General features: G+C 35.8%; 2 protein-coding genes across 2 annotated transcripts; both read left to right on the top strand.

Annotated features, from left to right (window-relative positions):
* The first annotated feature begins 14,963 nt into the window (after positions 1-14,963).
* Positions 14,964-20,749, top strand: LOC114166224 (3-ketoacyl CoA thiolase 1, peroxisomal-like). The gene is made up of 14 exons (XM_028050924.2): positions 14,964-15,166; positions 15,593-15,666; positions 16,595-16,679; positions 16,872-16,998; positions 17,144-17,242; positions 17,328-17,395; positions 17,499-17,606; positions 17,922-17,999; positions 18,076-18,208; positions 18,306-18,402; positions 18,962-19,085; positions 19,458-19,566; positions 19,812-19,895; positions 20,518-20,749. Exons 1-14 carry the CDS (start codon positions 15,062-15,064, stop codon positions 20,562-20,564), a joined length of 1,338 nt encoding a protein of 445 aa, XP_027906725.2. The 5' UTR covers positions 14,964-15,061; the 3' UTR covers positions 20,565-20,749.
* A 19,953-nt stretch (positions 20,750-40,702) lies between these two features.
* LOC114174059 (BAT2 domain protein) lies at positions 40,703-54,039 on the top strand. The gene is made up of 9 exons (XM_028058801.2): positions 40,703-41,009; positions 41,728-41,925; positions 42,371-42,468; positions 51,344-51,431; positions 51,518-51,721; positions 52,153-52,409; positions 53,056-53,146; positions 53,233-53,446; positions 53,578-54,039. Exons 1-9 carry the CDS (start codon positions 40,842-40,844, stop codon positions 53,787-53,789), a joined length of 1,530 nt encoding a protein of 509 aa, XP_027914602.1. The 5' UTR covers positions 40,703-40,841; the 3' UTR covers positions 53,790-54,039.
* Positions 54,040-72,089: the final 18,050 nt, after the last annotated feature.

Genomic DNA, 72,089 nt, shown 5'->3' on the forward strand with positions numbered 1-72,089 from the left:
TCATAGGATAACTGTGTAACGCTCCATTTAATTTAATACATAAAATTAAAGGAAATGTCACACAGAGATAATCAACAATGCAGTCCTGGGGTTCATAACATCCCCCCTACAAAACCAGGCACACCACGATGCCAACAAAGACAGGATAACATTTTAACTAAGAGTTTATAATCCAAAGACAACGAGTACAGGGGCCATAGCCCTAAAGAAGACATGAAGAAGAGAAGTGTAAGATCCAGCCCAGACGGCTAAGCGGTGGAATCACCATTCCCTTGTTGACCACGAGAACTTCGCCCATCTGCTCCCATCAACCAAGTCGATGATCATCGCAAGAAAGAACAGCCACATACATCACAACCATGCAACAAAACGGGTAAGCTAGAGCCAACAACATATTCATCATGCAGTCAAATATATTTTCATCATCCCATATCCATATAATCAACCAAACATGTTATGACTCTCATTCAATACACTACGACTCGACTCGACTCATCCGGATACATATAACTTAGTCGGATTCAGCGGATGCTTGCACTTGTGGTGGATATCCCTGCTCGACTCTGAGCTGCTCATCTCCGAGCTATGTGTTACAAGTGTTACGATAAATCAAATCTCCCTCACCACAAGGTTAGCCCTAAATGAATTACAGGCCTCCTGCTACTCTCACCACAGGAGTCAGTCTGCTCTAAGTGAGACTAACTGGCCCCTTAGAGTGTCAGGATGCAGTCCTTACCTTGAATCCTTACCTAGTTATACAGATGGGGCACCACCATGGGCACCCACTAACAGGGGCCATGGAATTACGTCCCGACCACTGAAGCGCGACCCAGAGGTCCCACCTAGAGACCCCAAGGAAATTTATGCGCTGACACGGACCAACAATCATAGCTCAGACATAAATGAACGTAAAATCATATTTACATTTCCATCCCAACCCCTGAGATTTCTTTCTCATACGCATCATATTTCGAATCCATATCTCTGATCATCACCACCCCATGAATCTAGGGCCTCATCTCATATTAATCACGTGTTCCTTTAGTTCCAGACCACTCATTCATTTCACATGCCAATATCAAACCCCACCCGTCATACGCAAATTCATGAATCATGCCAAACATACCTCATGCTCCATCATATACATGTCATTCATCATACAATTATACTCAGCCAAAACAGATCATTCAGGAACAACAGACATTTAAATACAGTACGGTCTCGCCCAGCATCTCGCTCAGGCTGAGGGGTCTCGCTCAGGCGAGCCTCCCCCTCGCCTAGGCGAGAGCACAAAAGCAAGAGCATGAGCAACGCGGGATCTCGCTTAAGCGAGATCCCTCTCGCCTGGGCGAGTTGCCTGCTCGCTCAAAAGTTGAGCGAGTCGCCTGGGCGACCTTTCATGCAAAAAACCTAGGCGAGCTCCCTGTTTCATCTTGCCTAGGCGAGATGGACTCGCTTGGGCGAGATTAACAGGTCTCGCCACTGTTCTTCACTGCAACAGCCATGTAAATCGAACCAAACCAGCATACAAAGCGTTCTCATACACTAAATCGAAGGATTAAATCATACAAGCAGAAATCAACGCCATTACAGACCAAAACTACTGGAAAACAAGAGTTCTAACTTCCCGTACTTGGGATTCAAGCTAGCAAAACGCTCCGACCCGCACAACGAAGGTAGAACTGCCCCTAGGGCGGTTAGCAGCTGAACTGAACGGCAGAACAGAAGAAAGGAGCGGGTTATTACCAAACCCTAACGATACAGTGAACACAAACCATGAAAGGAAGGAGCATGAGCTGAGGAGTGACTTACGTGAATAGGAACTGAGTTTGAGCTCGAAGGAAGGGGACCTTAGGGTAAACCCTAGCAGAGCTTTTCGTGAGAGCAAGGGGAAAAGGGTTGACGGCTGCTGCGTTTCTGTGAGAGTGAAAATGAGGGTTAGGGCATCCAGAAAGGGGTTTTATCAATTGGGTCAACCCTAGGCCCAAACACAAGAGGGCAGCCCTTAACTTTAGGGCAGAAAAGTTAAAAGATTTTAAATGGGCCTTACAAACTGTGTATTTTATTTTTACAAAACAATTATCTCTTTATCATTACTATCTTTAAGTTTTCTCTAAGCAAATATTATTGTCTTTTTAAGTTTTCTCTAAAGGAAATAGGTTGAAACTTATTAATAATGTATATGTGGAAGAGGCCATTTAAGACAATACTTCATTTATTTAAATAATTTAAAATTATTTGAAATAAAATAACTTGTTTAGATGAAAAAATTAAAATTGAGAAATTTTAAGAAAGTATTTCAAATTGCTAAACTAATAGAATTTAAAATTCACTTAAAATGAAGAAAAGTGAAATTCTACAAGTTGTGAAATTTGTCAGATCTAGGAAATAAATTATTAAATAAATAAACAACTAGTTAAAGTGAAGTATAAATATTAAGTTATTTATGTTAAGACATGACAAGAAGCAATGGTAGCTCAAGTGGTTAAAAATGTTTGGTGTGTTTGAGGGATCTTGTTTCATATGCCATTAGTGTATATTTTATTTAATTAATTTTTAATTAAATGTTATATTTACGTGTGATGTGTGTTAGTATGTATAAAAATGTGAATACATGTTATGAAACATGTGATAGCTTGTTGGCTTGGTGAGTAAGCTTGGTAATGGAAGGTTGTGAGTTTGAACCTTTGGCTAGAGAAAAATAGTTTTTGTTTTTACTGCTTACATTAGTTGGCAGACAACAACCCTCATATAAGGAGTTAAATCACCTTACGCTTTATGGTCAGAATATCTCAATTAAATGACTAATTCAATTCAAATTTACTTTTTATTATTTTAATTAATTTTAAATGGGTTGAAAAAGTAGTTTCTAATTATTTTATTAGCTAAAAATTAAAGGAAATTCATATACTTTATCAGAGTAGATTTTTTTAGAGCCCAAAATTTGACCTAGGTGGGAGCTAGACGACTACGAAAGGTTCTCACTGTAGAGGCAAATGCTAGAGCAGCTTCTGACCAAGAAGGAACAATAGGAGGGCGTATAGAGCAGGAACAAGGTTGCTAGTGGGAAATTCTAGTAAGGGGAGTTGTTTTCATGTTTATCTTTGTTTGTATGTTGTCTCTTTTTTGGGTTTCATGGTGCATTTTCGTGCTCTGGATGGTGATGGTTTGGTGAAACTGTGAATGAGTAAGGGAATTTCAATGGGTATAATTTCATGATTGTTATGGTGTGTGTTTGGTTGATGTATTCTATTCTCGTTTCTAGAAAGTGTGATGGTATGGGATATGGCATAATTGCAGGTGTGGTGTGCTCAAACTCGGTTTTCTTACGAGTAGGGTGGTTTGTAAATGGTTGTAGTAGATGTGATGACTACGAGTAGGGAGGTTCGTAGGATGACTACGAGCGGGGAGTTTCGTTGAGTTTTATTGATACATTGTGATATTATGATGGTTGGGTGAGATGGTCTATGTTATATTTGTGATGTTTTTACTTGTGTAAACTCACCCTTTTTGTTTGTGTTTGTGCGATGATTATGTGACTTGTCATGTATGAGCATATGTTACTTTAGATGATGCTAGCAAGGCATGGGAGAGGAGATGCGGGCTAGCTATGGGGACTTTTGAAATAACATGTTTTATTTAAATTTATTTTATCAAAGTTGGATTATAATAATGCAATGACCATCTGAGTTGGATTTCAGTTATGTATTAAAGATTTTAAAATTTTCCAACATTTGGGGAATGGTATCGGAATTGTTTTAATTATGTTTTTAATTGTAACAAGTAATACCCATATGGGATGTTACAAAATTCTTCATTGGTCATGATGAAAAAACTCCACAATACCCAAAAGTTGACCTTGGACAAAGGTTATGCTGAGTGAGCCCGAGTCAAAGGTCAAGTTGACCTAGCTCAAGCTGAAGGTTGGGCCGAGTGGGTCTGAGACAAACATCGAGCTGACTTAGCCTAGACCGAAGGTCAAGCTGAGTTGGCACGAGTCAAAGGTTGAGCAGAGTCGCCTCAAGTCGATGGTCCAACTAATTCGGCCTGGGTCGAAGGTCCAGTCGAGTCGCCCTGGCCAATGATTCAACTCAGTAAGCCTGGGCCGATGGTCCAACCGAGTTGGGCTGGGTCGATGGTCCCGCTAATTCGGTCTAGGCCGATAGTTGAGCCAAGTTGCTCCAGGTTGAAAGTCCAATTGAGTTGGCTTAAGATGAAGGTCGAGTTGAGTCAGCTCAAGATGAAGGTTGAGTCGAGCCATTCCGGGTTGAAGGTCAAGCTAAATTGATCAGACTAAAGGTCCAGCTGAGTCGATCAGACTGAATATAAGACCTGCAAAATTTAATAATTAAATAAATAAGTAATTAATAAATGTGGGTAGTGGGAGCCTTTATGACATTAAATGTTAATTGTTGTGATGTGGAATAGTACTAGCTTAAGTGATTGAGAGTACTTGATTGTGTTGAGAGGACTTGGGTTCAAGTCTTATGTATGTCATTTATGTGTTATTTAATTTATTTTATTTTAATAATAAAGTGCTTGATCATGATGAGTTATAATATAATCCTAGAATTTTAAGAATGAATTGGTTGAATGGTTATGCATTGACTTGTCATTAGCATGGTTATGTGTTCGAACCTTGGTATACATGAATTAAGCTTTCTTTTTGCCAAAATTTCTTTTGGCATGAAGGTGAAAGGGCGGAGAAACCAAAGCTGGTAGAGAGGCAGTCAAGGGTCTGGAAAACCACCATGGAATAGCCATTGAATGATAATTAAAACCTATTTTTAATGGCATTTTCATTTGGGCCATTAAGCACTACTAAGGCTTAGTTAAGTCTCCAATTATGAGGGAGAAATGCTGGTTTTGAGTCAGCCATTAGTGTACACTATGAGGAGAGAAATTCTGCATTTGAAACTGAGTTATGAGTGAGAAGAAGAGCAGAAGTGTGGAAGGACAAAGGAGACTAGGGTGAATCAAGGGAGAACTCAAGGGTTTATCAAGTTAAGCAAGGAATCCAGGTTAGGGGAGCTGAACTCCGTGTGTTAATTTCATGTTGCAATGCTTGCATATTGTATGTAAAATTGGATGTTTAATTTTGGTCGAATCTGCATAATGTGATGTTTCTGGAAAGTTTCCAGAAATCGCCTGGCGGGCCTTCAAAGCCGCCACACGACTCGTGTATTACATTGCATTTCTGGGTTCCTGGGAAGAACCGCCTAGCGGCATGAACTGGCCGTCAGGCGACAACCCATCTCACCCAGTTTTCTGGGTTTCTGGATGATCCATCTGGTGGTGATGAACACTCACTAGGCGGCACGAGCCAAACTGGTTTGATTTTTTATGTTATGGTGAGTTCTGGGTCATTTTGATCGGGGGAAATGAATTCGTATTTGATAAGAGCGAGTGGCATATTAAGAAAGGTAATGATTTAATGCGAACTGAGGTACTTTAATGAATTGGACTTGGATGTGTATTGAGTTTTGGTAAATTGGGGAAAATTGTGAATTTAGCATTGTTTAATGTGTAGATTAAATGATGGATGGTGTGTAGCGATTGGAGTAATGTTCAATATTTTTATTAGTTCTATGATTGATGGTGAGACTAGATAGAGAAATGCAAAAAAGGGGGGTGTTGGGAGACTCTAGTAGGTGTTACAAAACCTGGGATTTTTCCTAGGAATGATGCACCACCTAGCGGAATATAGTGTACCGATAGGCGACAACGCAACATCTAGAGGAAATTCTGGAAATTTTAGGTATGATTGGCTCAGGTTGTATGATGTGGTAACTTTTGGGATGAAGTGGTTTTGAAAAATTAGACAAAAGACCGATTTTGAATACCTTGAGGGTTGGGGAGAAAACGTGATTAATGAAATTGGAGGAGAACTAAAGAATGGATTGGAAAACTGTGTTGTATTAGTGTTGTGGCTAAATTATAAAATGTTGCAGTGGTTGGTACAGGTTCATCATAAGTATAGCTATTCAGTGTTGAGAGTTAACTTAAAGTAATTTGATCATAATGGTGCATAGATGAGCATATGGCATGTTAAAAGATAAGGCAGGGAAATTTGGTAGTGATGGTGTCATTGATGGACTAATTAGGACCCTGACAGAAAATAGTAAATCTTGGGTATTGTATCGTGAGTTTATGAGTTGATAATTCCTCATGGAATCTAGGCAATTGGGCTAGTTAAGGTGAGTAGATGTTTGGAGTTGTGAATTTATGTAACCTACAGGTATGAGGAACTAAAATCTATAAATGATATTTAGTAATTCATCCCGAAGTGAGGGGTATGATATGTTAATTAGATGGATTAGAAAATGACGCTGATTTGGAAAACAACTAGTAAGCTCGCAATATTGGTGTGGCACTTGGGGGTGGTGTTTGAATCGTCAGGCGACAACAGCAAGTCCAGAAGGTCACTGAAAGCGCGTGGCGCCTAACAGTGAGGGTTGTCCTGCTAGGCGATTCCTACAAGTCAAAGGCATCAGAGGCGCTTGGCGCTTGGCGGCACTTGTACTCCACCAGGCAGTCTAGAAGCGAGATTCGCCTAGCGGCTCTAAAGCAACGCCAGGCGATAACGCAGAGGCAGACAGCTTGTTGTTTTGACGTGCGTGGTCTACAAGGCTTTGGTGATAGCTTAAAGGTCGACTTGCTAGATGTTCCTTGAGTTGTGGCTCAGAATGTATCCCTTGAGTTGTGGCTCGGGATAGGGGTTAAACATGTGACATTCCTCGAGTTGTGGCTCGGAATGACATCTCTTGAGATATGGCTCGGGATGGCGGATGGACACGAGGAACTCTTAAGTTGTGGCTCGGGTTGGCGAGTGTTGCCAGTGTGAGTGTGCGAGTTGTGGCTCGTACGGATGGGTCCAGATAGATTGCTCTCCTCAGTATTTGGTTGATGAGTTTGGTAGTCTTGGGACGTTACGAATTATGTTCGTATTGGGAACTCCACTTGGCGTTACAGAATGTGGTCCGTAGTAGGTTTCCCGCATGTATTCTACAAGTTGTGGCTTGTAGGTGTGTGAGCAAGACATCTTGAGGTATTCACCTAAAGACGTAGATCATGGATGACATGGTAGTGGCCATGTGGTATTGAATCAACAGATAGAAATCCTTTGATGTATGGATGTGCTTATATATTTGAATTATATATGTGTGTTTTATATTGTAGCTTACCCTATCTGTTTGTGTTTGGCGATGATCGTGTATTGTGTTACACGTGAGCAGATGATGTTGCAGGTGGATATGGTGAGGCATAGAGTCGGAGCAGAGCTTGTTTGGGAGAAAAGTTTACCAGAATTTTTATTATGATTTTGAATAAATTGTAAACTTTTATATTATCAAACTTGAATATTTTATTTGAAGTTTATAAGTATGAATTTAAGATTATTTTACAATGAAATAAAGTTTTTTTTTTTGGAAATGGTGTTATAATAAATGAAGTTTTATTCTTATTTCTTTATTTTATTATTTAAATTAATAATATCCGACTGGGATGTTACATTTGGTATCAAAGCTTTGTTTTTCAAAAGATTTTTGGGGTCTATGGGGAGTGAGCTTATCGTGTTTCGTGTGCGAGATAAATTTATGCTATTTTGATTGCTAAGAGTTGTTTGTGTGGCTATAACTTAGCTGTGTAATGAAAACAGCTGGAATATGTGGTGTGCTCACTAATGCAATCCACCGGATGGTTGATGCCATGCAGCCCGATGGCAGCACAACCTCAAGCCATGATCCCACCTACTCGGCCAGTGACAATGGAGGATTTCATGGGGCACTAGCCAGCCAAATTCTCTAGCAAGGCCACTTATAACGAGGCAGATGCTTGGATGCGAGAGTGCGAGAAAATTTGTCGAGTTATTGATTACACATATGCGTAAAAGCTGACGTTTATCACAGTCCTTCTGGTGGCAGATGTAGAGTACTAGTGGGTGGGGATGCAATAATTGATGCAGGCTCGAGAGGAGGAGGTGACATGGACTAACTTCAGGACAAGGTTCGTGGAGAAATATTTCCCTGACAATGACAAACATGAGAGGAAAGTTGAATTCCTCACATTCCAGCAGAGGACTATGAATGTGTAGGCCTACATTGATAGGTTTGAGTACTTGGCAAGGTTCTACTCACCAGCCGAGGAGTGAAGGTGTAGAAAGTTCGAGGGCAGACTGAAACATGAGCTGTGCAGGTTCTTGGTGTCACTCAGGATCAGAGAATTCCCAATTTTGGTTGAGTAGGCCAATGTAGTTGAGCAGTTGGAGATGGAGCCCAACAAAGGAGCACAACCACAGAAGGTCACCACAGACTCCAAATAGCAGAAGAAACCATATAGCAAACCACAGTCTTCGGATAGAAAACTATAATGCTATAACTATGGTGGAGAACATTTGAGGAGGGATTGCCCAAAACCCTCTGGCAGTTCTAATGGTGGTACTAGCACTGGCAAGTGCTATGTTTGTGAGCAGACTGGACATTTTGTTCGACAATGTCCCAACATGAAACCAACTGGTGGAGCTCCAACAAAGAAGCCAGTAGGAGTACGACCTAGAGCAGCAAGGTGAGTGTATGCTCTAACCAGCACCGAGGCGACTCAATCAGGTAACTTGGTGCAAGATTCATGTTTGTTATTTAATCACCATGTGGTTGTGTTGTTCGATTCAGGAGCCATTCACTCATTCATACCTAAGGAGTGTGTGGGACGACTCAGACTTGTAATGCGAAAGCTGGGGTGCGAGCTGATAGTTGCGAAACTAGCATCTGGCGAAGTATCCACCAACTCTGTTTGTGTCGAATGCCCTATGGAAGTGGCAAGCCGTAGGTTTAAGGTGAATCTCATCTGCTTGCCGATGGAGGGATTGGACGTGATTCTGGGGATGAATTGGCTATCCAGGAACCACATTGTTATTGATTATGGACGGCGCATAGTGGTGTTCCCAGATACAGAAGGACTTGAGTTGATCTCAACTCACAAGGCGATAAAGGAGATAGAAGTTGGAGCTACTTGTTTCATGATAGTGGCCCAAGGGGAAAAGAAAAGAACAACCGAGTAGATCAGAACCATACCGGTGGTGGATGAGTATGTAGATGCGTTTCCATATGAAATTTCAAAAATACCGCCAAGCAGGGATGTGGATTTCACTATTGATCTCATCCCTAGAGCTGGCTTAATATCGATGGCACCGTATCGGATGGCACCAACAGAGTTAGCTGAGCTGAAGAAGCAGATTGAAGATCTGCTAGAGAAGAAGTTTATCTGACCGAGTGCGTCGCCATGGGGAGCACCAGTGCTGTTAGTGAAGAAGAAAGACGACAGTTCCAAACTGTGTGTTGATTACCGTCAATTGAACAAACTGACCATAAAAAATAAGTACCCACTGTCAAGAATTAATGACTTACTAGATCAGTTGAGAGGAGTAACAATGTTCTCACCTTGGTCCTAACTGTAACCCATATGAGAGAGCTTTGGAAATTAGTTTTCTTTTTTTCCCTTCATTTGAACGACCCTCAAAGAGAACTAAGAGTGGGTTAGGATCGATTAATTTGCCAAATTGACACCTCTGGTTAATAGCAAGTCCGATTGACTATATTTTAGTAATCAATTGCCGCCAAAATTTAGCTTCTTGGTACCATGTAAACAATAAGAAGAGGGCAGAGAAATGATTGCATGTACATAAAGGAAACAAGAAAAGTCTAATCACTCAATTCAAGAGAAGGTACATATGAGAGAAAGGAAAGGGGGCTTCTCCCTGCACCTCCAATGATTTCTCCTATACCCCCAAAACTTATCTTAATTCCGTCTTTGCCCATGGTTAAAAAATGAGTTATTATTTTTTACTGCACTGCACCCCCAAAAGCAGATTCCCTGCTTTGCACCCCCTGCCCTTGCCCTTGGAATCTTTGACCTAGGGATTTTTTAATGTGCAGAGGCCTCCATCCTCCACACCTCTTCTCCCTGTTCTCTCTCTTCTCCCACACACACAACACAACACCCATACGTCCTCCCTCTTCTCCCCCTTCTCTCTCTTCTCCCACACACACAACACATTACCCACCCACGTCCTCCCTCTTGTCCCCGACGCCATCTTTTTGTCTTCTCCACACACCATTCTTGTCCCCATCCCCAGACAATCGCGTTTCATCTGTTCCCACCGCTTTTACATTTTTGATGGTAGTTTCTCCATTTTTCACGGTACGTTTCTCCATTTTTTCACGTATTTTGATTTTAATTGATTTTAGTTGTAGGTTTGAATGTGTACATCTTCCCCTTTTTTGTGTTAAACCTGCTTCGGAAATAGTTTGGAAGGTGTGTTGTGTTGATGTCTGAGTATTTGAGACATGAGTTTTTTTTTCTGTTTTGGGAAACGAATTATGGAATCCGTTTCCCCTATTTTTTTTTTTTACAAAACGGATTGTGGAATCCGTTTGGGATTTCTTTTTTTTTTAGGAAACGGATTGTGTAATCTGTTTCCTTTTATTTTTTTTAAAAACGGATTGTGAAATCCGTTTAGTGTTTTTTTTTGGAAATGGATTGTGTAATCCATTTCCTTTTTTTTTTATTTTTTTTTTAAAAACGGATTGTGAAATCCGTTTGGTGTTTTTTTCTTTTTTTTTTTGGAAACGGATTGTGTAATCCGTTTCCCAATTTTTTTTTTTTTTAAAAACGGATTGTGAAATCCGTTTGGTGTTTTTTATTTTTATTTTTTTGGAAACGGATTGTGTAATACGTTTCCTATTTTTTTTTTTTTTAAAACGGATTCTGAAATCCGTTTGGTTTTTAATTTTTTGTTTTTGTGAAATCCGTTTGGTTTTTTTTTTGGAAACGGATTATGTAATCCGTTTCCTTTTATTTTTTTTTTCAAAAACATTTTCCTTTCTTTTATTTTAGGTGAAACGGATTGTGGAAGTCGTTTCCCATACTACTGAAACGGAACCTGAAATCCGTTTTGGGTGTGTTTTTTGCTTTTCGAGTGAAATGTGAAATCCGTTTTATCATTTGATTTACTTCTTTAATTTTTATTTAAATTGTTCTTCAATTTGTGAAATTCAACTTGCACTTACAGATTTGTGAAATTGAACCTGCACTTACAGTTATTGTTTTGTTTTTGTTTTTACGAGTAAAAAAAATGAAAGATGAGGGCGAGTATTTCTTATTTAAATAATTTGTATTTTATTTTATTATAGCTATGGTTCGGACACGAGGAAATTTATCTAGACGTGGTTCAAATGATGTACCCGAGAGTTCCACACAAGGTGGTGCACGCAAGAGACCGACAGCCTCGGCTCGTAGAAATCGTACAAGGGGTCAGGATGAAGCTAATGTTGTTGAGCATGATATTGTTGAGAATGAGGTCTCCGACGTTCCTCAGGAGGATGAGGAGGGGATTGATAACGATGGTGGAGGATTTCCTGGTGGTCCATATGATACATCTTTATTGACTCGGTACGAGGATCATGTTGCACGCATGATATGGGATGGTCAGGTCAGTAAGTAAGAAGTTATTATTTATGTTTGATTTTGTTTTTGTTAACTACTTTTATTTATTTTTTGTTTCTTTTGTTAAGTACTTTTATTTATTTTTTGTTTCTTTTGTTAGGATCGAGTTGTAAAAGTAGTGTCTCATATTAAAAAAGTGAAGAAATTAGGACGTCCTCACCCTTCTGTTGCACCTTTTGTGTTAGCTTCTAGATTATCGCCTCTGTGCGATATTTTATATGAATATATCGATCTTGGGTTAGTATTGAGTTTCGTGGAGAGATGGCATCCCGAGACTAATACTTTTCATCTACCCATTGGGGAGATGACCATCACAGAAAACGAGTGAATGCAACACTATCAAAAATTGAAAACTAATTGCATGTTGATATTCATTGCATAATTTACGTTAGAAAATTCACCAATCACACAGTATACATTCACTCACATTAAAAATTCACCAATAACACAATATACACACCAACACACAAACACACAAAATCCAAGTATGAAACGGAATAGTATGAAACGGAATAGCTATTCCGTTTCACATCTTTAAGACACGGATTATGTAATCCGTTTGGAAAAACAAAATTTTGGTTTCTATTTGATGTTCAAGTGTTTGGACTTCAAGTGTTTGGTCTGTCGGACAAAACATCCATGCAAATAAGGAGGAGCGGAAATTTCAACGAAATAAGTGATTCAATTTTATTTCTAAGACCATGACAGCACGTACATGCATGCCACCAATCTTATTCACCAGTTCTTTTCTTTGCACAAAACTGGAAATGGAATCAAGAAGAAAGAAATGGGGTGGGGTGTATAGGTGTAATTTTTAACAGAGAATATTATGCAAGATTTATTTACCAATAACATTTAAAAGTAACATTTAAAAATAATGGGGTGATCGTGTTATTTTTTTATGAATGGGTGTCAGAAAAAAATCATAATTTATGCGAAACGGCATACACTTTTCGTTTCGTAAAATATTGTGAAACGGATTCCTTATTTATCATCTAACAAACATACACCAAAAACACCAAAAACAAATGTATTCTTAACTTACAGCATCCCCACAACCACCTACGAACATGAGTAATAAACATATATATATATATATATATATATATATATATATGTAATTTTGTAATGGATGCGAAAATCATAATTTATAGGAAACGGAATACAGAAACCGTTTCAAAACGTTATGAAACGGATTCTGTATTCCATTTCACAAAAAAAATTGCAATTTTTTTTGTGAAACGGAATACAGAATCCGTTTCATAACGTTTTGAAACGGATTCTGTATTTCGTTTCAAAAAAATTTGCAAATTTTTTTATGAAATGGATACAGAATCCGTTTCAAAACGTTATGAAACGGATTTTGTATTCCGTTTCACAAAAAAATTGCAAATTTTTTTGTGAAACGGAATACAAAATCCGTTTCATAACGTTTTGAAATGGTTTTTGTATTCCGTTTCAAAAAAATTTGCAAATTTTTTTATGAAACGGAATACAGAAACCGTTTCAAAACGTTATGAAACGGATTCGGTATTCCATTTCATAAAAAAATTTGCAAATTTTTTAGAAACGGATTACAGAAACCGTTTCATAACATTTTGAAACGGATTCTGTATTCTGTTTCCCATACATTTTGAAAACTTTTTGTATTGCGTTTTGAAACGCAGACAATCCCTTCAAACAAATTCCGTTTACAATGAACTTAAGGTGGTATGAAGGGTAACCTGGATTGACGGAAGTACCACTTGGAGAGGAGATAAGGCAGTTACTCACAAGACCTTCCTTCAAAGAATCAACCTTCAATCACAATAATGCATACTCAGTGACAGAATAAACAAAAGAGGATTCCTTAAAAAAAAAAAAATGAAAGTCATACAAACCAGAAGAGGGACCACCACAGACAGAATGAACGAATAAAGACAAGAGGGACCACTACAGAGAGAATGAACGATTGAAGAAGGACAACTCTCAGGACCACGAACCACAATGAAACTGAGCAAAAATTTTAATGAAAGCAGACACTGGATGATGGAGAAGAAACGGACACTGGATGATGGAGAAGAAACGGAGTACAAGAATACTAAATAGTAACGTATAGTAATGTTTTGGGGGGTGCAGGGACGTTGACGCAGTAAATGAAATTTACTGTGTCCCTACCCACTTTCACCCATTCTCACAGTATATTAAATAAGGGCATAAACGTAAATTTTGGGGGTACTAGAGATTTCTTGGAGGTGCAGGGAGAAGGTGCCAAAGGAAATTGTTATCGGCCTTGTAACTACTAACTATGTAACACTTCCAACTTCTTTATATTTCTGGGCATTCTCTTGATGAAAATTACTTCTTTTTCGACATCATTTTCTTCAAATTTAAAGTTTTTCATGAAGCTTGACCAACTACTTCCCTCGTGATTTTTTTGGCCTTTGATGATTCTGTCACTCATTATTCCGCATATTTCTCGTGAATACCATATGTTATTGGAAAATCTTACATATTTCCAATAAGTACCAACTTTTACAATTGTGGAGAGATCTTATTCGAAATCTTCTTTCTAAATTAAAACTTAATATTTCAATTAAATCGAAATATCTCTTTTCTCCGTTTGGTGCTTACGGAAATGCCTCAATTACTCTAGTTAGTTAGTTAAGATACAAGTATAATATAATTAAGAAATGGATAAACAATGAATCTTCTTCACCCACTTATAATACTTTGTTAAACTTTTATTTGTATGGATGTTAAGATGCGTCCACGACAATCTTAGAAACTCTATTAACATAGAATCTCCAAATAATTCACATGAGCATACGAGAATACTTATACTTCCGATAGAAATTATTTACAAAAATTACTCATAAATAAAATCATTATTTTAACTAGATATGGTCCTTCTCATATGTTTAAATTTATAGAGTTGCTTACAAATTAAATAAACTTTATTTAATATTTTAGATAATAGTTATAATTTTATATTTAACGATTTTGTTTTGACTAAAATGTTTATTATATGGATTCTAAAAAAAAAATCTGAACAAATTCACGTCGTTTGACCATATTTCCACCACTACAAACAGACACCTTTTTTCTTGGGTGTTTCTCTTCATCTTTTATTGGTGGGGTCAATAATCACTTTTGGACGGAGGTCCCGTTTTTCACGTTGTTTGTACCAACTTTGCTATATTGCATTTCCAATTTTGGCCGACACACATGTGTTGCACAAAAAACATTTTTAAATAAATAAAATTAACTTTAGAAGATAAATAATTTATAAACTTAGCTTTTATTAAAAATCCATTCTTTTTAAATTAAGGTACACGATAAATTGATTTATATTTACTAAAAGAATTTAATATATTTTACATTCTTAAAAAAAAAAAATCTTTCAAGATAGAATTTTCTAAGGAAAACTACGTCTCCTCGAGTCAATTTCTCCCTTCTTTATCCCGCATTATGGAAAACTTTAGTTTGCTTTTCTACAATTATATAATTGTTATATGCAATTGTTTCGCTGGCTTGCTATTCAGTTCCCAACAAACACAAGACAGAGTACAGTTGGACAAATATGGAGAAAGCAATTCAAAGACAGAGGGTACTGCTTGACCATCTTCAACCCAGTTCTTCAAGTTCCAATTTTTCGAACCAAAACCATCAATCTACGGATGTCTCGGTAAGTGGGTGTTTCTTTTTTTTCTTTCAAATTTCCTTTTTTTTCAAACTTTGGCTTCTATACTCTACAGCTTATGTTGTCTTTGTTAATGTATTGTTAGTGCATAAATTTCATCTCTTGCTCACTGAATGCTGTTCAGTGGTTAACCGTGACTTGTGAAGGTTTAACCGAAGATCTTAGGATAATTTATATATGTGGGACCAGAGATAAAAGTTTGTAATATTCGATAAAATTCCAACATAAAAGAGAGTGTTTGCTGATAAAAAAATAAATAAATAAAAGAGAGTGTACTAGAAACAAAAAGGGCAGAGAGTAGTAAATTTGTAAAGTTCTTTTTATGCTGGATTTGTTGAACCAACTTTGAATTTCTGAAGTATATGTGGAAATGATTTACTTTGTTTAAGTCTCTTTTCCATTTCTTGTTAGGCTTCATCATGTTTTGCTGGGAACTCTTCACATGGGCAGAGAGGTGGATCAGAAGATGATGTGGTGATTGTAGCGTAAGTTTGCCTATATAAATGATTGTATTTGTTTGATTTCTAATTCTCTATTTTTTGGTAGTAATCCAATTAGTCGTTGCTAGTTTTTGGTTAAAATTGATTTTGAAGTGACTTGTTTTATGTTTGGATGTTTTTATTGCAAAACCAATTTAGCAGTAAAACTCAGGATACATTTTTTTATTCAACGCAAAATTTACCTGAAATTGCTTGAACTCAGAATCAATTTTTGAGCAAATATCAATTTCTGAGCTAAGAACTTGAAGAACCCAACATGTATTAGAAATTCAAGTGTGAGTCTGTGTAGAGTAGAAATGAGAAAGTTGAGAAATATATAAGGAAAAAAACTCATAAACATGTTGCGATAAAGTTTTGGGTAGGAGGTGGGGTAAAAGTCGTTTATATGGATTGACTTAAAATGCATTGTGTATCCCCTTAGGAGGATTGAGTCCTAATTAAGTTCAATGCCATATATTCTTTAAAATATTTTTTACCTATAGATAATTTCAGTGAATAGCAAAATATTATATTTATATTAATATTATCTATCTTATATATAGTATAAAATATATTTTAACTATACTTATATACTTCTTTAAGTTTATTATTTAACTATATATAATTTTAACATTCATATATTTATCAACAATCGAGTTGACCTGACCATCTCTGTAATTGTGGGATCTTAATCGAGTGAGTTTGGATTTAAATAAACGATCTCATCAAAATTTTGGGTGAGATAAGACGTGTAAATCCATGCCATGAGCACCCTTATGTTGGAAATACACATTCATTCAAATACTTGGATTAGTTTGACTGCTCTGTGGTTTTCCTACTATCATTCAAAGACGGATAAATTTGAGTATTTACTCTATGATTTTAATGATGAGATTGTTGAACCTTTTAGCTTTAATTTCTCTGCAATAACCAGGGCATATCGAACTGCCATTTGCAAAGCAAAACGTGGAAGCTTTAAGGATACTCTTCCAGATGATCTTCTTGCCTCAGTTCTGAAGGTAATTCTTTGAATAATGCAAGAGTTTGGAAATAATATTAGTAAGGATAAAAAATGCTTTAGTGAACATTCATAATGGTTTATGATTGGAACATGTGAACCTTGAAATATTTTGAGCTACTTTTGTTGATCATTGGTTTATTTCTTTTACTTAACTTTTGTTCTGTGGTTCCTAAACTGAGTTTTCCTATAGGCTGTGATAGAGAAAACAAATGTGGACCCAGCAGAAGTTGGAGACATTGTTGTGGGTACAGTACTGGCCCCTGGATCAGATAGAGGAATTGAGTGCAGGATGGCTGCCTTTTATGCAGGTTTCCCAGGTACATTTTACAGTCTTCACTCATATGCTATATGAAATCATTGATTTTACTGAATGTAGAAGTACTCATGAGGTGGCTTCATTTGATAATTCTTGTGGGTCGTATGTATTTTAGCACGATTTCTAATATATGAATTTTCAACCAGATACTGTGCCTATTCGAACTGTCAATAGGCAATGTTCATCTGGACTACAGGCAGTTGCCGATGTAGCTGCATATATAAAAGCTGGGTTCTATGACATTGGTCAGAATGAATTGATCTAAACTTTATTTTAAAATTCCATGACCTGGTTATTTCTTTAGCCTAATCTTCCTAATATATCATGCAGGTATTGGGGCTGGATTGGAGTCTATGTCACATGACACTGTGAATAGGCTTAGCAACATTAACCCGAAGGTATGGAGAAGTTGTATATTTTGAATTTCACTTTTTCCTTTGAGATATGTTTGGCTTCACTTTTCATTATGTTGACTTCACTTTTCACTATATTAATTAATAGGTAGAAACCTTTGCACAAGCCCGGGATTGTCTTCTTCCTATGGGAATAACTTCTGAGAATGTAGCACAGCGCTATGGTGTGACAAGGCTTGAGCAAGATCAGGCTGCTGTATGACACAATTATTTAATATGCTAAGGGTTTGTTACGGAAAATTTCTCTGTAAGCATTTGAAAATGAAGAAAAGGGTAAAATGAGTGTCTTCATAAGCTAAAACTAGCTTATGCAAGCATGAGTTGAAAATTGGTTTTTTGTAGAAACTAAATGAGTTTCTTTCGACTAGATTTTGCATAAGTAGTTTTAGCTTATGGAGCAACTTATTTTATTTTTCTATCTTAAGTTTTTGTAGGGAAGTTTATCCAAACAGATCCTAAATACGTATGAAAAGATTATTAGGATGCTTTAACTTGTAGTTTGTATAATTAGGTTGAGTCTCACAAGCGTGCTGCAGCTGCAACAGCATCTGGTAAATTCAAAGAAGAAATCATTCCAGTTTCTACAAAGGTAAGCATCAACGGCCAAAATGATCTTTCCTATTGTATTAAATATATTATACTACTAATGATATTTGTTTTCAAAGTTTGTGGACCCTAAAACTGGAGTGGAGAAGAAAATTACTGTTTCTGTTGATGATGGTATCCGGCCGAACACAAATATAGTGGATTTGGCAAAGTTGAAGCCTGCATTCCAGAAAGATGGATCCACAACAGCAGGTATTAAAGAACTATCTTTTGTTAATTTTGTTACTCTCGGGGAAATCTTCAACCTTGTGAATATATGTTTTCAATATATTTTTTTTTACAATTTCAGGGAATGCTAGCCAAATTAGTGATGGTGCAGGAGCTGTGCTCCTCATGAAGAGAAGAGTGGCTGTACAAAAGGGACTTCCTATTCTTGGAATCTTCAGGTAAACAATAACAATGACCTGCATGTATCCTATAATGTGCACACCACCTGCATTTAGCCCTGAAATACATGTTTTCTTTTATCCAAACACGATATCTCTATTATAGAAGCTGCACTTTGAACTATAAATTTGATTAATTTAACACCAAACTACAACAGAGTCTTAGAAGTCATTCAGTTCCTGAAAAGTAAACATAAACTAACAAAACAGTTATGGAGATGTCGGGATACTGTGCAATAAATACTTTCAGTTGGCATTCTGCAATCGAAGCTATTGACAAATATTTTCATATATATAAGTGGGATACCTATTGGGTAAATTTGTCTGAAAAAGTGGCTGTAATGTAGGATACTCAAAGCTGAAGCCATGTGCTTCACATTTTTTCTATAATATTATATGCTGAAAGGATATGTGAAATCAGTAACTCAAAATTTACTTGAAACCTATTCAGACATGGACATATAACTAAATCAGGTTTCTAACAGAACCCTTATTCATTTTTTTTCTATTTAAAATTTGTCAAATTGAAATTCGTCTCACAAGTGAATTTAATTTTCAGGAGTTTTGCTGCTGTTGGAGTAGATCCTGCAGTCATGGGTGTTGGCCCAGCTGCTGCCATCCCAGCCGCTGTGAAATCTGCTGGTCTTGAACTTGGCAACATTGAGTTATATGAAATCAATGAGGTAAAGGTTTTAAGAGTTGTCATTACTGACATTGTTTTTGGACAAACTTTTCTATGAACATTTTAAGTTCTACGAGAAGAAAAGGAAATAAAATGCATTGAACTCCTCATAAACTGATATCAACTTATACATCTTTCCTCTGGGAGAAGTTAAATGACAGTTTCTATAAAAGTTCCACAACATGATTTTCACTTCTGGAAGAAGGTACATTTATTTTACTCTCTGATTTTCTTCTTCTTCTAAAAGTGTTCAGAAGAAAAGTTTATTCAAATAGGGTCTTCATTACTAACTACTCTTCTTTTACATGTTTTCATAGCCAAGACACTTCAATTAATCTTGTACTAAGTGTTTATCAATATAATGGCTTTGTAGGCCTTTGCATCACAGTATGTTTATTGCTGCAAGAAATTGGGACTTGATCCCAGAAAGGTCAATGTTAATGGTGGTGCCATTGCTCTTGGACATCCTTTGGGTGCTACAGGTGATGTTGAGATGTTTTCATCAGAAATTTATCTTTCTTTTGCCCCTTATTAAATGGAAGAAGATGCCAAAATCTCCATAGAGACACATCTTTACATTACTGTAACATATTTACTCATGTATATTTCATCTTACAGCCAAAACAAGCCATCTTACACATACACTTGAACAGATAAATTCTGTTCAGCTATCATGAACCTAATGCTAACTTTGTTGGTGAACTTTCATGCTGCCATTTTGTGACAGGTGCACGATGTGTTGCAACTTTGTTGAATGAGATGAAACGCCGTGGCAGGGATTGTCGCTATGGTGTAATCTCCATGTGCATAGGTAGGTGATTTGTTCCTTTTGGCCTCTCCATCTCATTAATACAAGTCAAAAGAATTGTATATTTTGAGAAATTAGTTGTGACTGATTCATATCACTCAAAAATTTGGAGATAAATTTTGTAAATCATTTCAAGGTTAGTTGGACACAATGGAAAACTTGTTTCAGATTTTCTTGTAAGTTGACGCTAGGAACCTGGCACACGTATGGCTAGTTGTGTAGAAGTTTATCTAAACAACACCTACCTGGTTTAATCTTAGTTTTTGGAGAACCTAAATGAAATAGGTTTCTTCTTAGCTTATGAGAGAAAATTATTTCATTTTCTTTCTTATTTGCTTCTATTATTTCATGTTTGTTGGAAAAGGGAGTAGTAATGTAGCCTGCAGAATAGGTTAGCATATTTTAGGTGCAGAAATTGTGTTGTCTCAGACTAGGGGAAAAAGGCACAAGAGAATTTCTATCGAATTAAAAGGGAAATGGAAATAAGAACATGAGGAGTCAATACAACAAGTTAAAATTAGTGGCAAAACTTAGGATAAATAAACATATTAATGGTACATGCATGTGAGAGTTTAAGAGTGTTATTCCTTTCCATATAACATTATTGAAATGTGCAAAATTTCAGGTTCTGGTATGGGAGCTGCTGCTGTATTTGAAAGGGGAGACTATTGAAGATTTGTGCAAGTTTTTATGGTTAGAATAAATGAAGATCTTTGTCACAGGATACTTGTATTACTGAACACTATAGTGAAAATACATGTGTTACACGTATGTTATTTTTTTTTAATAATAATAAAAAATAATAAAATTTTAATTATTAAAATAAATATAAATATTTTTTATAATTTTATTGTAAATATTTTTTTTTTTATTTTGTAGGTAATATTTTTTTATGTAATATTAGTTTAAAAATGGTTAAATTTAAAACACGTTAGATTTAAAAAATTCACCTAAAAGTTAAAGAGTAAACGAAGAAAAGAAAAATGTATATACCAGGAAGATAGATTCTTATATATTATTTAAAAATTTGTCTATTTTGAATTCAGTTTTGATGGGAATGTCATGGCAGAGTGGAGAAGATTTGTTATAACCATTATTAGTAAATAATAAATAGCACTTTCAATTACCTGTGAAAGATTTGCATTTCTGAGTGATCAGAGAGAAATGATTTGATTTGAGGACGTAGTACATCACTAATAATGGGTTTGAATGATTTTTTTTTTAAAGAAATTAAAAGGTTTTATGACAAAAATATAGAATTGTAATGCAATTTGTCATTTTAAATATTTATTAAAACAATTTAATAAAATTGTAGTATTTCAAACTTCACCTAAAAATAATGACTATGTTTTCATCAATGTTATCCAAGTTCTATTTTTATGTTTGTTGAGATTACTTTTTTAATTAGTGTTTATGTAACGTCTCATTTAATCAACAATCATATTTAAAGGAAACGTCACGTAGGATAATATAGTAGTGCTATCTTGGAGTATAAACACTACTCCTTACAATATCCAAGGCACACAATGATGTTAAAATTAAACAAGATACAAAGTTCAACAGTAATCAAATTGAAATTTAAATGACAAGCTAATACATGAGTCATAGCCCCATAATAAAGCCCAAAACAGTAGAATCCAGCCTAGGTGGGCTATGCAGCGGAACCATCACCTCCCTGTTGGCCACGAGTGTTTCTCGTATCTGCTCACATAAATAAATTGATGATCATCGCAAAAAGAGAAAACCACACATACGGAACATACAACAAACAACAAAAGGGTAAGCTAGAGCGGAAAAAGTATTTATCATACAATTATATACTCTTACACAGTCAGATATACAGACATCATCCAATCATGTTATCACTTGTAAACAATACATTAGGACTCAGACTCGACTCATCCGGATACATATAATTTAGTCGGATTCAACGGATGCTTGCACTTGTGGTGGATTTCCCTACTCTACCAAGCTGCTCACCCCCGAGCTAAGTGTTACATTGTCTCAACCCCACACACAAGGTTAGCCCTTAATGGATTTCAGGCCTCCAGCTACTCTCACCACAAGAGTCAGTCCGCTCTATGTGAGACTAACTGACTCCTTAGAGTGTCAGGATACAACCTTACCTTGAATGCTTACCAAATTATATAGATAGGGCACCACCATGAACTCCCACTAACAGGGGTCATGGAATTACGTCCCGACCACTGAAGCACCACCATGAGGTCTCACCTAGAGGCTCATGGAATTACGTCCTAACCACATACCAATCATATTCAACCAACCAAGTACTATTTATCATGCATATAAATCTCATGCCAACCTTTATAATCAATCCTCATTCATATTCCATGTTGAATCCATTCCAACTCATCCTTCCCAATCCATGAATATAGAAGTGTATTTCATACCGACGTCATGCCACTTTGATAACCAACCATCCCATTTAAATCACATGCCAAGATCATACCAAACCTATAATTTACAACCCATGAACCATATCATTCATGCATAATCATTCTCCTCATGCTTTTAATATAACAATTCAAATCAAGCAAGTGTCAACCATCCAAGAACAGAGAAACAACAAAATATCAAAGTACCCTCGCCCAGCTCCTCGCTCAGGCTGAAGGGTCTCGTTCAGGCGAGCTCCCTTTGCCTAGGCGAGAGCTTGAGCAGAGTGGAACAGTGGCTTACGCGTTCTCTCGCTTAGGCGATGTAACATCCCATCAGGATATTACAGATTTTAATAAAATAAAAAAAATATAATAAAGACATCGCATTTATGAATAAATCCTCATTTCCCAAAACACGGGAAATTTAAAACTTTATTATTTTAATAAAGCATCCATAATCCATATTTATAAAAACTGAAAGTCTAATCAAAATAGGCCATGAGCCTTTACAATTTATTTCAATTCAAAGATAGAAAACATAAATATAAAAATCCCATGATATCCCCGCTCCGCGGCTAAGCCTCACCAGCACCACCTGCATCAACAACATCTGCTCACGTGTACCGCGTACACGATCATCGTCACACATAAGCAGATAGGGTGAGCTTAACAATTAAAGCATATAAAATCTGTATACACATATACAACATATCAATATAAACAACACAATCATCCCAAAGGACTTCCATTCTTTTAATTCTTACCACCTGGCCACAACCAGGTTATTCATGTTCTACATCTTCTAGTGATTACCCCAAGGTGACTTGTTGCCATACCTATCGGCCACAACCGATAGAGCACGTGCGAGAAACCATTGCTATGGATCATACACCGTAATGCCAGGTGGAGTTCCCAAATACGAACATAGTTTGTAACGTCCCAAGACTACCAAACTCGTCAACTATCTGGTGAGGAGGGCAATCCATCTAGACCCAACCGTACTGGCCACAACCAGCACACTCACATCGACAACACTCGCCAACCCGAGCTCAACTCAAGGGTTCCTTGTGTTCATTTGCCATCCCGAGCTCAACTCGAGGGATGCCATTCTGAGCTCAACTCGAGGAATGCTACGTGCTTAACCCCTATCCCGAGCTCAACTCAAGGGATACGTTCCGAGCTCAACTCAAGGAACACCAGCAATCCCACCTTTGAAGCACCACCAAAAGCCTTGTAGATCACGCACATAGAATCCAACATCTCAAGGCTGCAGCATCAAAATCGCCCAGCGGGGGACACATACCGTCGGGCGCAACTGCTTCCAAACCGCCTAGCGGGAGACACGTACCGCCAGGCGCCTAGCGCCTCTACAACTCTGTCGCTGCACCTACCGCCTGGCGGAGATAACCTTACCTCCAGGCGCCAAGCTTTCCCAGCCTCCCTTTGTTTTGCATCTATCGCCTAGCGGAACGCTCTATGCCGCCAGGTTCCATACGTACAATTTGTGCTCTGAATTCAAGTTATCGCCTGGCGATTAATATTCCCACTGCCAAGCGTCATATCAGTAGATTATAGACCTATGAGACTGGTTTAAGTTCTGGCTCACCTCCCCAGACCCTCCCTCACGGTTTCATTCAATCCAATGTTATTGACTTGTCTTATTCGCATCAAGATTGTCTACACTGATCTAGCATCAGTAGCATTTCCGATCAAAGAGTTTCTAAATTCCATTAGATTTGAATGATCATCAAGATGACTATTTCTCCCCAAGTTCATCATATGTCTTTCCCTCAATTAAATCATTGCTACTTGTCATAGGACTGAACCACTGCCAATGTCTACTCCAATTCCTCATGGTCAGACTTGCCTCAACATTTTAATCCTTTCAAAGGTCTAACAAGCTTACTTGAATTCTAACAAGCTTTCAAATTATTTATCATGCAATTACTCTAATCACACGACTTATCGAGTAAAACTCCCCTAAACTGGAACCCTTGCTTCAACTTGACTAAAGCTTTGATCCTTTCTTCCTTAGCACAACAATAGCTTTGCCTTTGCCCTTCTGTTCCTCTTAGCTATTTGTCTCACTCACTAATGTAGTGTTTTCTCTCAGAATACTCTGCTATACGAAAACCTCAAATGACAACCCAACCAGAAACCTTTCTCTCCCCTTAATTGGTCACTTTAACTTGGTTCTTAATGAAGATTAATAGCCAAAACGAAAAAGTATCATTATTTCCACTTAATGCTCATTGAATTAGTGTTTTTGGATGGCTTTCCAGCCCCTTGTTGGCTGCCCAAGGATTTCCTTTAACCTTTCCAATTCTATCCAAAACTAACATTAGTAAAAAAATAAAGTTTGATTTGGTTTCTCCCAAGATTTGAACCTTTAAACATGCTAATGCCATGTCAATGCCAAACCATCATGCCAAATCATATTTCTTGTTAACTAATATAATTTAGATATTATCTCATATGAAACATGATCAAATATATTATTAAAACAATAATAATTAAATAACACATAAATGACATACACAGGACTTGAACCCAAGTCCTCTCACATAATTAAAGTACTCTCAACCATTTGAGCTAGTACTTTTTCATGTCACACCAATCAAAATTTAATACCATAAAGGCTCTTTCTACCCGCATTTATTAATTAAATTCCACGGGTCTTACGGGTGAGACATCCTCGCCTGAGCGAGATAGACTCCAGCTCAAAATAGAAGCTCGTCGCCTGAGCGACATCTTGCGCAACCAACATGGGCGAGTTGCTGCAGATCTCGCCTAGGCGAGATACACTCGCTTGGGCGAGAAAACCAGAACCCTCCATTGTTTCACGTAGGCCAACAATAATATTCCATCGAAGTAAAATACAAATTTCATTCAAGACATTACATACACCATGCATACATCAGAAACACTAAAGAAGCCTAAAAATAGTAAAGAATCGATTTAAACCTAGTAACCCTAGCTTCCCTTACCTGGAATTAGCTGGTATAGGACATCGATACCAATCACGAAGCACAACAGCTCTAAGAATAGGCTTAGAAGCTGGAAAAATAGCGGAACAGATCTTAAGATTAGCTCACTACAAAACCCTAACTGGGAAAACACGAAAATATGCCAAGGAAGAAGTGGTATGGGATGAAGAGTAACTCACGCTGAGCAGGAATGAGCTTGAGCGAACTTGACAGAGGCTAGGAAATCAAACCCTAATAGAGCACAGTTTTTGGAAGAGAAGAGAAGGGTAAGGCGGCTGTTTTCTGAAAGTGAGAAAAGTGAGTGGGGTTAGGGTAGTTTAGGGGTTTAAACTCCCTGTGGGCCTGTCCTAGGCCCAACTGGTTTGGGGCAGCCCCTTTAAAGTAAGGGCATAAAATAAGTGGGCCTTACATTCTCCCCAACAACAAAAAATTTTGACCTCTAATATAAAGACTTACTAGGTAAACAGATGTGGATGTGACTTCCTCATATCCTCTTCTAATTCCCAAGTAGAGTCACCTGTCCTCCGATCCCAGATGACTTGATAAGATGAACTGGTTTTTCTCGGCGTTCCTCTACTCGACTATCCTCTAAAGCAATGGGTGGTACTTCCATAGTGAGATCTTCCCTGATCTGTACATCCTCGATCTCTAATACATGAGATGGATCAAACACATACTTCCTCAGCTGTGACACATGGAACACCGGATGGAGATTTGCCAAGTGAGGAGGCAAGCAATCTCATAAGCCACCGGCCCTATCCTCCTCGATATCAGATAAAGACCAAGAAACTTAGGAGAAAGCTTCCTTGAGCGGAGAACCCTTCCCATACTAGTGGTTCAGGTCACTCTCAAGAATACGTGATCTCTAGTCGCGAATTCCAAAGGTCTCCTCCTGCGGTCTGCATAAGCCTTCTGCCTACTTTGAGAGGCCTACAACCTATCCCTCACCATCCTCACTTTCTCAGTGGTCTGCTCTAATAACTCTGGCCCAACCAACACTGCCTCCCCATCCTAATACCAACATAATGGGGTCCTACACTTCCTACCATAAAGAGCTTCATATGGCGCCATGCCAATGCTCGCATGGAAACTGTTGTTGTAAGTACATTCTATCAAAGGTAAGACTTCATCCCATGCACCCAAATGGTCCAGTATGCATGTTCGCAACAAGTCCTCAAGTGATTGGATCGTTCTCTCAGACGGACTATCTGTCTAAGGATGATAGGCTGAACTCATAGTTAGCTTGCTACCCATAACACTCTACAAGGTCTGCTAAAACCTCGATGTGAATCGCGAATCCCTGTCTGAAACTATGCTCGAAGGTACTCTATGCAGCCTCACAATCTCCTTAATGTACAGCTAGGCCAACTTGGCCATAGACATCCTCAAGTTCATCACCAAGAAATGAGCACTCTTGGTTAGTCGGTCCACTTTAACCCAGATGGTGTCATGCTCCCTAAAAGTTCGTGGCAAATGGGTCACAAAATCCATGGAGATGCTATCCCATTTCCACACTGGTATCTCCAGAGGCTGTAGGTTTCCACCGGGTCTCTGATGCTCCACTTTTTCCTTCTGATAGGTCAAACAAGTAGACACGAATTGTGCCACATCCTTCTTCATCCCCTGTCACCAGAAAGTTTCCTTGAGGTCCTGATACATTTTAGTCATATCAGGATGCATGCTAAGACGACTCTTGTACTTTTCCTTGAGGATTAGCCTTTTCACCTCAACATCATCAGGCACACACACCCTGCCCTGGAACCTCAGAATTCCATCACTACCCAAAACAAAGTCCTTCGCTTCATCTAACCCAAGCTGTTCTCTCACCCTAATCAAGCTTGCATCTAACAACTATCTCTCCCTAACAGAGCCCAAGAAATCACTAGATATAGTCAAGGTACTACACCTAATGAACTCGGATCCCAACTCCACCTACAACTTCATATCTCTGAACTGCTCTAGTAGCTCCACCTCTTTTATCATAAGATGCGCAATATGCACAATCTTTCTACTCAGGGCATCTACTACTACATTTGCCTTGCCCGGGTGATATACTAGCTCAAAGTCATAACCTTTCAAGAATTCCATCCACCTTCTTTGTCTCATGTTCAGCTCTTTCTGATCGAATAGATATTTGAGGCTCTTGTGGTCACTGAATACACGGAACTGAGCACCATAAAGATAGTGCATCCAAATCTTCAAGGCAAATACTATAGCCACCAATTCTAGATCATGAGTGGGGTAGTTTCTCTCATGCACCTTAAGTTGCCTCAAAGCATATGTCACCGCCTTCTTCTCTTGCATTAGTACACAACCAAGCCCTAAGTGAGAGGCATCACAATAAACCTCGAAGGGTTTTCCAACATCGGGAATCACCAGGATTGGGGCACTCGTCAACCTTCCCTTGAGTTCTTGGAAACTTTCCTCACACTTGTCTGTCCAAGTGAAAGGTTGGTCCTTCCGGGTGAGCTATGTCAGAGGTGCGACTATCTTGGAGAATCCCTCTATGAATCTCCTATTGTAGCCAGCTAAACCCAGGAAACTTCTGATCTCGGTTGCTGACAAGGGACTTTCCCACTTAACCACCACGTCAACTTTTGCTGGATCCACTGTAATCCCCTGTGCAGATATCACATGGCCCAAGAATTGTACCTTGTCCATCCAAAACTCGCACTTGGACAGTTTGGCATACAATTGCTTCTTCCTCAGAATACTAAGCACCAACCTCAAATGTTCTGCATGTTCCTCCCGAGTCCTGGAGTAAATAAGTATATCGTCTATAAAGACTACGACGAACTTATCTAAGAATGGCCAAAATATTCGGTTCATGTAGTCCATAAACACCGCTGGAGCATTGGTCACACCAAAAGGCATAACCACATACTCGTAGTGTCCATATCGAGATCGGAAGGAAGTCTTCTGTACATCATCCGCCTTCACTAAAATCTGATAGTATCCCGACCGCAAATCTATCTTTGAGAAAACCGATGATCCATGCAGCTGATCCATCAGGTCGTCTATTCTCGGGAGAGGATATTTATTCTTGATCATCATCTTGTTCAGCTGTCTGTAGTCCACACACAGACGTGAACTTCTATCCTTCTTCTTTACCAACAACATTGGTGCTCCCCAAGGCGAAGTACTGGGTCGAATGAATTTTTTCCCCAAGGCGAAGTACTGGGTCGGATGAACTATGCTCCTCTATTTGGTTCTTGAGCTCTACTAACTCCGCCAGAGCCATACGGTATGGGGCCATCGACACCGGACCGATTCCAGGCACTAGGTCAATAGAAAACTCCACCTCTCTATTAAGAGGAAACCCTGACACCTCATCTGGAAACACATCCTCAAACTTATGCACGACTGGTATCACTGATGTCCCTCTCCTTTCTCTACCTCTATATGAGTGAAAATTATGAAACACTGTGCGCCACATTAAATCTCCTTCATGACTCCTTGAGATGACAACAACTCGGGCTCCTCCAAGTTGGGGAGCTACAACGTTTTCTCTCGACTGTCTATAAGAATGCAATTGGCAGAGAGTCAATCCATCCCCAAGATTACCTCCAACTCTTGTAGAGATAGGCATATCAGATTCACCTTTCATTTGCGCCTTTCCACCTCCACTGGACATCTAGCACACAAGGACGATGTCCTGACCAAACTCGATGTCGGAGTAGACACTACAAGTTCACACTGCAACTCACACACCAGCAGACCCAACTTTCTCACACATACATCTGACACAAAGGAGTGTGTCGCTCCAGAATCATATAGCACACAAAAAGCTTTTCCAGCTATCATACAATCACCTATAACAAGGTTACCTGAACCTGCAGCCTCTACTCCTGTCATGGCGTAAACCCTGCCCGTCGCCTGAGGCCTGTTGCCTTTGTTCCTCTACTGGTGCTGGGTAGGAGTCTGTACTGGAGGCCGTACCACTACTGTAGTAAGGGAGGGAATATCTTTGCCAAAGTGGTCTTACTTGCCACAGTTGTTGCACCTGCGATAACCCTCCATGCGTGGGCAAACGTTCCTCAGATGAGGGCCTCCACATATGAAACACTATACTCGGCCCTATTGGGGAGGAAAGCTCCTAGACCCCTGGGGCTGATGGTGGGGTCTATCATATGGTCTCCTCCGCTCCTCATGTCTCAGTTTGAACCCAGATGGTCCACCAATCCTCTGTGGTTGTTGTGGTAGGCGCTGGCCTTCTACCTCATTCTTCATTTTCTCCATCACTCTGGCCTTCTCCACCAGGGCAGCAAAATCCTTGATGGATAATGGGGCCACTATCAAATGGATATCGTCGCGGAGGCCATTCTCGAACTTGCGACATCTCCACTCTTCATCAAGCGGCACAGTGTAGAAACGAGTGAGGTGCTTGAATTTCTCAGTGTATTCTGCCACTATCTTCCCTCCCTAAATCAATTGGAGGAATTCCACCTCCTTGGCATATCGGACGCTATCCGGGAAGTACTTAGAAAGGATTCTCCCTCTAAAGGTCTCCCAAGTAACCGATTCCTCCCTTTCTTCTAGGATGGATTTCATGCTTATCCACCAATGCTCTGCCTCACCGGTGAGCATGTATACCGCAATGCCAACCGGTTCTCTGCCGGACACATCTTCGCATCGAAGATCCTCTCTATATCCTTCAGCCATTGGTTTACGGCATCAGGACTAGTCTTGCCATCGAATTTCACTAGGTGGTGCTTCAGAAAGTCCTCTAGACTCCACTCCCTGACCGTAGGTCGTGGCTCAGGACCAAATACAGGTGCAACTGTCTTGTTCTCCTCCAGCTGGCGGAGGACATCTATATGCTGCCGGTGGGCATCCTCAATAGCTACCCTCACAGCCTCTATCTGCTGCATCACCAGCTATTGCTGCTCAAGCGATGCTGCCTGTCGCTGCATTTATGCTTCGTGTTGCTGCATCATAACTGTACTTTGTTGGGTCATCGTTGCCACCATGGCTTCTATTGCTCTGGCGATATCCGGTACATCGCCTTGAGAAGATTGGGAGTCCCTACGAGGAGGTGCCATAATCACTGGCACATAGAAAACCATTTGTCAGATTGATAAGATAAGAAACTTTAGCTGAGGACACTAGAAGGACACCACAAAAGCTAAGCGGACACCCAAGTCCACAGACCTAAGGAATGACCGCTCTAATACCTTAAATGTAACGTCTCATTTAATCAACAATCCTAATTAAAGGAAACGTCACGCAGGATAACATAGTAGTGCGGTCTTGGAGCATAAACACTACTCCTTACAATATCCAAGACACACAACGATGCCAAAACTAAACAAGATACAAAGTTCAACAATAATCAAATTGAAATTTAAAGGACAAGCTAATACATGGGCCATAGCCCCACAATAAAGCCCAAAGCAGTAGAATCCAGCCTAGGTGGGCCACGAGTGTTTCTCACATCTGCTCACATCAATAAATTGATGATCATCGCAAAAAGAGAAAACCACACATACGGAACATACAACAAACAACAAAAGGGTAAGCTAGAGCGGAAAACATATTTATCATACAATTATATAATCTTACACAGTCAGATATACACACATCATCCAATCATGTTATGACTTGCAAAGAATACACTAGGACTTAGACTCAACTCATCCGGATACATATAATTTAGTCGGATTTAGCGGATGTTTGCACTTGTGGTGGATTTTCCTGCTCTACCGAGCTGCTCATCCCCGAGCTAAGTGTTACATTGTCTCAACCCCCACACACAAGGTTAGCCCTTAATGGATTTCAGGCCTCCAGCTACTCTAACCACAAGAGTCAGTCCGCTCTATGTGAGACTAACTGACTCTTTAGAGTGTCAGGATGCAACCTTACCTTGAATCCTTACCAAATTATATAGATGGGGCACCACCATGAACTCCCACTAACAGGGGTCATGGAATTACGTCCCAACCACTGAAGCACCACCATGAGGTCTCACCTAGAGGCTCATGGAATTACGTCCTAACCACATACCAATCATATTCAACCAACCAAGTAATATTTATCATGCATATAAATCTCATGCCAACCTTTATAATCAATCCTCATTCATATTCCATGTTGAATCCATTCCAACTCATCCTTCCCAATCCATGAATATAGAAGTGTATTTCATACCGACCCCATGCCACTTTGATAACCAACCATCCCATTTAAATCACATGCCAAGATCGTACCAAACCTATCATTTACAACCCATGAACCATATCATTCATGCATAATCATTCTCCTCATGCTTTTAATATAACAATTCAAATCAAGCAAGTGCCAACCATCCAAGAACAGAGAAACAGTAAAATATCAAAGTACGCTCGCCCAACTCCTCGCTTAGGTTGAAGGGTCTCGCCCAGGTGATAGGGACTCTCGCTCAGGTGAGCTCCCTTCGCCTAGGCAAGAGCTCGAGCAGGGTGGAACAGTGGCTTATGCGTTCTCTCGCTTAGGCAAGACTTCCTCGCCTGAGCGAGATAGACTCTCGCTCAAAGCAGGAGCCTGTCGCCTAAGCGATAGCTCGCATAACCAACATAGGCGAGTTGTTGTAGATCTCGCCTAGGGGAGATACACTCGCTTAGGCGAGAAAACCAGAACCCTCCACTGTTTCACGCAGACCAACAGTAATATTCCATCAGAGTAAAATACAAATTTCATTCAAGACATCACATACACTAGGCATACATCAGAAACACTAAATAAGCCCAAAAATAGTAAATAATCGATTTAAACCCAGTAACCCTAGCTTCCCAGGACCTCGACACCAACCACGGAGCATAGCAGCTCTAGGAATAGGCTTAGAAGTTGGAAAAATAGCGAAATAGATCTTAAGATGAGCTCACTACAAAACCCTAACTTGGAAAACACGAAAAATATGCCAAGGAAGAAGTGGTATGGGATGAAGAGTAACTCACGCTGAGCAGGAATGAGCTTGAGCGAACTTGATAGAGACTAGGAAATCAAACCCTAGCAAAGCACATTTTTTGGAAGAGAAGAGAAGGGCAAGGCGGTTGTTTTATGAAAGTGAGAAGAGTGAGTGGGGTTAGGGTAGTTTAGGGGTTTGGACTCCCTATAGGCCTATCCTAGGCCCAACTGATTTGGGGCAGCCCTTTAAAATAAGGGCGTAAAATAAGTGGATCTTACAACTTAAGTAGACTGTAATTAGAGAAACATTCAACAAACATTGATTGCAATTGTTTTGGAAAATATTAACCCACAAAATTAAGTAGATATTAATTGAAAAGTTATCCAAAAACCTACCATTATTTTAAATGTAATTGATATAAATAACAAATAACCTAAGTCAATAATCATTTAAAAAAATATTTATTAATAAAAAATGTTAAAAAATAACTTTTATCAATGTCCAAAGAAAGTCATAACTTACATCATCCTAAAATAAATATTATTATTGTCGTTAAAATTAATTCTTGATGAGCTTAACTAAAACATAATATTGCCTGCTTTTACAAAGAAAACTTTAATTAATATTAATAAAAAAATCATTTCGAACTAAGTTAATAAAATAATAACTTTGATTAACATCAATTAACATTTATTAAGCTCGACTTTACACTAAAAAAAGTAAATTTTAACATGTGTTTATTGTTGAAGGTTATAATTATTTTGGGAAAATTATTTTGTAGACAATATGATAATACCATGAATTATTTATATTTAGTTGTTCTCTTTGGTTTAATGGTGTTTTTGAATTCCGGAAAAATCATATTTCTTCTAGATAAACCTCATTACAACATTTAAAAGATCTTTTAATCTAACTAGACATGTCAAAGTGAGCTAACCTGGCTTAAATGGGTTAGCTCACCACGAGTCGGGTTAAAAATGAGTGAGTTCAACCCGGCTCACCTTATGGTGAGTGAGAAATTTTGCAACCCGGGTCAACCCACCAAGGGTTGGTGGGTTAAGTGGGTTGACTCACCAACCCACATAAAAAAGAAAAATAATTATTTATTTATTTAATTTTAAGTATTCAAATATTTAAATAATTTTTAAAACAACACATGAGATGAAAATCACAATAAAAATCAAGAACGAATGTCTTCATCATGCTCATCAACAATATATGATGAATTATTTCCAAGAAAGTGTCAATACAGTCCAAGAAAACATGACTAACATTACATAGTTTCTATCATGCTATTCAACAAAATATAAATGAAAAAACTACAAATTTTTGTCATGCTAATTTAGAAAATTTTATTCATAAGACGGTTGTTTGAGTAATTTAGTATAAAAATAATAGTTAAAGATTAAAGTATCAATATATATAACTTGATAATCAAATTAATTAAACATTCAAACTATTCAAATATTATTGAGCAATATTCTAGCATTTTAAAATATGAAATTGTGAACCAATATAATTAGGAGTAGTAAATAATTATAATAAAAAATTAAAAAAATTGTAAAAAAATGTTGATGGGTCAACCCACCTTCAAAACGGCTCGAACCCGTTTAACCCGTGGGTTAAGTGAGCCAAGTTCAATTCAACCCACTTTTGAAAATAATGATTTTTTCTCAACCCAATCCGACTTGAACCTGTGGTGAGCCAAGTTGGCTCACTGGTTGGAACTCATTTTGACATCTTTAAATCTAACCAAATGGTTTTATAACATGTTGATGATGAGTGATCATTTATAAACACTTGTGTGCAGAGTGAAGAACTAATTTTTGAGAGCTTTTTTGGTTCAAGAGTTTGGTTATTGTCTCTTATACTCAGTGGCGGATCTTGACCAACATTGTTGGGGGTGCCCAAATAATACATCCAAAATTTATACATTTTATTATTGTCACTAACACAATAAAAAATGAAGTATAAGAAGAAAATTGAGAGACATAAATACCAAAAATGATTTATCAATATACCTATTTAAATAATCTATTCTTTTATTCTTCATCAATATACCTATTTAAAAAAAATACTAAAAAATGATTTATCATAATCTAATAAAAAATTGAGAGACATAAATACCAAAAGAAAATTCGATGATAATCAAACCACACTTAAAATTCAATTATAAAAAACACACAGTACAATCATTTTTCTTCTATGTTGATAAAATAAAAAAATAATATAAAAGAGGCTCATTAAATAAATTATTAAACTAATATTTCACTATCAAGTGAGACAAAAGAGAATTACCTTCTTCTTTATTTCTTCGAGGATGGAAGAGAACAGTTAAGAGATGAAAGCAAAAATAATTGATCTTTTCTCTTCCGAAAGAAAAGAAAATAGGTAAGAATGGAAGATGAGAACAATTTGTAAGAAATTCAAGGCATAGACATATAAAAGAGGCTCATTAAATAAATTATTGAATTAATATTTCACTATCAAGTGAGACGAAAGAATTATCTTCTTCTTTTCTTCCTCGAGGATGGAAGAGAATAAAGGAGAGATAAGAGAAAAAATAATAGATCTTTTTCTTTTCAGAAACAAAAGAAAACAGATGAGAATTAAATATGAGAACAATTTATGAAAAACACAATCTATAATGAAAACAAATAATAAAAAAATATCTTGATAAATCTTTTTAATCTTTATTCTTTATTATATTTAATTTTATATTTTATTATTTATTAGTATTAATTATTATGTTTATAAAAGAAATAAAATATTTGATTTAATATTTATAACAAAATAAAATCAAAACACCTAATATTTATAATAAAAAAAATTAAAATATCTATTGTAAAAGAAATTTCAAAATTTTTTTTTGGGGGGGGGGGGGAAGGCCCCTCCCTGCACCCATAATCATCCGCCGCTGCTTATACTATTTTTAGGATTGAAGTGATTAAATAGAATCATATCATTATATCTTAAGTTTTAAAGCTACGCGTGGGGAAGGTATTAGCACCCCATAGCGTCTGTCCTAAGACGGTACCTTTAATTAAATGTGCAAAAGTTATGTGGTCTTTTTCAAAATATTTATTTCCCCCCAAAAAATACAAAAGGATGTACAAAAGAAAAAAAAATGGTTGTTTAGGGCCCTACAAGGATTAATCCTCGCTCCTACGTATCTCCATCTACAATGTGGAGAATCAAGATTACGTAGTTCTTTGATGAAAAAAACTATTCGGAAAACTATTTGGAAAATGATTTGTTTTTTTTTTAAATTTTGAAAACCTTTTTATTTAAATTTTTAGTATTTGGAATTATTTTAAAATTAGTGTCACAAGATGCGAGCAGCCGGACAAACACTGAAAATATTTTTTTAATCTTTTCAATTTTTAATTTTTCTTCATTTATTTGAAAGTGGATTTAGATGTCATTGCGATGCGATGTGAGCAACCAAAAACAAAGAAAACTATTTTTTACTTTTAGATCTTTATATATGTTTTAGAAGAAAAAAAATGAAATTTTAAAATAGGTGTCCGCGACGCAAGCGGCCGGACAAACACTAAAGAAATGTGCACAAATATTTTTTATGATAAAAAAATAATGAAAATTGGAAAATATAAATCAAAAGATGAAAGAAGCTGAAATGACGTGTTAGTTTTGAAATGGTGAGTTTAGCCAAGAAGGGGGGGGGGTTGAATTGGCTTTATAAAATTCTTTCAAAAGCTTAAACTTTTTTTCAATTGAATCTAATGGACTGGAAAATTTGGATGTAAATGCAGCAGACCAGAAAACTTATTTTTGGTGCAGTGGTAGTTTTAAGTGAAATCTATGTGTTAAATTTGTCAATTTAGTTGACTAAAAATTTTAGATTTCACGAAATTCACATCAGACCAATTTGAATCAAATATATGTGTTGTTTTGTGAGATTTAGTAGATTGAAACAGTTCCAGAACACAAATTATGCAGATTTTGACACTTTAAATGAAATCTGTGTTGAAATTGCAAATTTAGCTGATTCTGGTAGTTTTCAAATTATGCAGATTTTTGTCATTTTAAATGCAGCACACACATGATCTAATAAGATTAACAAGCCAAACAGATATCAACATATATTCTTCATGTCAAGAACATCTAATTCAGTTCTAAGCTTATTAAATCTATCACGTGCAAGTGGTTTAGTGAATAGATCCGCCAATTGATTTTCAGTTTTCACAAACATGATTTCAATATCACCTTTTTGAATATGATCTCTTATGAAATGGTGCCTGATTTCAATGTGTTTAGTTCTAGAATGTTGGATTGGATTCTTAGTTAGGTTGATTGCACTTGTATTATCACAATAAAAAGGTACCTTCTCTAGCTTTACACCATAATCCATAAGTTGATGCTTCAACCATATGCTTTGAGCACATGCATGTCCAGCTGCTATGTACTCAGCCTCAGTTGTAGAGAGTGCTACACAAGCTTGCTTCTTGCTATTCCATGAGATTAGGTTTGATCCAAGTAGATGACATGTGCCACTTGTGCTTTTCTTATCCAATTTGCACCCTGCATAGTCAGAATCTGAAAAACCACTAAGAGCAATGTTATATTCATTAGGATACCATATTCCAACATTAGTTGTCCCTTTCAGATACTTGAGAATTCGTTTTGCAGCTTTGAAGTGCGATTCCTTTGGATTGGATTGAAACCTAACACACAAGCAAACACCAAATTGTATATCTGGCCTACTAGCAGTTAGATATAGCAAGGAACCAATTAACCCTCTATATTTGGTTGAATCAACTTGGTTTCCAGCCTCATCTGCATCCATAAGGCAGTGTGTAGCAATTGGAGTGGCAGCCTCTTTGCAATCCTCCATTTTGAACTTTTTCAGTAGGTCAAAACAGTATTTTGACAGACTTAAAAAATGTCCCATGCTTGAGTTGCTTCACTTGCAGCCCTAGGAAGTAGGTTAGCTCTCTTATCATAGACATCTCAAATTCTCCCTGCATAGCTGCAACAAACTCTTCACACATGGAGTTATTATTTGATCCAAAGATTATATCATCTACATATACTTGAACAAGTATTACATCACTTGCATGCTTTCTAATGAAAAGTGTTTTATCAACAACACCTCTAACATATCCTTTAGATAAAAGAAAGTTGCTTAACCTCTCATACCACTGTCGTGGTGCTTGTTTCAAACCATATAAAGCCTTTTTCAATTTGAAAACATGATTAGGATAGAGGTGATCTTCAAAGCCAGGGGGTTGTGATACATAAACTTCTTCATTTAAGAAACCATTCAAGAATGCACTTTTCACATCCATTTGAGAAAGTTTGAAACTACACATGCATGCATATGCTAACAATAACCTCACAACTACTAACCTAGCCACAGGTGCATATGTTTCATCAAAATCAATGCCTTCCTCTTGATTATAACCTTTAGTACCTAGCCTAGCCTTATTCCTAACTATATTACCATTTTCATCCATTTTATTCCTAAACACCCATTTAGTACCAATCACATTCATTGCATCAGTTTTAGGAATAAGAGACCACACATCATTTCTAGTGAATTGATTAAGTTTATCTTGCATAACAACAACCCAATTACTATCACACAATGCATCATTCACATTCTTAGGTTCAATTTGAGAAACAAATGCAATATGTTGAAAGAATGCAAGCTTGCGTCTAGTGGATACTCCCTATTCTATATCACCAATTATGTTGTCCTTTGATAGTCCTTTGGGTTCAATCCACTCCTTGGGTAAGTTGTTGTCTGCAGCTTTTTCAGTCGACTGAATTTCCTTTTCAGCTGACTGATTTCTTGCAACAGTTTCCAATTCTGCAGCAGATTTCTTTTCTTGTGCTATTTCTTCTTCATCTGCAATCTTAGGATCATGCTCTTGCAATTTTGGGTTAGTTTCATCAAATACAACATGCATAGACTCTTCAACAGTCATCAATCTCTTATTATAGACTCTATATGCATGACTTTGTGTAGCATAGCCTAGAAAAACACCTTCATCCGCTTTTGCATCAAACTTGCCAGGACTTTCTTTGCCATTGTTTAAAATGAAACACTTACATCCAAATACTTTTAGGTGACTTAAAACAGGCCTCCTCCCTTTGAAAAGTTCATAGCGTGTTTTCTTCAAAATTGGCCTAATCAACACTCTATTTAAAACATAGCAAGCAGTGTTGATTGCATCAACCCAAAAGTACTTAGGTAGTGAATTCTCATTTAACATAGTTCTAGCTAGTTCCTCAAGTGATCTGTTTTTCCTTTCAACAACACCATTTTGTTGTGGGGTTCTTGGTGCAGAAAAATTATGTTTAATGCCATGCTTTTCATAAAAGTGTTCAAACTTTTCATTTTGAAATTTCCCACCATGATCACTTCAAATGGACACTATCTTGGAACTCTTTTCATTTTCAAGCAACTTAGCAAGTCTTTTAAAAGCATAAAAGATGTCATTTTTGGCAGCTAAGAACAAAGTCCATGTGTACCTAGATAAATCATCTACTATGACTAATGCATAAAGATTGCCACAAAGTCTCATGGTTCGAGATGGGCCAAATAGATCCATATGAAGCATCTCTAAAGGTATTTCAGTTGAAACAACATTTTTGGGTTTGAAAGAGACCTTGGTTTGTTTTCCTTTTTGACATGCTTCACACACTCTATCCTTCTCAAACTTGAGTTTTGGTAGTCCTTCAACCAACTGTTTTCTGTTTAGCCGATTAAAATGCTGCATATGTATGTGACAAAGTCTCTTATGCCATAACCAAGTGTCATCCTCTTTTGTAAGCAAACAATGGATGATAAATGATGCATGATGCAGATCAAGTATATATATATATATATATTGTTGACTCTCTTTCCTATCAAAACAATATTACCATGTGCATCATATATCAAGCAATTATTTGATTCAAACATCACTTTAAAGCCTTTGTTACATAATTGACCTATGACTTCATTTCCAAGGATTCTTCCTTTGTTGTTGTCTCCATAGGTTACAAATCCTTCTTCTTTCAATTCCAACTTTGCAAATTTGGTCTTATCTCCTGTCATATGCCTTGAGCAGCCACTATCTAGGTACCATAGATCCTTCTTTTCCTATTTTATGACCTGTAAAACAACATAGTATTACATGGTACCCTTTGATAGTTTGGGTCCAACATGGTTATGCCTTTCTAGATCCTTTTGGGATCCATTTCATAATTCCCTTAGGTACATCATACTTTCTAACATGACAATTCTTAAGAATATGACCTTTCTTCATACAGTAGTTGCAAGAAATGAAGGGCATAACATTTGGCTCACTCTTGGAAAAGAAACTAGAGAACTTCTTGGCTTTCTTTTCATGGAGATCTGGGTAAGAAGATGAACTGTTTGCTTGAGAAAGCTGAAAAAAACCGAGATCTGGTTAAAAAGATGAACTGTTTGGTTGAGAAAGCTGAAAAAAAAATGAAATCTGGATAAAATATGAACTTCACATACCACTTTCATTCTGAAACCAAATAAATCAAATCTTGGCCGTGACCCATCTTCTACTCATTTCATTCATTTGAAAAAAAATGAAAAAAAATAAAACAAAAATAAGTAGAAATGTGAAGATGTTAGTGAAAAACATCTAGAAAGCTGAACAAAATCGAGATCTGGGTAAGAACATCGAGATGAAGAATCGAAAAAAAGCAAAAATAGAAATAGATATTAATGTTTGAGTGCGAAAGAGAAAGATGAAATTGAAGACATTTTGTCTCCAATGGTGTTATCTGTGAGTGAGAAAGAGAGAGAAGCTGAAGAGGTTTGAATGTGTGAGAGTGAGAAAGAGGGAGAAGAAGCTGAAGAGGTTGGGATGAAAGAGAAGGATTTTTTGTGTGGGATAGGGTGAGAAGAAAAGAGAGAGAAATTTTGTTCTTTTTGATTTAATTTTTGAAGGTTCAAAATTCTGATATTGTGACACGTTAATATTTTTACCTCTTGTAGAAAAAAAAATTTGAATAGAAGTGGATCAGAAATAATATTTTATTGAAGAAGTTTCCATTTGTTAGTTCAAAATTGTATATAGTACTAGATATAGAGATTTTCTTTTTGTATCATGTATTTTTTTTATTTTAATTTTCAAGAGATATTTTTTTCAAAATTAATCACTTTATTTTATTTTACTATTTTTGAAATTAAATAAATAAAACATATATATAATTATAAAAAATATTTGTATTTATTTTTGTTATAATTTTTTTAGTATTTTATTATTATGAAAAAAATAACACACATTCACACTATATATAATAATTTTTTTTATTTAAAACATAAACGAGACTATTATATATTCTCTAAACTTGTCCCTATCATGTGCCCAGAGTAATTCTAAAGTTGACTATTATTTAATTAATTATTGTTTAACTAATTATACACACCAACAAACTCACTCAACAAAACACAGAGTATAACGTAAAAACGACGTGCTCTTATTTCGTCGTTCATACGCTTAAAAACTTGAAAACGACATTTGGCATTGCTTTGCTAACACAGTTGCATCTTCCACCCAAATCCAAAACGACATAACACACAACAGATCGAAATACCATAGCGTAAGGAACAACAATCTCACAACACCGTTCACATTCTTTCACCAATTCCCGAAAATCTCTCTCATTGGAATCTTCACAAAAGAAAAAAAATATGGACGACAAAACGCAGTCCGAGAGTAAGCAAAACGACGAGGAGGAGGTTGCGCCAGAACCACAACTGCCAAAACCGTCGGCGGGAGGGTGGGGATTTTTGCAGTTCTCTTTTCTCTCCGATCTTCAGAAAGCCGCCGCTGTTGCCGCCGAAGAGATCTCTCGCAATGTGCGTTTCGAAATGGGACAAAAGAGAAGAGCCATTTTGTTTTATATTTTCGGTGTCAACCAACGCATTTGTCTCAATCTCGGAATGTGTTGTTGATTTGTGTTATTTAGTGTGGTTTTTCCTTTTTGTTATTGTTTTAATTTATGGAATAGTTTTATTATGCAACTGCGCCTTAATGTGTTGCATTTTCTGTTTTTGGTTGACAGTTTTTTCTTACTAATTTAGCACGTAGTGAGTTCAACAGTGTCGAATTCTCAAGTTCAACATAAGGCTTTCACAGCGTTTAGATTTTATTATTTTCGAAGGGGACTATAAAAGGGTTTTTGTTGGTTGGAGTAAAACATGGGTATGTGGAAAAGGGGTTGATGCTTTATTTTTCCAATAAATTCTGTCTTAATAGATTATATTGAATGAAGAAGTAGACGTATTGATGTCCTGGAAATTATTTATTTGTTGTGGATTATTAGGAAAGAATTATTGAAGAAGACTATGTAAGGGAGATGTTCGATTGGAGCCAATATGGTTTTGCGTGGGAAAGATATTAATGCTTTATTCTTCTAATAAATCATATCTTATTTACTTAAAATTGATAATATTGAATGAAAAAAGTAGAGGCAATAATATTTTCGAAATTATTTGGATTTGGCAGATTATTAGGAATAATCATTAGAAAGGTATCAAATTATTTGTTATGAATCAATGGGGTTTTGACATGCAGGCTGCTGTAGTTGCACAGACAGCATCAAAGGGCATTGCGGAGTTGCAAAATGAAGCTGAAGAGTCAGAATCTTCCAAAGAGGATGAAGGGGCTGAAGATTCTGCAGCTAAGAAGGAAAGTGACGATGAGGATACCAAACTGCGAAAATCTGCTCTGGACAGATTGGAGAAAGCTGGTGAAGATTCACTACTTAGCCAGGCAAGCACATAAAGATACACATCCTTGGGGGGTTGGGGTGGGTTAATTTGCAATTTGGATGCTATCATTTATTGGATTTGACCATTTAGGTCTTTTGTATATTATGCTGATTTATTCATATGTCTTTGCCTCGCCAAATATGCAGATTTCCTATTCATTCTTCACTATCCTTTTGTTCATCTTTTACACTGATATTGTTCTGCTGTTTGTTTGTTGAAACTAGTACTATCTAGCTTCTAGAATATGCTTCTATGGGTCTTGCCTATAGGTTTGATTTTGTCCCATGATTCTCATGGGTTTTGAGTAACAGTGAGTAACATTTTTAATGGGGACAATTGACTACCTAGGAAAAATAATTCTGTGCTTTTGGATGCAAATTTTATGCTTTTAGATAGTCTGTACTCATACATTAAGCACTCATACCCGAGCTACTTAATGTGTGTAGGGTTTGAAGGCTTTTGATAGCTCTGTGGAGACTTTTGCATCTGGAGCTTGGAGTGCTTTAGGAAATGCATGGAGAGGGAGCACTGATTTTGTTCAGCGGTATAATTCATTGCTATATTTGTTTATTTAAATTTTTATTTGACCCACATAGAGGTTGTTTTGTATGTCTAGTAACTGATCATTGTTCTGGTGGTGATATGTTGATATTTGATGGAAATAAGCATGTATGCTACTTGTGAGTGTGTGACTAGTGTTGGTATGGTATTATGCAATTTTCTTAAACATGAATTAAGAAGTGAACCAATGTATTCTTCACTGTGGACAAAAGAACCTGCAAACTGCTACCGTAGTTAATCCTGCTATACAGTAGTTAATAAATTGGTTCTAATAGAACTCGAGGTAAACAATATCTCTGAAACTTTGGTCTTCAACTAAACCAACAGATGCACGTGATCCACGTAACCAACCTCACCTAGGGGGAAAAAAGGCTTTGTTGTGGTTGGCATGAAATAAATGAAATCTGAAAACAGCCCTGCCATTACGATAAAGTTGTGCCTTGATGTAGGTCATGAATTTGAATGAACCTCGGAATGACCTCTTTGCATAATTAGGGAACTAATCCCCTATTTAATTAGCCTACTTTGCTTAGTTTAATTTAGTCTAATTAATTAATACAAAAATTAGCAAATTTACAAGTCTCCTTATTTTTATTATTGTTTTCGTTAATGAATTGACCATTGAACATAGTCTACAAAAAGGTCAATTTGCAGATGGTATATATGCTTAGGTTTAATTAATTAGTGATTAACCACAAATAGATTAATTCATTTGATTCAATCTTAATTTTTAGGGTGTTACATTGTATCTTATGTGCATCACTTTCTTTCATAGTAATATGATAGGCCCAACTTCAAATCTAATATAGAAAAAATTAGAGCTCTTCATAATTCATCTAACAGCTCCTCTATGACTGGAATAAGAAACTTGTTGGGTGTCGCTATGTTATTTAAAGCCTTGTAGTCAGTAGAAAACCTCAAACTGCCATCTTGTTTTATAACCAATATTAAGGGTCCATACATAGCCTTACACTTGGTCCAATGAGGCTGGCAACAAGCAGTTCATCACTTCTGAAGCATAAGCATCATCTTGTTTTCTCCTTGCAGTTCTCATCTGCTAGTTTCTTGAAAGGCATACCCTAACGAGATCCACTGCTGCTGTTCCCTTTGAATCACTGGAAATTAAGAAGTATACACTATGCAACACCCGGAGGAAGGCCATTCTTCACCCAACCTAGCCCCAAAATATGATCAACCCTTCCCCCCTCAATCAATTGCTCCCCTCCACTGCGTCCTCCTCTCTCTTCTTATTGCATGATTCGCATATCCTCCCCTCCAACCTTTCATTGCCAGCTGTGTAATCTGTTATGTCCCTCCTCTCTTCTAATTCTCTCTCAACTGCAGAGTGTTTCTTTCATTCACAGTCAGCCTTGTTTCTCTGGCCTATATATCTCATATTCCTTCAGCCCCTTTTCTCCCTTTCCTTCTACATACTTTCATAACACAAGCAATTGAGGATTATGTTGCTGGAAAAGGATATCAAGGATGAAGCAAATAAGTAGGCAAGAAGAGATACAATTGAAAGGGATACCAGCACAAACTGCTTTTGGTTGTAAAAGTTTGGTAGGGCTGATTTCTAAAATACATTCAAATTATGGGGAGAATTATTTTGGTGTCAATTGATTGTGGAGCATTACATGATTTTATATTATTGCTGAAATAGTAGTTAAAATTCCAATGGAGGACACAACACAATATTGGGTAAAGGTAAAGTCTTTGTGTTTTGTGTTCGTGTCTTGTGTTCAAGTCAGTATTTGTGTTACATAGGTTGATACTCTGCAAAGTCCATTTTGTACACACAAATTCTATTTGTTTCCTCTAGATGGGGTGGATGTAGTGCTAGGAATGGAATGGTTGAAAGGAGTTGGGAGAGATCAAGGCTAACTTTGAAAAACCAACTATGGAGGTCAAAATAGAAGGGTAGAAATACAAGATACAAGGAGAATCCTTCCTTGAGTATAGTGAATGCCACTCTAAACAGAACCATAAAAAGACTCTAACCAGAAGAGGAGTGTTTCTTGGTTGAATGTAAGATGGCCGCTAAAGAAGAAGACAGGGGAGAGAAACTAATTCCAGAGAGCATATTGCAGATTTTGGTTGAATTTGAGATTGTTTTTCACAAACCACAGGGCTGTCACATTCTAGGAGGCAGGATCATGATATCAGATTTAAAGGAGCCGATTCAAATTCTGTGGTTACCAACAGATTTTTGGGTTTTAGTGACAAAGTGGGTTTACATGAAACATTGTGGGATCACAATTCTACTGATTATATGATTTTACTTGGTGATCCCATTGATTCAGCAAAAATCCATGTTACAGCTGACATTGGAATCACGAACTATGGGAAAGATCATATAATATTGTATGATGTTGCAAGTTAATGTGAAATTGTAAGTTGTAACGTAACTACCATGTTTGTTGATAAATTCATAATTGTGAATGGTGGTTTTTACCGTGACTTCTATAGCATTTAGTGGTGTGCTAGCCCTTGCACTTGGCTATTAATTGGTTGAGGCATTTTGATAGTGAGTAGAGATTGCTGCCATCTTTGCCATGCCTTGCTGAAATAGCTCTAGTGTCATTTCTATGGGGAAAATGACTGTCAAATCTTCACTAAATAAAAAATCTCCCCTCATCATCCTTCATTTGCTCTTTCTGTTTTCATTTGTTTGGTCTGGGGTTTGCTGGTAGAGGATTTCTCTTCTTGCTACTTGACCTGCTTGCTATCTTCTCTTCTGTCATTTTTATTTTCTTGCTCTTCTCACTTCTTATCTTAGGTTCTATTTTACTTTTTCATTGTTGGGTGACTTGGACTGAAATATGTATATATGCCTTTGCTGTATCTTCTTTATGTCATACTTCCTTTTGCATTTTTTTTTTGTTGCGGGTTCTACTGCTATTGTTACCCTTCTTTTTTTAGTGAATAGTCAAGGCTCTAGAAGTATAAGGTTTTTACATTGTCATCTAATCACAAATTGTCATGCATGATAAGTTTATAGACTTCTACTGTGATTATATTCAAAGTCGCATACAAACATGTATTTCTGGTTGATTGAAAATGTAAATATTTTATATTGATAATGAATATAATTTTTTTTTCTTTGGGCTGCATATTCTTCCATGATGTTTTTGGAATTTAGATATTTTGTTTGGCTGTTATTATACTAAGAGGCACTACACATGCTCATTTTATGCTGGACCCATTTTCTTAGTTGTTTTAAATGCAACTTCCTGTTTGTGTATATTATATGTTTTATTTTTCTTATTGTTATTTTGAATGGAATGATGTATTATGCTTTGATACAAGCAAAGAATCAGGGGGGCATATTAGGAAGACCCAAAAGGTTTACGAAAGAAAGAAGTGGAAACCAATTGCATGGGGACCACAAGCCCACACACGTTGATTCTGTTACTAACAGAATTGCCTACGTGGCTTCTAGAAGGGGAGGGGAGATCTTGGGTTTGGGAGGCAGAGAGAGGGAGGGTTTTAGGGGGGTTTTGGGGTTGGAGGAAAAGGGGGGGGGGGGGGGGGGAGGAGAACCAGATAGTAGAAGGCAGGGCCATGGAAAGAGGGTCATCCTCAAACAATTGTTTTTGAATTCAATAATACAATCCGTTTTTTCTTTTTCATCTTTCCTTTTCTTTGTGGTTACATATCAATTGGTATCCAAAGCCAGTTGTTTCTGGGAGTGCATGGTCATTACACGAAACGCGATGGAGAAGCGCATTGATGGCCTTGAACAACAAGTCACGTAGTGGCCGACCTCACACACGACGTTCGCACAGACGACGAAAGGTGCACAATGAGGACGATGGTGATGTGGAGCATGACGACAACTCGCGTTCAACAATATGAATTAGTAGTGGCGAGTCGTCGAGGGATTTTGGAGGACGGAAACTCAAGATACCCATCTTCCGTGGTGATGACGCTTATGGATGGATCGTTCGAGCTGAACGATACTTCAAATTGAACTGGGTGCACGAAGAAGAAAAGCTCGATGCAGTGGTAATCGCATTGGAGGATAAGGCCTTGAGTTGGTATCAGTGGTGGGAAGAACAGAGTAAGGAGTTCAACTGGGAGGAATTTAAAGGAGCGTTGATTCGACGCTTCCAACCAGGGTTGGTCCAAAACCCGTTTGGTCTGTTGCTGAGTATTAAGCAAACTAGTTCCGTAATGAAGTACAGAGAAAAATTTGAACGTGAATCGACTCCATTGAAGGAGGAAAGGATTATGTTGAAGGGGATTTTCATCAATGGGTTGAAGGAAGAGATTCGAGCTGAATTGAAACTCTACACCACAGGCACATTAGACGAGTTGATGGACCAAGCTTTATTGTTAGAAGAAAAGAATAATGCCTTACGCAAGGTTGGGTTGATGGGCTCAGAGAAGAAGGTGGGTGACAAACCACCTATGAAACAGGCGAAAGGGTTCACTAGATGGGAGAAGGGTGGAAATACTGAGGGGATGAGCAGTAAAGTGAATGAGTGAGCTGGTTGAGAAGAAGACATTGAGTGGAGGAAGACTCTCTCAAGCTGAATTGAGAGAAAGGAGTAGGAAGGGGTTATGCTTTAAATGTGGTTAAACATGGGGAAGGGACCACATTTGCAAATTGAAACACTTTCAATTTGTATTATTGGAAGAGTCTCAAGGGGAAGAGATGGAGGATAGTGGGGGAGAGGAGGAAACAGTGGAGACTCTCATTGTTAAGGTCCTGCAGATATCATTGAAAAGCAAGGAAGGTTGACTTCTAATCGATCCTTCAAGGTGATGGGAAAGATAGGAGGTGCAGAGGTGTTAATTCTAGTGGATTGTGGAGCTTCAGCTAACTTTATATCAAAAGGGTTAGTTAAGCATCTCAATTTGGAAGTAAGCGATACTACTCCGTTTGAGGTGGAAGTGGGAACAGGGGACAAGGTGGTGAACCGAGGAATATGCAAACAGTTGGAAGTGGTGGTTCAAGGAGTTCCTATTGTGCAACATTTCTTTCTTATGGAGTTGGGAGGGACTGATTTGGTGTTAGGAATGGAGTGGTTGGCAAGTTTAGGTAATGTGAAAGCTAATTTTCTGGTGTTAAGTTGGGGAATAAGGGGAGAGAAGAAAATATTGAAGGGGGATCTTGCCCTTTGTAAATCCCAAGCTTCCTGGAGAGCATTGATGAAGGCCCTCAACAACGAAGGAGAGGGATACCTACTATCTTATCAAGCACCATTGATAATAGATGCAGAGGAAGCTAATCCTCTCAATCCTAATTTGGCTGCTGTCCTGGAGGAATTTGATGATTTGTTCAAAGAGCCTACAAACTTACCCCCTAAGAGGACCTGTGACCATGCTATTAACCTCAAGGAGGGTGTAAGTATCCCAAATATACGGCCTTATAGGTACCCCTTCTACCGAAAGAATGAAATTGAGAAATTTGTGAAGGAAATGATGATTATAGGTATTATAAGGCCTAGCAACAGCCCTTGCAACAACCCAGTTATCTTAGTCAAGAAGAAAGATGGGGGGTGGTGATTTTGTGTTGATTATCGTGCCTTAAACAAACTTATTGTACCAAACAAATTTCCAATACCCGTCATAGATGAACTTCTAGATGAATTGGGAGGAGCTCAAGTTTTTTCTAAGCTAGATCTTAAATCTGGTTATCACCAGATCCGCATGAAGGAGGAAGATATCCCTAAGACAGCCTTTAGAACGCATGAAGGACATTATGAGTTTTTGGTTATGCCATTTAGACTCACTAATGCCCCCTCTACATTTCAAGCTCTCATGAATCAGGTGCTGAATCCATATTTGCGAAAGTTCGCTTTAGTCTTCTTTGATGATATACTCATTTTTAGCAAGACTATGAGTTGTCATTATGAGCATGTGAGGACGGTATTAAATTCTCTAAGTAAACATGGCTTAGTGGTGAACAAGAAGAAATGCTCTTTTGGGAGGGGAAGCATTGAATATCTAGGACATGTCATTTCAGGCCAAGGAGTGGCTGCTGAACCTGCCAAGATAAAAGCCATGGTGGAATGGCCAATCCCTAAAGACGTAAAGGGATTAAGAGGATTCTTAGGAAAGATCAATTCCAATGGAATGATTCTGCACAAGTGGCATTCAAGAATTTGAAAAAAGCTATGACTCAAGTGCCCGTTCTTGCTGTCCCAGATTTTGACAGAATTTTTGTGGTGGAGACAGATGCATCTGGGAAGGGGATTGGAGCAGTGTTGATGCAGGAAGGACAACCAGTAGCCTACATGAGTCAAACTTTGTCTGACAGAGCTCAGAATAAATCTGTTTATGAAAAAGAGTTGATGGCCATGGTCATGGCAATCCAAAAATGGAGGCATTATTTGCTAGGGAGGCACTTCATTGTTCATACCGATCAAAAAAGTTTGAAGTTTCTAGTGGATCAACAATTGACGAGTGAGGAGCAAAATAAATGGATCTCTAAATTGTTGGGGTTTGACTTCTAAATTAAGTACAAACCAGGGGCGGAAAATAGAGCAGCAGATGCCCTTTCTAGAAAATTGCAATACTCAGCCTTGAGTTCGATTCATTTCTTTGAGTGGGAAGAATTAGCAGCTGAAATTGAGAAGGGTGTGAAACTGAATAAAATTCTACAAGATCTGTTGGTCAAGGAGGGAGAACACTCAGGGTATAAGATGAACAATGGGAGGTTGTATTATCACAACCGACTGGTGATTCCTATGGACTCACAGAAAATCATCACCATTTTGAAAGAATTTCATGATACAGCTGTGGGAGGACACTTGGGATATTTTTGGACTTACAAGAGGATTTCAAACTTATTCTTCTGGGAAGGAATGAGGAAGAACATTAAAGAGTATGTGCAGAAATGTGATGTGTGTCAAAGAAACAAGTATCAAACTTTAAGTCCAGCAGGTTTGTTACAACCCTTACCTATTCCTAAACATATCTGGACTGATATTTCTATGGACTTCATTGGAGGTTTGCCCAAAGCAGGGGGAATGGATACAGTATTAGTGGTGGTGGATCGACTCACCAAATACGCCCACTTTATTGCTTTGGCACATCCTTATAATGCCAAAGAGGTTGCAGAGTTGTTTTTAAAGGAAGTGGTAAAACTTCATGGCTTTCCGAAACCATTGTTTCCGATAGAGTCCGGGTTTTTATGAGCTCCTTCTGGACAGAATTATTTAAGTTGGCTGGAACCAAATTGAAATTCAGTTCTGCTTATCATCCGCAGACTGATGGGCAAACGGAAGTGGTAAACAGATGCTTGGAAACTTATTTAAGATGCATGACAGGTACCAAACCAAGACAGTGGCATAGGTGGATTAGTTGGGATGAATATTGGTATAATACAAACTACCATGAAGCCACTAAGATGACACCTTTCAAGGCAATGTATGGAAGAGATCCTCCTCTGGTGATTAGGGGAGATGTTGCAGCAATCTCAGTAGATGAGGTAGCTGGGATGATACAAGACAGAAACGAAATGTTAGATATATTGAAGGACCACCTGGTGCATGCCCAAAATTGGATGAAACAACAGGCCGACAAAAGTGGAAGGGGAGTGGAGTATAAGGTTGGGGAGATGGTGTATCTGAAGATACAACCATACAAATTGAAGAAGTTGGCTAAGAGAATTAATCAAAAACTTAGCCCAAGATATTATGGTCCGTATGAAATTGTTGAGAAGATTGGAGAAGTGGCGTATAGATTGAAATTACCCGAGAATAGCAAGGTGCATCTAGTTTTTCATGTATCTTTGTTGAAACCCATTGTGACAGCTGAAGTTGTGGTTCAACCGTTACCACCATATGTGACAGAGGAAATTGAGTTACAAGTCCAGCCAAAAGATGTTCTAGCAGTGAGAGGAGATAGCAAACAGTCCTTAGAGGTATTAGTAAAGTGGAAGAACATGCCAGATTGTGAGAATTCATGGGAATCTTGGAGCAAGATGATAGAAGCATTTCCTGATCTTCACCTTGAGGACAAGGTGAATTTTAAAGAAGGTGGCTTTGATACAAGCAAAGAATCAGGGGGGCATATTAGGAAGACCCAAAAGGTCTATGAAAGAAAGAAGTGGAAACCAATTGCATGGGGACCACAAGCCCACACACGTTGATTCTGTTACTAACAGAATTGCCAACGTGGCTTCTAGAAGGGGAGGGGAGATCTTGGGTTTGGGAGGCAGAGAGAGGGAGGGTTTTAGGGGTGTTTTGGTGTTGGAGGAAAAAAGGGGAGGGGGGAGGAGAACCAGATAGTAGAAGGCAGGGCCATGGAAAGAGGGTCATCCTCAAACAGTTGTTTTTGAATTCAATTATACAATCCATTTTTTCTTTTTCATCTTTCCTTTTCTTTATGGTTACATATCATGCTTTTAACAATATATAAACTAATTTTCAAATGAAGATTCTACAATATGCTCATTCGCACTCTGCTTTGAGAGGTTACGTTTTGGTGGTTCTTTGCAAGACCTCAGGCGCTCTCTCTATTTTCATTTAATAATATTTTATTTTACCACGTCCTATCTATACACCGTTTTTATAATACAGGCTTTCAGCTTTCCTCAAATATATGGTATTGGTATAGATATATCTGTATTATAATTGCATAAAACTACTTCAATGCCTTTGCTCGATTGAAATATGCTATATGTTTAATCTTTCTTCTTTTCTTCCTGTATGGTTTATATTAATTTATCACTGACATTTTTGGCTAAGAAAAATGTTTATTTTTTTATTATAATCCTGCAACTCACATATCATGATTTAATTTTATAATGCTTCACTATTTGCATAAAAGATGAGGTGGCTTCTTATCATACAACAGACTTTCTGCTTAAAGGTTATGACGCTAAATGTCCTCATGTTCTGTAGGCTAGAAAATTCTGCTGCAAACCTTTCAGGGTCTTCACATCATGATGGGCCAGGAGCTGCAGGTTCTAATGCATCTTCTCTGTTAGAGGTTTGGAAAATTTTCTCATTCTTCATTTGATATTTGTTATGAATAATTACAGATATACATGCATATTTTTATTCATTGTGATACAGACAGGAAGAGCTTTTACTGCAAGGGGAATGCAAGTGCTTGAATATGTTAGTAAGGAGACTATGGACCTATTAATCAATGAAACTGGAATTGAGGTTGAGAAGGATACAAATCCAGGTGAAGAACAAAATGACGAGGATCAATTATCCGAGGAAGTGACTTTTGATCGATGCTTTTACATTTATGGAGGTCCAGAGCAATTGGAGGTATTATCGTTAAAAGATATAGAAGTTTTCTCATAATATAATTTCTGTGTCTTCAAGAGTATTCTGGAGTTTCAACTCATGAATGAGTGAAATAGGTTCTAGGAGAGTTCTTTGCTTTCTTAATTGAGTCCATCCCTTGAATTATTTAGGGGGCTCAAAGAGGTTTCTGGATGAGAGCTCTTGATTGGAAAACCCCCCCATAGAAGTGCTTTCATATTTCATGATTTGTTTCCTTGTTTTGTTATAGAATTAGAAATCTAATATTAGTATGAAGAGGGTTGGTGGACTGTTTTTGTAACCATATCACTGCATACCATCAATAATTTGTTCTCTTTTTCCTTCCTCCTTAATTCCTATAATTTCAACACTTGATGTGTTAAATTGTTCTGTTTTAGAATGTGATTTAAAAATGTTTTCATTTGCCTTACCAGGAACTGGAGGCTTTGTCTAGTCATTATGCCATGCTATTTAACCGAAGAAAAGTCAAGTTGTCAGCTGAACAAAAGTCTGTGTATGATGGGAAGCTTAAAGAGGTCCAACAAATTTTTAATTTGAGTGCTGAAATTGATAGCAGTAGTACTGATTCAAACAAAGGCAAGACGATAAAGAGAGGAAACGAAGGAAGCAGTGATGAGATGAAGAACTTACACGATTCAAGCGTTGGCAAGGCTGCTGAAATGGCCGCAGGGTAATTTAACTTCCCTTATAACTATTGACGTTTTATTCACCTACAACTGTTGCCATAAAATCGAGTTTAAAGTGCTCTATTCATCATATACTAAAATATTACATATCTATGATCCTAAGGAAAATTGGTTAAAGTTCTATCTGCAAGGATGTCAATGTACGAATTTAGAAAATCTACGTGATGTAGTTAATTTGGATATTTGTATGCAGGATAAGATAGATAACATATACATTACGTCATATGTAAAAGCAAACAAAGTTTGACATGTGTTTGTCTATCACTTTACTACGAGCGTGATGAACCAAGTATACCAAAAGCTTAAGCCATTAGGTGAAGACCCATGAATGGTTCTACTTACATCTAACACATCCCCTTATATCCAAGAGCCCTTTGGATAATAATGCACAGCTAGCTACACTTCATCTATAATTTTGTGTTATTGGAATGGAGGGTTGTAAGCAAGGACAGAGTCCAAACCACTTGGCCATAGAGGGCTCTCATGAATAAACTATTCCAAAAGCTTAATTGGTTTTATATAGTATAACATCTCTGTAATATCTTAAACCCCTTACAATTTTGATCCTAGCTTAAGGAAGCCCTCATATTTCATTATATTATATGCCTTATTTGATGTTTCTTGTTGCAGTTTCACTAATGCATTAACTGGACTAGCTGCTAATGATATAGTTCAGAGAACTACTTCAAGATTGGAATCACTTCATTCTGAGGGAGTTCATGTATGATACATATTATGGAAAAAATTTATTCTTATCACATGAGGTTGTCGTAAAAGTTAATAAAATGGGGCTGCTTTTCTTTGCAGAGGCTGTCTGAAATGTGCTGTTTTGCTGTGTCTCAACTTCTAGTGTTTGGAAAATCCATCATTTCTCGTGCCAATAAGACTGAGGATGAAGCAGATGATGATAAGGCTCACATTGAGTGGCCGGAAGACGTTACTGCAAAAGCTAATATCGTAAGAGTAAATGCCCAAACAATGATAGGATATGTGGAAGCAGTTTCTAACAGTTTTATTACAGGTTGGTTGTTTACTGATTCCACCCTTCATTATAATCACACTAAAGTATTCTGCTGTATTTGTATGCCTTGAATTTCCATCATTCTCTGCTCATAGCTGTTTATCATTTGACATTTGGCATGCATTTATCAGGCATATCTGATGTAGCGGAGGCCTATCAAGCTGCCATTAAAGCTGTTACTACTGAGTCTCAATCAGTTGTTCCCCACGCATCAGTTCAGGAAAAAGCCAATGCCTTCTCTGAGAACCTTCGAGCTGATCAAACCACAGCGGTATGCAAAATCCAGGAAGGAATGCAATTTTTAGCTCACGTTCTCATTTCAACCTCAATGAATGCTGCTTGAACACTTTTATACGTTCCTATTTGTAAATAGTCACAGTTTAATTAGAAAAATGATACCCCACTCAACTATGCATATGCTATAGTTTATGTCGGTTTTAGACTCTTAGTGACCGGGGCAAGTTTGTCCTGATAAATTGTTTCTTGCAAAGGTTTTATTCTTTAATTCCTCAATTCACAAGATCATATATGGAGATTTAGATAAGCACTTGTGTTACACATTTTTAATCAATTATTAGCCGTCATTTGCAGTAGTCCAAGTTGGAATGAATTGTTGATGTGTACATGTTTATTGGTGTGGTAGCCATTTTGCGTTCTGTTTACATGAAAATTTATCACTTTGTTGAAAGTAGATTTCGGATCTCAATTCGAGGAAGTTCTGTGAATTCTTCTTCAATATCATGTAACTAACTGTCAAAATTATATTTGGCTGATGTAGAGATTTTGAAAGCTTCGCCTGCCATGTTCTGACACTTTTTACAATCCAAACACTAATTACAGGATTAGGCCCTTATTAAATAATAATTTATAATGACTTGTTCTTCTCAAGACAAATTTAGTAGCTATTCTTGATTACGTCTATAGGGTGATCATTGATTAAATTGTATGAATTGAAATCTTTTGAGAATTTGATCTTGACGAAGAACAAGGTTTTAAGCCTCAAACAAGAAAATAAAATCAAGAGAAGCAAATGTTTGGTGTATCATGTTTTGTTACAAATATTAGTACGAAAAATTGGTTTTGTTGATAATTGTGATATAAACCGTATGGCTTATGATGGTGAGATCTTTACAAGACTGGATTGTTCTTCATAAAGTTAAGATCAGAAATAAAGTATACAAATGTCAGACAATTTCTAAACTAATTTATAATATTTTTTATTTTCTTAAATAAATAAAAACCTTTTGAGTGTTTCTTAGTGTTATTTTTAGAAAAGACTTAGAAGTTTGAGAATTTTCAAAGTTCAAATGAAAACCAAATGTTTTACCCTGGATTTCATGAACAAGAAATATGTTGCAGTTCATTATCGCAAGAGATTAGGACATTTTCATCACTATGTTCAAATATTTATGAAGAAAAACAATCTTGCTAAAAGCTTTTCTCAATTAAAAGAGCTCTTTGAATAAGTTACATGTCAATATGGCAAGCAAATAAGGATATATTTTCCAAAAGAAAAAGAGGAGTACCAATTTGAGATATGAAATAGGTCTATATTGTCAAAAAAATTACAAAATGTATTTGTTGATATCTGATATGAACTAAGCGACAGGTTTCACCGCTGAATGTCACATTTTACGAGCTGATTGATACTGAGTGTTGTAACATCCAAAACTTTCACAATATAATATTTTTAATATAAAATATGTCACGGTCACATTATTTAAAAATATTTTATTGTATAATATATAAAATTATTATTATTATTATTAGAAATAATAGTGGACATAATAAAAAAAATTATAAATGGTAAAAATGATAGTGTAATAATGATAACAAATATTTAAATAGAAAATAGAATAATGTAAATATGTTAACAAAATAATATAAATATTTAGAATATCATATAATGTATTTATTATAATAAATTATGAATATATAAATATATAAAAAAAATTAAAATTAATTAACTAATAACAATATAATAATGTGTTCTAAAATATGCATGTATTATAAATATACGTAAATAAGTTATAAATATATATATATTATAATAACATTGTCGTTAAAGAAAATGAGATAAATACATTTTGAATTGGATAAGATTATAAATGCCACAAGATAAGATGCTAATCTAACGCATCAATAAAAAAAATAAATTACAAAAACTTAAGTTATAATTATATTATATATTAAAATAATAATAATAATGATCAACCTTATCTCCTGCTATTAGAGAGAGAGAGTAAATCTTTCTTATAAATAGAAGAAGACTTAGTAATAGAAGAGAGTACGAGGGAGAAAGGAAGAAATAAAATTTTACGTCGAATTCTTTTTATTATATATTATCTATTCATAGTTATTCAATTTATATTTATTGTACTGGTACTCTTATTTTATTGATGTTTAAATTTAATTACGTACTGATCTTATTTATTTATTTTATATCTATATTTATACATCAATTTTATTTATTTTCTTTATATTTATATCCAATTATTTTCACTTAAATAATTTTATTTTTATTTAAAACTATGTAATCTCTAATTTTCTATTTTGAATGGAAATACATAGGAGCGAGGTTAATTCTTGTTGGGTCTAAAACAAAATATTTTGTAGAATATTTTATTTTTATTTTGTTGAGGACAATCATATTTAAAGTAAAGGGAAGAAACATCTAGCATTGTATCTCTTTACCTTTATTATCATTCTTTTATCTGTTCATAATTATTTTATTTTTATATCTACGTTAAGTGAGGTGTCCCTAACTTCATTCTAATTTATATTTAGTTCTCGTTCTCATTTATTTATTTATATTCATCTCCAGTTGTGCACTGGTCCTATTTATTCAATTTATCTTTACTCTCATTTATTTATTTATATTTATTTCCAGTCACGTACTGGTCCTTTTTATTTATATTTATTCTTTTGTTATACACAAATCCTATTTATTTATTTATACATTACATGGTTTAATATCAAAATAAAATTTATGACAAATAAAGATTTGATTATTGTGGTTGGAGGTATGACCTTGGGGATTTAAATGAGTGGATGTTACTCAAGACGAGATGTTCTTGGGTTACTTTGTTGGCCATGTTGAGACTCATTTATCCTTGGGATACTTTGTTGGCCATGTTGAGACTCATTTATCCTTGGGATACTTTGTTGGCCATGTTAAGACTCATTTATCCTTGAGTTACTTTGTTGGCCATGTTGAGACTCATTTATCCTTGGGATACTTTGTTGGCCATGTTGAGACCCATTTATCCTTGAGATACTTTGTTGGCCATGTTGAGACTCATTTATCCTGACTAACCACTACAAAATATAATAAATATAATACGTTTATTATAGTTGGAGGTGTAAACCTTGGGTATTTAGATGAGTTGTTAGCTCATTTATCCTAACTAGCCACCGCAAAATATAATACATTTGAGTGTACATAAATTCTGGTAAAATAATTACAGAAGGTTAATTATAAATGATTTACTTTATAGAATTTGTATGTGACATTATTTGAGTGTTAATACTATGTGAAGAAATTTTATTTGCTTTATTTGTTTTGTTACAGTAAAATTATAATTTCACTAGCTTACCCTTGCATTTTTGTGGATGTGGTTTCCACCTATGACGATCGTATATTTATGTCGATATGCGTGAGTAGAGGGTCTTACAAGTAATATTGAGGATCAATAACAAGACTGTGAGTTGGTGAATAGGAATGGACGCATGTATATATGTATACACCTATATACCTAGTATCAACAGTGCCTCATTGATATTAAATATCTTACATTTGAAAAATCAACTTATAATTTTGGAGGACTGTGAATACTCAGTATATAGATTTATATTTATGTGTTGTTGATTATTACTTATGTAATGATTTAAATTGGTATAATTATGTACTAATTTGGGTCGTTACAAGTGTTGCCCAAGTGGTGTTGGGCACCAATGACCACTATAGGTGTGGGAGCATTTTGGCTCAAGGGCGTTGAACAGTGGCAAGCTAGCGTTGAGCGTAAGTTTTTGTGATGCAAATGATGTTAAGCGCCATATGCCTTGTTTTACTTGTTTTTGTATGTTCTGTGGTTAATGTGAAGTATGCTTATGGTTTTCATCATAATAAATTGAAGAGAATATGTTGTGAGCATGTATGATGAGGTTTGAAGAATTTCAAGGGAAATTCTTAGTGATGGTATTGTTAATGTATGCCTTGATATAGGAGATGTCTGGAAGGAGGTATCCTGAACTCTAATAATCATTCACACCGTAGAATGAGTTATGTGATGAGAGTAGTAGGAGGTCATAGTCTCTGGATGTTCTTTGGTTCTAGGTGTTAAGGGGGTTTATCTTGTGTGGTTGGGTGATAACCCCTTAAGGCTATTAACTCTGCAGAGTCTAGGAACCATCACAGGTGCACACTTCTAGTGAATTCTATATGAGGGGCATGTATCCGGATAATTGAGTTAGTGTCAACTGTTTATGTGTATATATGTAATTAACCAATATTAGTAATATTTAATATGCTTTAATTGTGTATGGTAACTCTTTTGTATACTAGCTTACCCTTTTGTGTGCTTGTGTTGTTTGTCTCTTTCTTTTGCGATGATCACTTATTCGGTAGGAGCATATGAAGATGCATATTTAGAGACACATTTGGAGGAGAAAGAGCTATAATCTAGAGTATTGGAAGGTTTCGAGGAGTTGTAGTACTGGTTAGTCTTATATAGTGTTTTGTTGGTTTTAGATTGTGTGTATAAATGTTATACTTTTATAGTCTTATCCTTTATAAAATTTATTAATATATTTATACACTATCTGCTTTTAAATACTATGATGAAGTGTCCTATTTTATTATTTTTAAGGTACTAAAATGAGATGTTACAAATTTTATCCTTTTATAATTTCTAATTACTTAGTTATTTAATTATTAAAAAAAAAATATTTCTAAATAAGTTCATACTAAATATCGTTACCATTATATGAATATTTTATTAAAAGAATAAAAAATAAAAAAGAAAAGTAAAACATGGAGGACCACACCAAACCTATGGTAAAATTACATTGCACTAATAAGAAAGTAAACCTATTGTGAAAAAAAAAACCATGATTTGATTTAGAAAAATCATTTCATACTTTTAATTCTATGTAAACTAGGAAAAAGACAAATTCCTCATCACATTAAAAAATTTATAATTAATTAATCTTCTCTCATTTCAAAAAATGCTTTTAATCTTTTGAAGTTTTTGCTATAGAGGATTTAGTATTAGCTTTTTTTGACCTACCCCCACTAGGTTTCATTGAAGTTTGAACTGACTCATCATCTTTTTCAATATTAGAATTTTCCCTCTCATTAGCATATTAGTCCATTTAGAAGTTATTTTTAATTCATCTACAAGTCTCCTTAGAAGTCAAAGGTTAGGAACTGCCACTAAACTATGAGTTGAATCTAATTGTTATAAACCCTACAAACTATTGAAATGGGAGTAACATCCTCCAAAGGAAACATACCGGCCAAAGAATCAAATTTCTCTTGCAAACCACCATCAAGATTCTTAACAAGAGAAGATCCATTCACAACACAAATATTATTATGGTTATCCTCCACTGACTCAGACTATGACTGAGCAAGGTTGTACCACAACGGGTTCCACCATAAAATATTGAATCACAAATTCCACGAGAGGCTACACTTTAAAAGAATAACTTATATTTAAAGTATTAATTCTTTTTTTATACTATTTTTTTTATTTCATCCTTTTATAATTTTTATTTACTTGGTCATTTAATAAAACTAAATTTAGAAAAATATATTTAACTTTTATTTTTTGAAATAATATTATTTAAAAAATAATATATATTTATTAATAATACAAATCATTTACGTTGTCATGTCATGTCATGTAATTTTTTTTAAAGAGGTATTTTACTATTTTAAATATTTTATTTGTTTTTAAACTAATTTACATATTTTACTTCTTTATTTATTTTAATTTTAAACCGATTTCTTAAAGTGGAAATATATTTTTCTACTGTGTTTTTTAATTTTTAATTTTATCTTTTTATAATTTCTAATTACTTGTCGTTTAATAACTTATTAAATAATAACTTGTATTTAAAGAATGAATTTATTTTCATTTTGAATATCCTTTCAAAAATTTTAATTATTTGGTCATTTAATAAAATTAAATTTATAAAAATATATTTTACTTTTATTTATCAAAATAATATTATATATATATATATATATATATATATATATATATATATATATATTAATACAAATCTTTTATACTATCATATACAAAATTATCTCTCTAAAGAGTTATTTCATTATTTTATCTATCTATTATTTGTAACATCCCAATTTTAACAGCTTCAAACTGTTGTTGATTAAGTATATCTGAAATGTTTTTGATGATGTCCATAATAGCATGACAATGGTAACATGACAAGTATGTGATAATCTGAAAAATGTTAATCTGCTTCCTCGAAAGTCGTCCAACCAACTAATGTAGTTGACTAGGCTCGTGCTGACAACAACTGATTTATAAAAACAGACTCTGCACCTGCTGTTAAAAGAGTTGTTCAACCCAAAGAAAGAAAGAAAGGTGTGAAACATCAAATTTGGCTTGGCAAGAAGAAGAAAATTTCAGACTTGGAAAAGGTGTACTCAATCTAATTTTTAGGATGTGTTCTTGTGTTCTAGTATAGTTTGAAACTCTCTGTTTTACTATTTTCTGGTTAAAGCAAATGTGTGTGATAGCCTTTCTATTTTTGGTTGTTAAAGCAAGAGTGTGTCATAGCCTTGCTATTTTTGTTTGTTGAAGCAAGTGTGTGGTAGCCTTGCTTGTGTGATCTTTTTATCTTAGAGTTTAGATTTACCAAGTGTATATGTAAATCTTGTAATTCTTAAGATATAGTGAAAATCTCTAGCTGTGGTTTGCTAGGGGAAACTGGATGTAGATTCTAAGGAATCGAACTAGTATAAATCTTTTATGTGCTTTATCTCTTCTTCTATATATTTTGGCATGGTATAAATGCTCCAAACATTAAGCATCCAATCACACTATTTCAATTGATTCAACAAGCAAAGAATTTATCAAAAAAGTTTCAAAATTGCTAGCAAAATTTGTTAAAACCAATTCACCCTCCTCTTGGTTGTGAAATATTGGTGCATCAAATCTAACAAGTGGCACCAGAGCTGGTTAGTCGAATCCATAGTCGACTAGATCCTGACAAATGGCCAATATTTCACAAATATTTTCTGAAGGGCCTTCAATCAATAGACTACCACTGTTTGCTGGAGAAAATTATCTTTTCTGGAAAATATGAATGAAAATCTTTTTAGAATCCATTGACATGGGTGTTTGGGATGCTATTGTAAATGGACCATTTATTCCTATGCATACCATTAACAATGTGCATGTTGAGAAAGACTTTAATTTGTGGACTGCATATGAGAACAAGAAAGTGCAGTATGATGCTAGAGCTAGATACATCATCTCCTCAACACTCACCATGGAAAAATTCTACAAAGTTTCTACATGTAAGAATGCAAAAGAAATGTAGGAAACCTTGGAGAAAGCTCAAGAGAGCATTGAAGAACATGGCCATAACAATTCAGAAAGCAACAACAATAGTAAATATATCAACACATGTTTCATGATTGATGTTGAGTCCCAAGAAAGCAAAATAAGTACTTCTAATTCTAATATTCAAGCAAAGTATGATGAACTTCTTGATACGTTTGAAGAATTGCATAAAGAAGCAAATGAACTTAATTGTTTAAACAAAAAGCTTAAGATTGACTATCAATAGTTGGACAAAAGATTGAATCAATTAGAAGAGCAAAATAAGAATTTGGATTTTGATTTGGAAAATTTGGACATCATTCACAAAACCTCTTCTTGTAATTGTAATTCAACCTTGCAAGTTAAAAATTTTGATTGTAAAGATTGCAAGAACTTTAAAATCAGAGTTGAATTTCTTGAGGAAACTCTAGCAAAATTTACAATGGAAAAATTCAACTTTGATACTCTTCTTAATTCTCAAAAGTGTGTAATGGATGAATATGGATATTCCTTTTCAAAGAAACAAAAGTCTTTCAAAAATCCTTTGTATCTTGCTTCTATTCTTTAAAGAATGGTCATACATCAAATTCTTGTTATTTCAAAAATGTTGGTGTTCCAAGTGGAAAATATTGTTGGTTGCCTAAAAACACCATCTATGTTGCTAACATGAAAGGACCCAACTACAAAGTGGGTACCTAGGTGTATTTTACTTGTTTTTGCAGGGGTTATGAAAAGCCTAATGATCAATATGGTACTATTTTTGGGCTGCATAAGTAAAAATAAGTTTGAATCATTCCGTGCTTAATAATGATATGAGTAAAACAACTTTTAACACTTTTTGATGATGTTTCTTAGGACATAAAAAATTAATCTTTTACTACCAAAAGTGTTTCTACAAATACAAATTGTGTTGTTACATCTATGTTGCTATTCTTCAACATTTTAATGAATTAGGCATACTTGATTTCGCATTTACAGCATAAAAATCTGCATCAGATTTTACCATTTTTCATTAAAATAGTTGACTTACGAATCAACTATCATCTAAATAATGCAACAAAATCAGTATTACTGCACCTGTTTTTCTGTTCTTGCCTTACACAGTCAACTCCTTAGTTAACTATCCTTTTCATACTGCACCAGAATTGTCACCACTGCACCAGATTTTCTGTTTCTGCATTACGTAGTCAACTTCGTAGTTAACTATTGTTTCATACTGCATCAGACTTTGTAATTTCTACATCAGGTTTTATCTTTTTGCATAAAATAGTCAACTTGCTAGTTAACTAGTCATACATTTTTCATATTCCCTGTGTTATATTTCGAAGCAAGTCGACTACATTAGTAACCTAGTTAACTACGTCTGGCACAAAAATGGTTTGGTAAAATTTTCTTCTCCTTTAAACTTCTTTCCAATACAAAACCTCCAAACCCCCAAATTTGTTCAGAACCCTAAATCCCCATTCTCTAATTGTTTTTAAAATTCCTAATCTCTTTAAAACCCTTGAATTGTGTTGTTGTTATTCATCCTTCCCGCAACCTTCATATGCGTCTGAGGAAGAACAAGAGAAATTTGCCGCTACCATTGTTGATGATGAGGAAGCATCTCCATAAGCTGAAATGTTCATGGGTTGTAATCTTGCTATCCTTCTTCTTTTGCTTTCATTTTTCGCTTAATTTGGTTTTAATCTGTATAATGCCCAATCTAATTTGACAATTGATATATGGCACATCTTTTGCTTTTCTGTTGTATGTGTTGTTTGCCACTTCTTTGTCTGATCCACATTTGTGAAATTGATACTGAATATGTCTTACCGTTTGCATAATTTTTTTACTATCATTCCCTTATTTTGCTATCCTAAAAGGGGGAGAAATGTGTGTGTGCTACTAGGGTGTTGTTCCTTTGATAAAAATTTACTAAAGAGATATTGTGAACATAACTTGTTTAGTATCATTCATTGTGCTTTTGACAACTCAGATTTTGGATTTATTGCATGCTTGTTCACTAAAAAGGAAGAACCATGACTTTGACATACTAAACATAACTTGTTTGAGGTAAAATGTGCATTTTTCATATTTTTCTGCATAAAATAATTAACTGGATAATCGATTAAAAGATTTTTTTCTCTATATTATTGTGCTTATGCTCTTGCTCTATGATATTCGTTTATGCCAAAATCCAAATTAATTAATATTCTGCAAAATTGATTATATGATGCTTTGGTGATCCATCTCTCACCAACACTTTTTCCATTTTAATCTTTGAAAATCTATGATAAGAAAGTACCTATAGGTGTTGGGTGTTTGTTCATAGGGGGAGTAACCATGCATATAGATTTTGGGATCAAGATTGTTTTTTTGTGATTGATTGTACTTTGAGCTAATATGATAAAATTTGTTGTATTTGGTTTGCCCATTAAGTCCATGTTGCTCTTTTCTTGGTACTTGATTTGACAATGTTGCTTATACTTTGATATTCCAATTTCTCTTATTCGCATCTACTGCATTTTACTTTGATGCCATATTATATAATTACATGCATTCCATAGTTATGACATTCTATGATTTCATTGGCTTATTCGTCATATAGGGGGAGCAAAGGTAGCTCATGGTTTTGAATGCTTTTAGCTATATACTTCATTGAGATTGACTATTTTCTGCATTGTTTTCTTCTTCTTTTTATCCCTATTTTTGATCATGTCCAAAGGGGGAGAAAAGTTTTTGTTCTATGCAAGTTTGTCCATCATCAAAAAGGGGGTTTTTGTTCTATGCAAGTTTGTCCATCATCAAAAAAGGGGGAGATTGTTGTTGATTAAGTGTATCTGAAATATTTTTGATGATGTCCATAATAGCATCACAATGGTTAACATGACATGTAATGATAATCTGAAAATCTTAATTTGCTGCCCCGATAGTCGACTAGCCAACTAATGTAGTCGACTAGGCTCGTGCTAACAACAACTGATTTATAAAACCAGACTTTGCGTCTACTGTTAAAAGAGTTGTTCAACCCAAAGAAAGAAAGAAAGAAAGAAAAGTGTGAAACATGTTCTTGGAGCAATCTTGGAAGATCCCCTTGAGAATTTGATCAAGAAACATCAAATTTGGCTTGGCAAGAAGAATAAAATTTCAGACTTGGAAAAGGTGTACTCAATCTAATTTTTAGGATGTGTTCTTGTGTTCTAGTATTGTTTGAAACTCTCTGTTTTACTGTTTTCTGGTTAAATCAAGTGTGTGTGATAGCCTTGCTGTTTTTTGTTGTTAAAGCAAGTGTGTGTCATAACCTTGCTATTTTTGTTTGTTGAAGCAAGTGTGTGGTAGCCTTGCTTGTGTGATCTTTTTATCTTAGAGTTTAGATTTACCAAGTTATATGTAAATCTTGTAATTCTTGAGATATAGTGAAAATCTCTAGTTGTGGTTTGCTAGGGAAAACTGGATGTAGATTCTAAGGAATCGAACCGGTATAAATCTTTTGTTTGCTTTATCTCTTCTTCTCTATATTTTGGCATGGTATAAATGCTCCAAATATGAAGCATTCAATCACACTATTTCAATTGATTCAACAAGCAAAGAGTTTAAAAGTTTCGAAATTGCCAGCAAAATTTGTTAAAACCAATTCACCCCCCTCTTGGTTGTGAAATATTTAGCTGTCATTTTATCTTTAGGGGATGTTACGCAGTATCTGATGATAAAGATATGAGATATTTGTAACCTATTTTTTTCCTGATAAATAAGAATGTTGCTCCCATGGTCAAGGGACAAAATTATTTTGGCCTAAGTGAGTCATTAACTAAGGTTAGAATACTTCTTTCCTTTTTGTCTTCGGTCTAGGGTTCTCTCACAGTCCTTGACCGAAACAATAACGTTTATACAAACCAACTAAAAAGACCAATTCTAATTCTAAGCATAGACTACTCACTTACAATAACTCCCATCGAAACCTTCTATTAACTTAAAAGATAACTCCTCAACCTCTAGAGGTGCTTCTAACACTACAACCACCGAATAGGTGATCATCGCCAAAGAAAGACAAACAACACAGAAACACAAAAGAAGGGTAAGCTAATGTAAACAAGGAAATATTCATATGAAAACTTAACTCGGTTTACCAACATAACACACATAGGCATATATATATAAACAAAGATACAATTGACACTAAACTCAATTATCCGGATACATGCAAGTGACATTGGATCTCTTGGTGGCTTGCACCTATGTGTTGTTCCCAAACTCTGCAGAGTTTGGCCTCAAGGGGTTATCACCCAACCACTCACAAGGTAAATCCCCTTGGCGCTTAGGACTCACAAGGTATATCCATTCATTTTTAAGTTTAGGAACAAAAATTTATCAAATTTCAAAAGAGAGACAAATTCCAACTTCACAACCAAGTTTAGAAACTAACAACATATTTAACCTTATTAAAATATTGTTAATATTATATATTATTAATGAATAATTATTAAAATAGATGAGACTAATATTCACAAACAAAGGGGGAGGGAGGAGGGGAGGTGAACTGATTGTGTCAAAAATTTATGCATTTTTCTTTCAAAAATTTATCAATTTTTCTTTCAAAAATATCTTGTAAGGTTTTTTTAATCAATTAATAGAGTGTGATTAACATGCTTAGTTTATGAAGCCTTTAAAGATGTCAATGTATGCGAAGATGATAAAGAAAGAGACAAGAGAGAACAAATTTTATACTGGTTCGATTCGATTCTTGATTCTTAAAGAATCTACACCCAATCTCTATCAACCTTAGCTATAAATTCACTAATATGTTGGCTAAAGCAAACGACTTAGCGATTTTGAATGATGACAAAGCAAATTGGAAGATAATTTGAATACGAGCTTTTAAATGTTTAAAGCCTTCTTGTAAATAAGTTAATCATGTTGTAAAGTAGTTTAGATTGACTTAGAATCAACAACATGCTCTTAATCTCTTTGGGTTCTCTTATTTTTGTAAAATTTAGGATAATCAATTATCTTAAGTTGAGTTTAATTTTTCAAAAACCAATTGGAATAATCGATTGTTTCCATGAATAATCGATTATTTGTTCAATCTTTTGTTTTTAAATAATGCACCAGAACAATCGATTATCACTTATGAGATTATCCATGGCAATTTTGGATTTTCCTTTTCAACTACTGGATTCAAATTTCAAATGGCTTTAAATAGAACTCAATTTTACTTGTAAACTTACCTTTTTTTAGAACTAGAGTTCTACTGTTGTGATTGCAAAAAGTTTCTTTAAGTGTTCTTGAAAGAGCTTTAAAAAACCTAGTGTGAGTAGAGCGATAACTTTTCCTAAGGGGGTTCTTGGGAGATTAGGTGTTGCTACTATTACTAGGAAAGATGGTCAGGTTCTTTGTCTGATTCAAAGGAAGTATTCCTTCATCTCTTGTGTCTTCAAAAGAGGTAGTTTATTTTCCTTATTATTTTTTGAATCTAATTGTACTATGATTTTTATAGTGATTAATTTAATCTCTTCGTTTAAAGAGATTAACAACTAGACGTAGGATCTATTGATCTGAACTAGTATAAATATATGTGTTGAATTTTCTTTCCTATATCTTTAATTTATCAACTATTGCGTTTTAAAGTGTTAATTTTATTAATAAATCAATTCATGACCCTCTTGATTTTTGTCCATTAACAAATTATTTTGTGGCTTAATTACAACATAATCAATCAAGAGTTAGGTTTAAAAGATTCACCTATAAAAAAACCTACACTATAAACAAACAAGCACTTCAAATACACTTTCAAGAATCTCAACTAGACATAATGCTACACCCAATTACTCTGATCTATCACCTACACAGTGACAAAGAAATATAAAAGCAATAACAACAACTTGGAACAAATACACCTGAAAATCAAACAGATTTTACATAGTGATCCTAAACCAGGCAAGAGCATGCTTCAGCTAATCAATCTTGAATGAATCTTCATGAATAAATTGATTAGTACTCTATGAAAGCTCTAAAAATTCTTTGATCTCTCTTTCACACTTTCAAATTTTATGAAAATTCGGTTATTCAATTCAGAGAGACGTTGGATTTTTAAAACAATTTTTTGTCGTGATTAATTGATTACATCTTTTAATGTAATCGATTAATATGATAATAAATTTAATGCCCATCGGTCAAACTTACAATAGTTGATTACATTAGTGAGCATCAATCTTCACTACAAGAAAATGTCTTATTAGTAACCAATTTTAGTGACTAAAAGTTGTTAATCACTATAGTGACCAATTTAGATACCAATTTACAAAATTAAAATTTATTGGTTACTAAAATAGTCACTAATATAAATAAAAAATTATAATTGGTTACTAAATTTGTCACTAATTAATTAGAGAGCAATTTAGTAACTAAGTTATTTTGGTAGCCAAAACTTAGGTAGCTAATTTTTAGTAACCAGTTTTTTTTGGTAGCCAAAACTATGGTAGCTAATCTTAAAAACCAATTTAGTGACCAATTATATTTTTTTATTCATAATAGTAACTGTTTTAGTAACCAATAATTTTTTTACTTTGTAAACTTGTATTTAAATTAGTAATTATAGTAACTAACAACTTTTGGTCACTAAAATTAGTTACTAATGAAGCATTTTCTTGTAGTGCTTGTAAACCAGAGATATTACCAAACAACAAAAGCACATGATAGCAACCAGAATTGTTTCAAACAAAGATAAAGTTTAGCAACAGATATAGATATAAGGCACACACAACATATATCATGAGTAGATGATCAATAAAACATAGTGAGGAGTTTTTAAAAATATGGGTGGTATGATGAACATTTGATCACAGATTAAGTAACTCAATAGCGTAGCAGAGGGTGAAACATCTTCTTCATCCCTAGACATGTGTTGTAGCATATGTGTCTATGTCCTCGTCACCTGGGCTATTAGATGGGCCACCAAGGTTACATTCATCAATTTCTTCTTATCAACGACAATTTCCTTGTCAAGAAGATCAAATCTGGCTAGGTATGTTCGATGATTGTTCCTTAAGAGTCTTAGGACATCTTTCAAATTCATTCTTTGTTTTGACTCGAGCTGTAGCGTGGGACATGTCAATGTTGATTGACTTAAAGTTCTCTTCTTCGTCCTCCATTAACTCATCCTTAAACATCCACACAATGTCTCTTAGTTCTAAGCCCATGTGGTGTAGCGCAATGGTTTCAATCAACTTCTTTTGTTTAGTTGATACTTCTTATGAGAAATCTACTTAATAACCTTCGAAAACCCAAGATAAGAATACATAATATGGCAGGGGCTGAACGATTAGATGAATGACCTTCATGATAGTATCAATAATGACTGCGGACCAATCAACATGTATTCTCTCTTTGATGGGCATGATTTCTCTTCCTAGGAACAAGAATCCATGCGAGAATAAATGTTAAAACCCTATCATCAGCCTTAAACAAAGTATAATCACGAGGTGCATTTGAGAAATGTAGACATGATTGATAGACTTCCAACTTGCTAACCCCAAGCATTCCCATGTGAGGGGTTGATCCCCCTAGCTTGAACCTAGCAATAGAAGACCAAACATTGTTGTCTAAAACAATATCTACCCCCTTTATCCTCGAGACAAGGAGACCGTCTTCAATGTGTGCATTCACATAAAAGACCTTGACTAGATCAACGTAGATGGTTCCTTTCATTTGAACAAAATAGTCTAGACCCTGATAAGAGAGAATTTCAGGAAAGGCAAACTCGTTTGAGCTATAGAACTACATGTTGATGTATTTGTGGTCAATCAGACTTCGCGGTTGACAGTACCATGCAAACTTTGTTTGAACCTTCTCATCATTAATCCAGCCTTCGCGATTGGCCTCACAAACATGTTTGTGTGCAGTTTGTTTTGATCCTTTTCGACTTGGAGCACAAAGATGCCATTGTTTATGAAGATGCATATGAGTACACAGTAGGAATTGATAGGGGAAAGAGGTGCTTGCAACGGTGTTAGGGATTGCGTGATTTTGGGTTTTGGTAGTTACTTTTAAGATGTGTAAGTATTTGGGCTTTGTTAGGTAAGAATTGAAGGTCCATTGGATATTTGCATAGAGTTTTAGTTGATTAATGTCACAGATGTGATACAATGAATTTATTATGGTCAAGAGTGAGTTGAAAACTTTCTATCCTTGAATTTGAATTTTCTTACGTCATTAAAAGCATGAGAGATAGAACTCAAAACATCCAAGACATGGAATTTAGAGTTAACGAGTCAATCATAGAAGGCAAAGTAATCAAAGTAGCACACAAGAAACCATATCATAGCAGACCACACAATAAAAATTAGTCGATTAGATTAAATAAATAAATAAATTAACTAATATACCAAAAATCTCAATTTTAGGTTGTGCAGGCTAACAAAGGGTTTAGTTAAGATATCAGCCAATAATTGGTTTAGGGTGTCTAGATATTCAATTTTGCACTGTCCTTTGCCATATGTTCTCTTATAAAATGATGTATGATCTTTGTGTGTTTTGTTCTAGAATGCATGATTGGATTTTGGTTAGGTTTATAGCACTAGTGTTATCACATATAAGAGTTACTTATTTTAGATGAATGCCATAATCTTGCAATTGATATTTAATCCAAATTGATCGTGCACAATATCAATAGAAGGGGGACCTTTTACCTTGCCAATGCTCATAATTTTACTTTTGTTATTATCACCATATGTAACATGTCCACTAGCTTTGTAAGATGTCTTGCTAAATTTATTCATTTCTCTTCTCATGTGTCCTGAGCATCCACTATCTAGATATTATTTTCCTTGCATAAAGACACAACTGCAACATAGATTAAAGAGAAGATGTTGATATCTAATTAAATTTGGGTCCTTTTATGTTAATGGCTTGAGATGTTCCTCTAGGTACCCATTTGTACTTTCCCTTAGGAACATCATAAATTTTGAAATAACATGAATTTGATGCATGACCAATTTCAAAGTAATAGAAACATGTAATGGATGATGGTTTTCTCATGCTAAGGAAGTTCCTATGTTTTAATTGATTAATCTGCCTAGTATAACCTATACCCTCCTTATTTAGCACACTTCTATGAGAACTTAGAATAACATCCAGATTTGATTTTACTAGTGTAAACTTAAAAAGGGTTTTCATTAAGTACTTTATTCTTTCTACTTTGCCTAGGACACTTATCACAATTTGGAATACCATTCTTATAGTTACAAATATGTTTTTTTTTGTTCTCTTTCTAGTTTTTCTAGGCTAGTTTTCAAGCTTTTATTTTCTTTCTCTAACTATTTTAGCTTATTCTCTAGCCACTTATTTTTTCCTTTATGTTTGTTATTTGATTGTTGCAATTTTATGGCTTTCTCATGCAGTTCGTTAAGTGCATAAAGTAATTGGTACTAATTGTTTTCATTAATGGAAGAGTTACTACTTACACTACTTTTTGATGATTCGGTATTAGCCGTATGACATAAGTTTTTCTCCTCTTCAAGACTTTCAGTAGACTTACTTGAGGTACTTGAATCATTATCTTCCCAAGCAATGTACACCTCTTCTTTTTGTGCTTGTTGGTTACTTCATTCTACTCTTCTAGTTTTTGTTTTAGTTTGAGGACAATACACTTGTGCTTAATGTGGCAAGTTTTGGCACATTCAAACCAGATTGGAGTAGTAGGTGTTTCTTGCTTCTTTGATGATTTTCTATTTCTAGCATATTTGTTGTTAATCTTGTTCTTGTATTTCAAGAACTTTGAAAATCTTTTCACCACTAGATTTGGCACTTCATTATCATAATTTTCCTCAGATTGTCCATTGCTTTCGCAACAGTTTTCAGGGCTACATTGTGCTTTCTTTCTCCTTCTTCCTCTTCTTTGAGTCTTCCAAGTTCTAAATCACGTTCTCTTAATTTCCTAAATAAGGTTGTCATGTTCATGCTTGTTAATCTATTGATTCAGATATAGCAGTTGGGTTGTCATGCTCTACTTAGACTCTTTAAAATCTTTATGTTTAGTTCCTCTTTGCTCAACATTTTCCCCAAAGCTAGTAGATGGTTCACTATGTGAGTGAATCTTTTCTACACATCGTAGATGCTTTTCCCAGCTTTCATCTTGAACATGTCATACTCCTGAATGAGAATTGTTTTTGGATCTTTTGACTTCATTAGTTCCATCGTATGTCACCTGTAGAACGTCTTCGTGTGTCACCTCTAGAACGTCCCACATCTCTTTTGCAGATTCGCAAACTGAAACCTTGTAAAATTCATCCAAAGTTAGTGTAAATGAAATTATGTTCTTAGCTCTAACTGTTAGTTTTGAAATGGTGAGTTTGGCCAAGAAGGGGGGGTGAATTGGCTTTATAATATAATGGACTGGAAAGTTTGGATGTAAATGCAACAGACCAGTACACTCTCAGTCGATTAAAATATAAAACAACAGACTAAATTGTTCTTGATGCTATGAAACATTCGATTAAAAGGACAAATCAGTCGGCTAAAATACTGGAGATTTATGCAGAATGTAGAATTCGTAAATTCAACTCAAACAACAATCTTTTACATACAAGACTTGTCCCAAACAGTATTTATAACAAGTATAAAGCCTCAGATTACACAAGAACGCATTAAATCACACCAAAGATCAAATTACTTGGTTATCTTGAGTTTTTTAAAGAGTTTCAAAGAGAGTGAGATGAGGGAAAGAGAAATGCACAACTGTTTTTATACTGGTTCACTCAATCACAGAGCTACATCCAGTTTACCAGGACAACCTGAGCTTGGTTTCCACTATATTCAAAAGTTTTACAAATCACACACCAAGATTACACTTTTGAACAACAAAACTCACAAGATCTTTTACTCACACAAAAATCTAGACACACACCCTGCAAGAATCACACTGACAGACCTGAAATCACATCAGGCAAACCAACCAGAGGCACAAGAACATCCAAACCTGATGGTGGTTGTCCCAATCCAACCATACATGTGTTCTTCAAGCTACTCACAAGCAAAATGCCTCCAAGATCAACCAAGATCTTCAAAACACGAGTTGCAACTATGTATTG

The sequence above is a fragment of the Vigna unguiculata genome, chromosome 2 (genome assembly GCF_037176805.1).
Source record: "Vigna unguiculata cultivar grain cowpea cultivar isolate G323 ecotype 2 chromosome 2, ASM3717680v1, whole genome shotgun sequence".
NCBI lineage: Eukaryota > Viridiplantae > Streptophyta > Magnoliopsida > Fabales > Fabaceae > Vigna > Vigna unguiculata.

Bases quoted from the DNA above. Each gene is read 5' to 3' on its own strand.
- LOC114166224 (XM_028050924.2), top strand. From the start codon at position 15,062: ATGGAGAAAGCAATTCAAAGACAGAGGGTACTGCTTGACCATCTTCAA. The intron at 19,086-19,457 runs GTAAAGGTTTTA...ATGGCTTTGTAG, and splicing joins AGTTATATGAAATCAATGAG to GCCTTTGCATCACAGTATGT. The intron at 19,896-20,517 runs GTAGGTGATTTG...GCAAAATTTCAG, and splicing joins TGTAATCTCCATGTGCATAG to GTTCTGGTATGGGAGCTGCT.
- LOC114174059 (XM_028058801.2), top strand. From the start codon at position 40,842: ATGGACGACAAAACGCAGTCCGAGAGTAAGCAAAACGACGAGGAGGAG. The intron at 42,469-51,343 runs GTATAATTCATT...CATGTTCTGTAG, and splicing joins AGCACTGATTTTGTTCAGCG to GCTAGAAAATTCTGCTGCAA. The intron at 51,722-52,152 runs GTATTATCGTTA...TTGCCTTACCAG, and splicing joins GAGGTCCAGAGCAATTGGAG to GAACTGGAGGCTTTGTCTAG.